Consider the following 72,089-nt stretch of genomic DNA (forward strand, 5'->3'; position numbering starts at 1 on the left):
GCCAAATTTTGGATAAATAAACCAAAAGTGGGTCAGTACACATAATTCAAAACATCTCTGTGAATATTAAGCCACAGAAATACTATGTGGCACAGATGAGCATTTCCATGAGCATTTTACTGTTTCTTTACTCATCAACCCGTTAAAATAAAAGTTTAGTTTAACTTATAGAAACTATGACAAAAATATACTACTTAATGTAATGATAGTACTACTACTTCTACTAACAATAAAATTATTATTAAAACCTTATTTCTAAGGAATATTTACCAGAAAAAAAAATATTTACCAGAAAATATTTACACAGTATTTCTAGGGGGAAAAATGATAATAAATCAATTAATAAGCTTTTTGTTATTAAAATTGAATAAAAGCATTTAAATGAAATCCAGAAAATGAATGAAAAACCGAATTTGGTAAAAATAAAATGTATTTCATAGGGCCTTAAAATGTATTTATTTTTTTGTTAAACTTTTAATAAATTACTGTTAAATTGTGCAAGTTTCCTGATTCCAATTAATTACACATGCTTTTTGATTAATATTTTCTTTATTTAACCATTAAAACAGAGTGCAGAAAAATGTTGAATCCAGATGGAATCCAGAAAAATTAAAACATGAATTTGGAAAAAAAAAATGGAAATTAGATTTGGATTTAAATAATGGATTCTATAGGGCTCTACTATCGTAGCTTATGATGTCCAAAATTTTCTCTATCAGTAGACAAGCTTATGATGCCTGGTGTTTTAAAATCTGTTCCGATTTAAAAAGCTATGTTATGTATTCCAGTCTTTAATATACTTAAATTTGTGACAAAAACGACTTGTTTAGATGATTGTATGCTTACTGCAGCTATGAAAAAAGTATTTTATGTGGAATTCTTTGTTTATCTTGTACCATTATTTACTTCAGGTGATCCTGAGTCATGGACAGCGGCCTTTGACCTGCCCCCTTCCTAAAGGAGTCGAGCAGGCTCCTCCAGTAACCTCTGTATTGGATGATGGCACTCTAGAGTTCAAAAATGGGGAAAGGGCCAATCCAGAGGTGTTTTTGTTTTGTACAGGCTATAACTTCACCTTCCCATTCCTGGATAAGAAAGTGGGTGTGAACGTGCAGGAGCACCACGTCTGGCCTCTCTATAAGTTCCTAATACCTCCATCCCACCCTTCACTCTTTATAGTGGGCATCTGCAGAGCTATATGCCCCTTCCCACATTTCCATGTTCAGGTTAGTTGCGAAGCGAAGGATATTTTATTTAGGGAATATGTGTGACTGAGGATCTTTATTACATCTTCAAATTGTTTCCTCACTTCTTCCCCAGACTAAGTTTGTCCTGTCAGTGTTGGATGGTTCTTTCCGGCTGCCATCCCGTGAGCATATGGAGAAAGATGTCGAGCTAGACATTGCCGCTCGTCGTGCCCGTGGAATTGCCACCCGCCATATCCTTAAACTGGATTCTGAGCAATGGGCCTACAATGATGATCTCGCCCGCCTGGGGGGATTCGAACCCCTCCCACGCTACTGGAGCAACCTGTACGAATCCAACAAGGTGTTCCGTGCTCGAGACATGCTCAATTACAAGACCAACAACTTCACTGTCCTGGATAACATGGAGTGGAAGGTGCATGATTTGCATGGCCAGCAGCTGGAGAAGCCTCTCGCTGTTAAAAAACAAATGTAAGCTGTGATGGGGAAAAAAACCACCATCATTAAGGTGCTAACAGACATATGCCACTCTAGCAAGCACAATTAGGATATTAACAAATTGTTCAGTACTAATACATTTTGCAATTATTTTATAAAATGTCTAACCATACTCTTATTTTTATGAGCTGAGCCCACATAGAAAATATCAAAAAATATCTTTTTCTAATTTTGTGATAAGCCGCTTTTTAAATAATAAACCATAAATGAATGTAAACAGTGTGCACTTACAGTGTTTTTTAAAGTAACAATTCATTCATCGAAAACTTGCTATCAAGACCAGAGATTTCTAACTAATGGTATGTGTACCCCAAGGGACACTTGTAGGGATTGTTCACCCAAAAAGTAAAAATCTCCTTATAATGTCATTCCAAACCTGTATATTTTTCTATCCCAAATCTTCTTTTGTGATTTGCAGAAGTAAGGTCATGGGCTACTGTTTTGTAATGGCGTGGTAAATAAAAGATGAGAGAAATTTTATTTTGGGTGAACTACTTAAGCAGGTTTCATGGGATACTTTTAAAGATTTGATTTTTTGCTTTGTTAAATGTAGTAAAACCGAAATTGTGTCTTTAAATTATTATGGAAGTCAAATTGTTAGAGTAGTTAATCACATGTCTTTTTGTAATATTCCTGTCCGTTTTTTCAGCATATCTAGCAAATAGTGAGTTTAAAAGAGGAGATTTCAGATTTGATGTTGGTCTTGGGCCTTGGTGATGCCATTCTAGTACATAAAATTCTGGGAAATACTGAAGTCAGAAGTTTACATACACCTTGCAGAATCTGCAAAATGTTAAGTATTTTACCAAAATAAGAGGGATAATAGAAAATGCATGTTATTTTTATTTACTGTTGTTACCTGAATGATTCACAGCTGTTTTTTTATTTGTTTAGTGATAGTTGTTTATGAGTCCCTTGTTTGTCCTGAACAGATAAACTGCCCACTTCAGGTTGCGCAAATATTTAGGTTTTTCAGCATTTTGTGTATTTGAACCCTTTCCAACAATGACTGTATGATTTTGAGATCCATGTATTCACACTGAGGACAATGGAGGGACCCGTATGCAACTATTACAGAAGGTTCAAACACTCACTGGTGTTCCAGAAAGAAAAACGATGCATTAAGAGCCAGGGGTGTAAACTTTTGAATGGAATGAGAATGTGTACATTTTTCTTATTTTGCCTAAATTTTTTTTATTTAGTGTTGCCCTTAAAAAGCTACAGAAGATACTTGCATGTTTTCCAGAAGACAAAATGAGTTAAATTTACCATGATCTTCAAATTTAAAAAGTTTTCACCCCCGTCTCTTAATGCATTGTGTTTCCTTCTGAAGCGTTTGAACCTCCTGTAATAGTTGTATATGAGTCCCTCAGTTGTCCTCAGTGACAAGATGGATCTCAAAATCATAGTCATTGCTGGAAAGGGTTCGAATACACAAAAATGCTATAAAACGAAAGAATTTTTGCAGCTGGCAATTTAACCGTTCATGAACAACTATCACTAAACAAACTAACAAACAAAAAAACACTGTGGATCATTCAGGTAACAACACAGCATCAAGAATCAAGTGTATGTAAACTTTTGAACGGGGTCATTTTTATAAGTTCAACTATTATTTTCTCTTGTGGACTACATGTAAACTTCTTTTTGTGAAATATTTTATTCAGGTCAGTACTAAATAAACAACAACATGCATTTTGTATGATCCCTCTTATCTTGCTAAAATAGCTAACATTTTGCAGAATCTGCAAGATGTATGTAAACTTTTGACTTCAACTGTGTATGTACTTGTAATTAGCTCTTCCCATTGGAATGAATTGTTTTAATTACAGGTTAAAGCAGTCATGAAATTAAGAGTAATATCACAACCCGCCTATTTTCATAGTCAGATATGCAGTACTTATTCCAAAAGCATAACCACAATTACAGCAGTCAATGAATGTCCAGTTTTGTTAAATTATACTACACAGAGCCAAGAAAAGGCACCGCTGGGATTCGAACCCAGGATCTCCTGTTTACTAGACAGGCGCTTTAACCAACTAAGCCACGGCGCCATGTGCCGACACGTTGAAATTTTGACGTCAAGAGTGTCGCAGTTTTTAAGACAACATAATAGTATTCATGACCTCGTTGCACTCATTTTCAAAACTCGAAACATTTGGACTTTGGAGCCCAGTAACTGTTCCGTAAGCGTAATTCTGATTCACGTTGATATGAGTTCCAGCTAAATACACACACACACACACACACACACACACACACACACTTCTCAAGTGATTTATGAGATTTAAATATATTTCGTCTGTATTAAGCTGTAAGAGTTTAGATGCAATACAATATTTAAAAGTTCGATCATGTTACAACCTAATGTAAGCCCCGTGAAAAGCAACTGCATACCGCGGTTGTTTATATAACACGAAGCTATAATGCTAATAGTGCAACATAGCCACACGGTGGCAGCACGTACTACATGACCGAGATCAGGCGTAACATGACGCTTTAAACCGCAACTCAGCGCAAGTTAACATTTTGTAAACCTATATCACAATCTGACGCACTGGAAATTTTAGAAAGTGGAACACTGGATTAACCAATGTATACACACACACACAACTGAAACAATGCAGACACGCCATCCAAGCAAAATTCTGAGTCACTGTTCTTTCCATACAAGTAACTTTCACTGATGTCGCCATCCCAGAAATAGGGTCCCCTTGGGAGATAAAGAAAGACCACAAATTATTCATTCAACCGCTTCACCAACATTGTTCAGGAATTTCGTCCTCTCAGTCTAACAGCTTTCACATTCGGTTGTTCACCGCGGCGCTATGTTCTTTTTGAAAGCTTGAATCATCAAAGAAGAAAGTGACAGGTTTTATATCAAACAGATTTTTTATGTCACATTGCCAAAAACTAAAAGTTAAGGTTACGCAGGTTAAAGCACAGTCCCACGTAAACCCCACCACATATAAACATCCTATTTAATAATGGCAAACTACTCTCTAGGAGCCAAATAATTAATTAATGCCATATCATTTATTTTTGTTTAAACATTTAAATTAGTGATTTTTGTAATTATTCACACTTAATAGAACAAATATGACATTGTCTGTATCTTAGAGGTGCGATTTTAATACAACAATCTAATTTAGTTTCTTTTTGAAAGGTGATTCTTTTAGGCATGATCACCCGATGTGCTTCCAGATGTTTCTACTCATCTGTTCTGTACTATTCCACTCTAATGTTTTTTTTTTTTTTTTCTCTACACATTTTTCTAATTTCAGTTCAAGCCACTGGTTTTCCGAGTGATGTAATATCCTGTGTACCACAATGTCCCAGAGGTACAGTGTAGAGTCATGGCTTAAAATTTCTATGCATCACTCCTGGATATGCTGTACATTGACTATTTTTAGCTATAATCTAGAAATAGATATATTTAGATTAAATTATTTTTTTTGCACAATAAAATAATTATGTGCAATAAATCACTTATTAGTGACCACAATTACTATATATATTCAATTCAATTCAATTCAAGTTTATAGCGCTTTTCACAATACAAATCGTTTCAAAGCAGCTGTACAAAAAAAATGTAGTCTACTACAATATATTTAGTAGCTTATTAGTGGTGACTACTGTATGTTAATACAGTAGTCATATATATATAGTACTAGATTTTTAGATGTCTTTTAAGTCTCTTCTGCTCACCAAGTCTGCATTTATTTGATCCAAAATACAGCTAAAGCAGTAATATTGTGAGATATTTTTACTATTTAAAATAACTGCTATCTATTTGAATATTTTTTCAATGTAATTTATTCATCATCATCAATATTTAAAACAGTTGAGTGCATTTTTTAGAATTTTTTGATGAATAGAAAGGTCTGAAATAAAAAGCTTTTGCAACATTATACACTATACCATTCAAAAGCTTGGAGTCAGTATAATTTTTTTTTTTGAGGGAGGAAGGAGGAATTGTAGAGTTTAGCAAGGATGCTTTAAATTGATCAAAAGTGATGATAAAGACATGTATAATGTTACAAAAGATTTCTATTTCAAATAAATGCTGTTCTTCTGAACTTTCTGTTTATCAAAGAAACCTAAAAAAAATTCTACTCACCTCTTTTCAACATAATAATAATAAATGTTTTTGAGCAGTAAATTAGAATATTACAATTATTTCTAAAGGATCATGTGACTGGAGTAATGATGCTAAAATTTAGCTTTTAAATCACAGGAATAAAACAGTTATTTTTAAATAGTAAAAATATTGTACTATTTTGGCTGTACTTTGGATCAAATAAATGCAGGTGAGCAGAAGAGTCTTTTAAAATATATGTGTGTGTGTGTGTGTGTGTGTGTGTGTGTGTGTGTGTGTGTGTGTGTGTGTGTGTGTGTGTGTGTGTGTGTGTGTGTGTGTGTGTGTGTGTGTGTGTGTGTGTGTGTGTATATATATATATATATATAATGGACTGTGAATGTTTACAGTATGTCTTTCTTTGTAGAAAATTCTACACTGCAGTTATAATTATTTCACATTTAATGTGGATCAAGAGTAGTTGTATTACGTTTATTTAGTCCCACCAAAATGTAGGTAGTGATGATTGAAAGCTGAATTGACATATTGCTGAGGCCAGATATTATTGTTTTGTGTGTGTGTGTGTGTGTGTGTGTGTGTGTGTGTGTGTGTGTGTGTGTGTGTGTGTGTGTGTGTGTGTGTGTGTGTGTGTGTGTACCTGGTATTCATCACGTTGTGGGGACCAAATGTCCCCACAAGGACAGGAATACCAGTAGATTTTGACCTTGTGGGGACATTTCTCAGGTCCCCATGAGGAAACAGGCTTATAAATCATGCACAATGAGTTTTTTTGATGAAGTAAAAGTATGCACAATCTCCTGTGAAGGCTAGGTTTAGGTGTAGGGTAGGTGTAGGGTCGATAGAAAGTACGGTTTGTACAGTATAAAAACCATTACGCCTATGGAATGTCCCCATAAAACATGTAAACCCAACATGTGTGTGTGTGTGTGTGTGTGTGTGTGTGTGTGTGTGTGTGTGTGTGTGTGTGAACTGTGAGCTATAATGTGAATACAGTGGAAAGTGATGCGAGCCAAATGATCTTGGACAGATTAAGAACAATGATTCAAATACAGAAGAACACACATGTGTGTGGGGGTGTTTTCGACTGACTTGGTGGAGCCTGCTCTCTAACACAGAATTCAGTTTCACAATTGCAATATGGGATGGCCCTCCCATCTAGAATGCATATTAATAGCCGGTAATTTCATAAGTTTATGATGCAACAAAATGTCAATATGAAAAACAAAATAAAAGAAAGGTCCGAAGCTTCGAAAACGAGAGGCTTTGGTCAGTATAAAGGTCAGGGTTCCAAAACTAGAGCCTCTCAGGCTCGTTTAGATTTGTTCCATGGATTTTTATGTGCCTTTTCTAAAATATTCTCATATGCTTCTGATTATTTTAGCAAAGAGAGCTGTTTGTTTTGTACTCTGTGTGCTTGGTAATGACCTTAAACAAGTGTTTGTTTGTGTGGGTGTTGGCAAAGCAACTCAACATTTTTCTTCTCTCAGGTTAGCTTTTGTGGAACAGCATGTCTTCTGTATGCAGCATCTTAGGGTCCATCTTTTCCATTCTGTCTTGAACACACACACCAAAGAGCGTGTGAATCACTGTGGTTTCATGGAGTCATAGAGTCCCTGAGCACTGGGAAAATGTGAGCAAGCATATCAACAGATTGAATAAGGTCCTGTACAAGGCTGCACTCTTTTAATATTTTTAACAAGCATTTATCTACTTCCCAGCATGAATATAAAACTATACCATGTGCTGCAAGTATAGAATGTAAGGCGCTTAAGATAAAAGCGTCAGTAGTGCATAAACGTTTTGAGTTGACAGTATCATCTGCTATGTGTTACTTGTTATATTATGTTACATAATATGCATATTTTACTGTACTTAAGTCCCATAAAAAGTGTCTATTTACACTATAGCCCACCTGGTTGGCAGAGGCTATTTACACTAACTCCATCAACGTGTGATTGGGGTAGTGAACACTACAAAAGACGGTAGTCAAACATCAGTTCCACTATGTGCCACAGTCTTTTTGACGCGATTGATCCGAGTTCGAATCTGCCTTTAGCCAAACTATTTTTTTCTCCTTTTTTAAACCTCATATCACATCGGAAAGGCATTTATTTGCAATAAAAATGAAGAAAATATTCAAAAAGTAGAAGATAATTTATAGGGCAGATGTATAGGGAGGGCTTTATTGTCCCAAAAGGTGGTATCCATTTAGTAATTTGAATTAAAACTCTAATTTACACTCAATACGTTATTATTGCACACTGTTTTATAATGTACTACAATACTGAGGTGCAGATAATTGCCACTATTTGCAATAAGTAGTATAAATAGCAGAAAATCCTGCTATTTTAACATAGTGTAAATAAAATCTGTAGCTATTTGCACTTAGTGTAAATAGCATACCTATAAAAAATACTGCTATTTACACTTAGTGCAAATAGCCACTGCCTAAAAATATACTATTATGTAAAAAAAAAAGAAAATAAAAAAAACATTATATTACATTATAAGAATAAATAGAAGCACCAATATTTAATTTACAATTATAAATAGAAGCACTAATATTTAATGTATTATTTAAAATAATTGTTTAATTTTTAATGTTTAATTTTTAATGTTTTATGTAATATAATTTAATTTAAGATACTAATATTTAGGTACAAAGGTGTAAACCTTTTGAAAAGGTACCACCACAGTGCACCTATTTTTGGGAGTTTATATTTTATATTAAGAGCCTGAAGGCTAAAACTTTTTGAATTTGAAGATCAGGGTAAATTGAACTTATTTTGTCTTCTGGGGAACATGTAAATATCGTCAGTAGCTTCTGAATGGCAGTACTAAGTTAAAAAAAGAGATATTTAGGCAAAATAAAAAACACATATTTATTCTGTTCACCCCTGGCTCCTAATGCATATTTCTTCCTTCCAGAGCATCAGTGAGCGTTTGAGTCCCTCAATTGCTGGAAAGCCAAAGATTTTGTGGGATCTTAAGGATTTTTCAGAAGAACAGCGGGCAGTTTAACTGTTCAGGGTAAACAAGTGACTCATAAACAACTATCACTAAAACACACACACACACACACACACACACACACACACACACACACACACACACACAAAGCTGTGGATCATAAAAATCAAGAATACATAACATCTTAAGGTCAGTACTAAATAAAAAAATAACACATTTGGTATGATTCCTTTTATTTTGATCAAATAATTAACATTTGTTTATGTAAGTTTTGAACAGTAGTGGACAATGTTGACTTTGACCATTCACTTTCACAGTTTACTGTGAGAGAAAAAAACTACGCCCATATTTAGTAAGGGTTGGCCAGTGGATTTTTACATCCCTGTGAAAGGTATTCATTAAGTAAGTAAAGTTAATAATGTTTTACCACAGGAAAAAGTTTTAAACTCACATTTTCTTACCACACATCCCAGAACCTGCCGATGATTCAATCCGAGCCACACTGCAAGTAAAAAAAAGCGTATCAAAAGTCAGCATGAGTGTACGGTGGGATATTGTTGCTCCTTAATGATAATGTTTTCTCCAGACGGATGAACACTTCCTGAAGCATCCCAGACAGTGACTGTGGGGAAACACGCTGCATCAAGGTAAGAGAAGATAAGAACAGCACAAACAGCAGCATATACTGCATAAACATGTGAATCAGCAGCTCCTGTACCGACGGCTAAACACTGAGTCATAGACGCTCATAAACACGCACACACATGCTGCATGCTTTTGTTTTGTTAATGCCATCAACATCTGATTTCATGAAATGTCTGGGGCACAGTGCCTGTCTCTTTGGTATCAGGGATGTGTCTCTGCCAGGTTTTTGTCAGGTGAAGACAGGTTTAAGTTACGTAAGCGTCTGGATCCTGTGAGCATTTGTGTGTGTTTAGATCATTGTGTGCTTGAGCTAAGTCCTGCAGCAGTTTGACTTCCCTAAACAAGGCATTAGAATAAAATTGATATGCATATTTTTCAGAATTTTTTTTAATATGACCCAGACACTAACAGAGACTTTTAAACCTTTAAAAAAGGTACTAATATGTACCTTTAATGTATGAATATGCACCCTTTAGGTACAAAGGTGTAAACCTTTTGAAAAGGTACCGCCACAGTGACAGCTTTTGCACCTTTTTTTGAGAATCTATATTTTATAGTAAGAGCCTGGAGGCTAAAACTTTTTGAATTTGAAGATCAGGGTAAACTGAACTTATTTTGTCTTCTGGGAAACATGTAAATATCTTCTGTAGCTTCTGAATGGCAGTACTAAATAAAAAAAATGAGATATTTAAGCAAAATATAAAACACATTCATTCTGTTCAAAAAATTTCAACCCTGGCTCGTAATGCATATTTTTTCCTTCTGGAGCATCAGTGAGCGGTTGACCCTTTTGTAATACTTGTCTTCTGGGAAACATGTAAATATCTTCTGTAGCTTCTGAAAGGCAGTACTAAATTAGAAAAAATGTAGGCAAAATAAGAAAATACTTTCCATTCAAAAGTTTACACCCCTGGCTCTTAATGCATGCTTTTTTCTACTGGAGTATCAGTGAGCATTTGAACCTTCAGTCCCTCAGTTGTCCTTAGTGTGAAAAGATAGATCTCAAGTCATACAATCATTGTTGGAAAGGGTTCAAATACACTAACAGAGACTTTTGAGTAATATGATATTGCAGCTTTGTTTTTGAATACAAGTCTACACTGTTGTAACTATTGCAATGTATTGAACACATGGCATGTTTATTCTTGTGAATGTGATTTTATTTCACACAAATGCTTATTTATTTCATGCAAACTGAATAGAATTTAATTAAATTGACACTTTATAGTGACCTTTATTTGTTCTTAAGATATTTTGTCTTGGTAAGATTTAAAAAAAAGTTTTTTGAAAGACATCACTTATGCTCACCAAAGCTGCATTTATTTGATCAAAAATACAGGAAAATATAGTGAAATATTTTTAAAAGTTAGACCATTTTTTTTTTTATTGTATTATGTTTTAAAATGTAATTTATTCATCTTGGTGACAAAGCTGAATTTTTAGCAGTCATCATACTTTAGTGTTCAGTGTCACATGATACTTAAGAAATCAGTCTGACACACTGATGTGGTGCTTAAGAAACATTCCTTCATTATTATTTATTCATTTATATTTTTCCTGACATTTCTGTTTATTATTACCAATGTTGAAAATCGTTGAAAGCATGATACATTTTTTCCCAGTTTTCTTTTTGATGAGTGGAAAGTTCACTTGTGGTCAGTCAATTTAATGCATCCTTGCATAAAAGTATGTATTTCTTTCCAAATTCTGTAGCATCTGCAGAATATAATGATGGAATTATTTGTTTTACCAAGCCCCAGTTTCAAAACGTTGACGTCAAAGATTTTACGTAAACATTCCAGATTGGAAAGTTGCAAATGCAAAAGGGGTCTGGCTGTTTTACTGTTGGCAAGAATACTTAATACATTACTGTTTTTTGTGAAATTTTTTTTTAGTACCAGTTAATGTGGCTGTGCATGTGCGTGCGGATGAGTAGAAGATTCTGACCGCACTTTGTACTCTGACTTCAACCACAGCTTCCACTCCTAGGCATCGCAGCCACAAAACAGGTTACCACAAGTTTTGGCTCTCAAGGCTTGCAGCTCTCAACCTCTGAATCATTTTATAAATTCGAAGACTATTTTCTTTTGCATACACCCTTTGAGGCAACTGTTTATCTTTTGGTGTCTTTGGGTTTGTCAGATATAATTGTTTTGCAATGTTATGTCTTCAGTTATGTAACCTTGAACAAAACGCCTCTTGTTAGCAACCTAGTTTTAGTTGGCCAGTAAAGGAAAGCTTTAAAGTAAAATTTACTGTTACAGTGATGTCTTAAACAGATAAAAGATGTAAGAAAATTTCAAAATTAAATTAAATTAGACTCAAAACTAACTATTAGTATATATACAATGCCATTCAAAAGTTTGGGATCAGTAAGATTTTAATGTTTTTTAAAGAAGTATTTTCTGCTCTTCAAAGACTCTTCAGTGTCACATGATCCTTCAGAAATCATTCCAATATTCTTATTTATTATCAATGTTGGAAATAGTTGTGGTGCTTAATATAGTTTTTGCAACCAGTGATACTTTTTCATGATTTTTTGATAAATAAAATGTTAAAAAGAAAAGCATTTATTTAAAATAGAAATCTTTTGTAACAATATACACTACATTACAAAGTTTGAGGCAGTATTTTGTTAAAGAAATTAATACTTTTATTCAGCAAGAATGTGTTAAATTGCTAAAAAGTGATAGTAAAGACTTATATTGTAAGAAAGGATTTCTATTTTGAATAAATGCTGTTCTTTTTAACCTTTTTCATCAAAGAATCCTGAAAAAAAGTATGTCAGATTCCCCAAAAAAAAGAAAAAAAAAAAAAAAAGTAAGCAGCACAACTGTTTTCAACGTTGATAATAAATTATCATATTAGAATAATTTCTGAAGGATTGTGTGACACTGAAGACTGGAGTAATGGCTGATCAAAATTCAGTTTTGCATCACCGAAATAAATTATATTTTAAATCATATTAATATAGAAAACTGTTGTTTTAAATTGCAATAATATTTCATAATATTACTGTTTTTTTTTTGTTTTTGTTTTTTTAATAAATGCAGCCTTGAGCATAAGAGAATACTTTATTAAAAACATAAAAATTTTTTACTGATCCCAAACTTTTGTGTGTAAATATATACAGTTGCAATCGAAATTATTCAAGACTTTTGGCTGCAGAGAACAACATTTTGTAGAAACAATTCAACAAAGGCATCAGTACACTATTAGAGAAAGTTTCTTAATACACATTTGAGTATTTCTGAGAATGTAAGTTGATAAATAATACAAAAAATAATAATTGTCTCTAAATGTTCATGTTCAAAATTATTCAAGCCTCAAAGGTCAAATTTGGTGCAGAATCTTTTTTTTTTAAACCACCAATAAACGCTGCTTGGATGCTTCTGTCACCTTTCTACTAAAATCTTTGCCCATTCCTCACCGGAAAAAGCTTTCAGAACGCTGATAGTCTGGTTTTCACATTGCCACTGCATTTTACATTTTCTTAAAATTCAACCAAATATTTTCAATGAGAATTAAATATGGAGGCCACTCAAGAACATTCTATGACTTTCAGTCTATGTGATCTGACTATTTGTGCTTTTTTGTTCAACACCCTCAAAGTTTTTCTGGTACAACACATTTTAGCTAAAGAATAAGGCTGCCAGCTGTTGGGAGTTCCTATAGATTTAATTGTGTTTTAAGAATTTAGTTTCCCACTGTCACGATTTGAGTCGTCCTGTCATCACTAACTCTTGCACTACACTTCATGGACTTCAGCCCCCACAAGCCACTGCACCAATCACTGCATTCACCTGCAGCTCTTTCTCACTGCACTGATTACCGCTCACAGCTGCACCTCATCACACTGACTGCATTTAAGCTTCTCACACACACAGCCACCTTGCGAAGTCTTATTGTTCCTCCTGGTCATTATTTCCGAGCGTTTCTTTCCGTGTTTGTTTTCTCTGTGTTTGATTCCTGGACTCCTCCCCGTGTTTTGATTCTCGCTGCCAGCCCCGACCTTCTGCCTGTGTTTGACCACGATTTCTGCCTGCCCCTTTGTGTTTGTTTTGTATCAATAAAATGCTGCAAATGGATCCGCACGTCTCTGACCCTCCTTGTGACAGAAGACTTCGCCGCTACAAGGATCCAGCAGTGAGTATGGTGTCATCCACTGTACAGATCATGCGTCTCAAGCAGGGTGAGCGGACTATTGAGGAGTATGCGATGGACTTCATCGAATTGGCTAATCAGTCTACTATGGATGATGGATGCCTGATGATTTTCTTCCGTGGAGGACTCTTAGAGCCATTGGCTTCACTCATGCCCATGGTTGAACCTAACTGGACCTTGCAATATTATATGGATCTTGCTCTTTTGTTGTGTGGCTCTCCTTTTACTGTGGGAATTGTGGAGGAGGACCATCTTCCCACAGTAAGTTCCAGCTCAGAGCCACAGCATAAGATGTCTGCCAACCCAGAGCCTGTTCACAAGATGGCCGCCCCTCCTGAGCCTGTTCACAAGATGGCCGCCCTTCCTGAGCCTGTTGCCAGGATGGCTTCTGTTCCTGAGTTCCCGGCCAAGATGGCTGCCTCGCATGAGTCTGTAAGCAAGATGGCCTCCCTTCTAGAGTCTTTTCACAAGATGACCTCCCTTCTAGAGTCTGTTCGCAAGATGGCCGCCCTTCCAGAGCCTGTTTGCAAGATGGCCGCCTTCCCAGAGTCTCCGCTGGTTCCGCCCGGCCTTCCAGAGCCTCCGCTGGTTCCGCCCGGCCTTCCAGAGCCTCCGCTGGTTCCGCCCAGCCTTCCAGAGCCTCCGCTGGTTCAGCCCAGCCTTCCAGAGCCTCCGCTGGTTCAGCCCAGCCTTCCAGAGCCTCCGCTGGTTCCGCCCAGCCTTCCAGAGCCTCCGCTGGTTCCGCCCAGCCTTCCAGAGCCTCCGCTGGTTCAGCCCAGCCTTCCAGAGCCTCCGCTGGTTCAGCCCAGCCTTCCAGAGCCTCCGCTGGTTCAGCCCAGCCTTCCAGAGCCTCCGCTGATTCAGCCCAGCCTTCCAGAGCCTTCGCTGGTTCAGCCCAGCCTTCCAGAGCCTCCGCTGGTTCCATCCAGTCGTCCTGAGATTCCTGTCTGCCCGGTTCTGGTCACGGAGGCCATGCATGGACTGTGTGGGTTCCCACCCACCCTCCCTGCTGCTCCAGTCCCGCCACCTCTGTCTCCTGACAGTCCCTCTGCTCACCCACATCCCACCTTCGGTGCAGAGGACTTGCCGTGGGACTGCCAGTCTCCATCAGTGTCCAGACTGAGGGATCCATCACCTCCAGTCTCAGAGTCCTGGACTCCACCTCGGCCCTCCGACCCGGCGGCTCCACCCCGGCTCTGTGCTCCCTCGTCTCCGTTGTCGGCCGTCGGCCCACCAGCTCCTCCGGGCTCCATCGTCTCTCCGGCTCCTCCCCGGTCAGTCGTCGCCCCACCTTCGCCTCTGGACTCTACTCCTCCGGCTGCGCCTCGTCACTCCGTCCTGCCGGCTCTGTGGACCTCCTCCCTCCCATGGGCACAGCCTCGATCCTCTGTCACTCCGGCTCAGCTGCGTACCTCCGGACCTCCATCTCCGCCGGGGTCGCCAGAGCCTTGGGTTCCGCCTTGGCCCTCCGGATCCTCGGTGTCACCTAGGACCATCGACTCTCCGGTTCCGCCTCGGGCTCCACCGGCTCCACCTCCGTCGGTCGGCCCCATGGAGGAGCCAACCCTTCCTCCACCATGGCTTCTCCCTCCGTCGGCTCCGCCTCAGTCCATAGCTCCATTACCCCCACATGGACCTGGCCCTCCATCCCTCCCCCTGTTCCGCCTCCGCTCCACCACCCTCCGGTTTCATTAGGTGGTTAGAGCGTCTGGAAGCCGCTCCTTGGGGACGGGCTCTGTCACGATTTGAGTCGTCCTGTCATCACTAACTCTTGCACTACACTTCATGGACTTCAGCCCCCACAAGCCACTGCACCAATCACTGCATTCACCTGCAGCTCTTTCTCACTGCACTGATTACCGCTCACAGCTGCACCTCATCACACTGACTGCATTTAAGCTTCTCACACACACAGCCACCTTGAGAAGTCTTATTGTTCCATCTGGTCATTTATTTCCGAGCGTTTCTTTCCGTGTTTGTTTTCTCTGTGTTTGATTCCTGGACTCCTCCCCGTGTTTTGATTCTCGCTGCCAGCCCCGACCTTCTGCCTGTGTTTGACCACGATTTCTGCCTGCCCCTTTGTGTTTGTTTTGTATCAATAAAATGCTGCAAATGGATCCGCTCGTCTCTGACCCTCCTTGTGACACCCACCATACAAATAAGTGATTAGAATAGGGGTTGAATAATTATGACAAAAAATCCTACTCAAAAATATTACATTATATATTGACATTGTGACTTTTAATATGCCAGTGATCTGCTATAGATGGATTTTTTTTATAAAATCCTGGATCCTCAAAAGCTTGTATTTGTAAAGTACTGCAGTCTCTTGGGGGTTGAATAATTTTGATTGCAACTGTATATTATAATATATATATATACTAAAGGTTAGTTTTGAGTCTAATTTATTTCATTAGCCAATTTTAAGTCTAAACTTTTTGGGGGTATTGAGTAAAAGATGCTTGCTCAACATTTCTGTTGAAAAACATCAAGCATATCTATTTCAAAATACTCAGTCATTGTTTGGCCTTCAAAAAAATTCCAAGCTTCCCATCAGCGAAGCCCATCACCCCTTTACAAAAACACGTAGTTTCATGGAAATGTTAAATAGTTCATGGCATGTCCTACTGAATGGTTCAGCTTTCCTGTTTACTCCCTGAAATGCTTTGCTCACTCTTTACATGTAAGTACAAGCTGTTTTGGTAGCCCTGGATATATAAATTTGTTGTGACTCTTGGAGCTCAAGGTTGAGACACAGGACATGCTTTTGTCTATTTCAATGCTTTCTCCTCATTGGTCATATCCTGTGCCTTATCTATTTGGCAAGCGCTTTGTGCTTCAAATGTACTCATCGTTTGTCACCATATTAGTATATTAAATTTGCAAATCCTTTAATATAACAAATTCATCTTTAAGAATAACAAAAAAAAAACATGACGTTTAAAGGCTATTTCATTGTGTTCATGAAGAATGAAGACCTATATTTGAACTTCTCATTTAAACTTTGCATTTAGTACTAGCTAAAAACTGAAACTTGAAAATTTTCTTGCTGAATTTACTTTCATTTTCTTTGCAGAATGTAAATTCATCATCAGTTGAGGCTGCAGATCATCACTTTCTATGACTGGTGATCCACACAAGTGTCAGGGGTGAGGGAATACCCCATGTTCCACTTACATAGCATTCCTTGTCACCCACTCATCTATTTCCCCACTGTTTCCCTCAACCCTTTCCTCTTACACATCTCCTCGTGATTAAAAAAGGAGAACTCCAAAGAATTAAGACTATTTCATGTTTAAACCTATCTGGACACTGTTATGATGATATGATATGCACACTGCTCAAAAAAATTAAGGAGAACCTTACATCACACTGGATCTCAATGAACAAAATATTCAAGTTGAAAATCTTTACTTATATACATACAGTGGTCAGTGAAAAGTCGACATCATCAACCCACTGAGGACTGGATTCAAAATCACATGCACCAAAGAATCAAAGAAAAACATTGAAATTGCAGAAAAACATTGAAACTACGTCAGTAGTACGTCAGTAGTGTGTATGGCCCTCACGTGCCTGTATGCTTTCCCGGCAACGTCTGGGCATGCTCCTGATGAGATGATGGATGGTGCCCTGGGGGATCTTCTGCCAGACCTGAATTAGGGCATCGGTGAGCTCTTGGACAATGGTGTTACTTACCGGCTTTGGATGCTTTGATACATATCATCCCAGAGGTTCTCTATTAGATTCAGGTTTGAGGAACGTGAAGGCCAGTCAATCCATTGTCATCCACCAGCGTAAGGTCTGACAGTGGTCCTGACAGTGGAATTCACCCCCGTGCCCAAGAGCAGTAAGTGTGTCATTGGCTAGTATGTGGAGGTTTTTGTGGCCCTCTAAATATATTCCTTCCAGACCACACTCCACCAAACTGATCCTGCTGGATGATGTTGCAGACAGCCTGGCATCTACAGACTCTTTAACATCTGTCACATGTGCTCAGTGTGAATTTGTTCCCATCTGTGAAGAGAATAGGGGTGTCAGGCCTGCCAATTCTGGCATCCTCTGGCAATCGAGCTGCATGGTGCTTAGCTGTGAGCACAGGTCTCTCATGCCGCCAGGCTCATGCTACCCTTATGAAGTCTGGTTCTGACAGTTTGGTCAGAAACATGGACACCAGTAGCTTGCTGGAGGTCATTTTGTAGGGGTCTGGCAGTGTTCCTCCTCACAAAAAGGAGCAGATACTGGTCTTACTGCTAGGATTTTCCATTTCTAGGGTCTTGTCCAGCTCTCCTTGTAACAGCTCATCACCTGGTATCTCCTCCATGCTCTTGGAACTGTGCTGGGAGACACATTAAAACTCTTTTTGATGTCACATATGGATTTGCCATCCTGAAGGAACATGTGCAATCTGATTGGGTTGATAAAAGAAGTGATAAGGCCCCTAACAAAAAACAAAACAAAACACAAAACTAGAGACAAATCAGCCATGTTGAGAAAACAGCATGTTTTGAAGCATGGTAGCTGGTTTGAGCTGGTTTAAGCTTGGTTGGTTGTGAGACAGGAGTTAGTTGCTCAAGACCTGCTAAGGATCAGTTTATAACCAGCTTAAGGCCAGCTCATGACCAACTAAGAACCAGCTTAAACCAGCTACCATGCTTCAAAACATACATTTATTGTTTAACAGGGAGTCAGGAAGGATAAGGACATAGCAGTTGTCTGTGACTACCACCTGCATGCCCATACCCTGAGGTTGTCTTGCTGTTGCTTCTCCAGTGCATCTGTTGATCATTTGCGCTAAAGCAGGAGAAACTGTTTTATAATCATTTATACTTCCTAACTCGACAGATTAATATCCCTGGTGTTTATATGACTTGGTTATTCAATAAATAAGCTTATTAAAAACTTGGGTTCATTAAATGGGATGACCTGACAGATGTCTACTTGTGCAATTTGAAATGAGGAAAACAAGATTTGTGCAAGTAAAAGAGGCATGATGTAACATCCAAGATTTCTATGCTATAAAGTTTAAGACTTTACACATCTGGAAAGCATTTCATTTTCATAATTTCCTGTTTATTATCACTTTATCACTCATCAGCATGTTTCAGTCTAGAACAGATTCCTTAAATCCACATAAATCAAAATACTTCACTTTGAAGAGCCTAAATCAGCATGGTTGGCATTTTCCATGGACGCTGCATAAAAGTTAAGCAAGTATCTGATCAGAATGTGGTACAGATATAAATCCATCAGCAGAATCTTGCTTATAGACATAGAGAGCAGATTTGTATAAATGAATTATATTCTTCAATGGCTCTGATACAGCTATTACTTATGTTTCTGAAGAAAAATGCATCAGTTTTACTTTCAAGATCGCTAAGATATCTCTCTTTCTCAACAGCAAGATGCGCCCACATTTGAGTTCCACTGGGTTCTCCTCAGACACATCTGGTGTCTTTCGCCCACTCTTCAGCTAGTTTATCAGTTATTAGTCATAATGACCACAAACAACACATTTCAATAATTTCAGACTGTTTGTTGAACTCCCTGACAACAGAATAAAACAATGATCAGTAAGATTTCTAATGTTTTTCAAAGAAGTTTCTTATGCTCATCAAGACTGCATTTATTTGATCAAAAATACAGAATTTTTTTTTTAATTAATATTATGATTTTTTATGATGTACATTCAAATATAATTTATTTCTGTGATTAAACGGAATTTTCAGCATTATTACTCCAGTATTCAGTGTCACATGATGCTTCAGAAATCATTCTAATATGCTGATTTATTATCAGTGATTCTTGTGATTCTATTTTTTCTTTGGTGAAAAAAAAGTTAAGTTTGGGGTCCGTAAATTTTTATTTTTTCCTTTTTTGAAAGAAATTATTACTTTTATTCAACAAGGATGTGTTAAATTGATAAAAGGTGATAGCAAATACATATTGTTAGAAAATATTTCTATTTTAAATAAATGCTGTTCTTCTCTGAACTATTTATTCATCAAAGAATCCTGAAAAAAGTATCACAGGTTCCAAAAAATTGTTTTCCAGCACAACTGTGGCCGACATAATTATACTAATAAATAAGCATATTAAAACGATTTCTGAAGGATCATGTGACACTGATGACCAGAGTAATGGCTGATGAAAATTTGGCTTTGCATACTTTAAAATATATTAAAATAGAAACCATTATTTTATTTTGTAGTAACATTTCACAACATTAAGGTTTCTTAAAAAAAAAAGTCTGACTGATTCCAAACTTTTGAAAGACAGTGTATGTTTTAATATAATGCTGAATTATGATTGGTGAGTCATTTTTAAACAACATATTTAGACTTACTCCTATTAGACTTAGATGTTAAAAAAAATCTATATAGAATTAAATGAGTTTATGTCAAAGATATAAAATGTATATTTAGTGTTTTTTTTTTTTAAGATTGCAAAATTTACAAGGAAATAAAATCAAGCACATCCTCATCAACTTAGTTGAAGTTTACATTCAGAAAAAGAGAGAGAAAAAGATCTATGTAATTTAGACATGTTAGTGGTGGATTTGTCATAGTGGATGTTGCAATCAAATGCAGGAAATTTTATTACAATTGCTTGATTGAGAAACATGACGACAATGTCTTTGAAAAACCCAGGAGACCACCACATGAAACAGTAAAAACCATGTTTGAATTTCACACAAACTGTCTTATTGTGTGCTAATAAGACAGCAACCCAACAACAACAACAACAACATGAAATGAAGATTACATTCAGTAGCCATTAAAACAATGTATTATTATGGGGATGATTTTATTGTTTAATTAACATCATCATTTTTACGTTTTTTTCCGTCTTGGGTGGGAAGCTGGAGTTTTGTGGTTTTGGTTTGATCCCTTCCCAAACTTTTCTTGGCTGGTTGCCTGTTGTTACAGTAAAACTTAGCTAACTGGATTCTCATGCCCATTCCAGTGGGAAATGGAGTTGGCGTTCCTTATGAGTGCATGGTGTGAGTCCAATTTTCCATTCAGTTTACTGGAGGAGTGGCTCAGTTGACATGACAACATGACATATTAATACGAGGGAGTTAAAAGTAAAAATGTTACTGTGCCACATCAGTATTCTGACACTGTTAGGGAACTAATAAAATAATTCATGATTTACCAGAAGCCATTATGTTAGTGGGAATGAAATGTAAATTCATTAGACACCTACGTGTAAGTAGATGACAAAGCAAGAGAAAAGAGATATTACAATACGTTTAACAATGTTTGCATGCGAGACTTGAAAACAAAGACGTAAGAACATCTGTGAATGTGATTAAAGCATGACATAATGTTTGTATTCAGAGTATACAAACTTTATGACTTGTGAGTTTCATTTTGACACTTCATTGTCTGGTCCTTTAAAGCTCTCGCTTTACATTTAGTTGCTTAGGAGACATGTTGTGTTTCAGTAAAACAGTTGGTAAGTACTTTAACATTGCTCACAAGAAGTACCTGGCTTGTGTGTGTGTGTGTGTGTGTGTGTGTGTGTGTGTGTGTGTGTGTGTGTGTGTGTGTGTGTGTGTGTGTGTGTGTGTGTGTGTGTGTGTGTGTGTGTGTGTGTGTGTGTGTTTCCCTGTTTTATAGACGTGCTTCTCTGCAGACTTTCTTTAAACATTCAGTCTATGTTGGCCTTGGACGATGGTCTTGATGATAAAGCTCATACCAGGGATCATTATACATGACTTGAAGCATTGTTCAAAGTGATTTCATCAGTAGTTTTTCCATGTCTCCTGTCCTTCTGTCCCTAGACGGCAAACTATTCCTTATGCTCAGAGAATGTGGCCTTCCTCATGAGCATGTGTGAAGGAATGCGTTTTTTGGTAGAACCATATATAGTCATGTGATGTGTCATTTTTCCCAAAGGTGAGTCAATGCTTCAGCCTAATGTTCCTAATTACTCCTGATGAAGAACCTATTTTTACAGTCATTGTGGTTGCTGAACAGAGCGATAAGGGGATGCATTATGTCAACTGTTATTTTTGGCACATACATAGATGCTAAAACATCCAATCCTCTCAGTGCCCCTATTAAAATTAATTAAGCATGTGCTCACTCAAACACGTTTTAATAGCCTATATTTGTAAACTGACGTTGAAGTCAACAACTGATAATTAAATAATGATTAATATACAATGAAAAAGGAAAGATGCTCAAAGCTTTAGAAACTGATGCCGCCAAATTTGGCAATGACAATGCCTTAGACTAAACGAAGTTATGACTTGGCTGTTTAACGGTCCTGTAAAAAAAAAGGAGAGACAGGCGAGGAAAGAGACTGGGTGAAAAAAGTGTTTATGTTTGCCTGTGTGAAGAAAGGGGAGAGGGGGACTGAAAAGGCAGACAAGGATGACTTCATAACTTCCGCTAGTGTGTGCGCGCGTCTGAAGGGGAGGTCTCAGATCCTTTAAATAGCGACTGAGCAACTCACAGACACACAAGAGCAGCTCTAGGCTTGCACTGCATTGAAGATAACAATAACACGCTAAATCTACAAAGAAACTCTTTCAGGCTTATCTCTTTCAGAAAAGCTTCTTTCAGGTAATTTTATGTTCTTCTTTAGCCTCATACCGCAAATGGACTCAACCTTATATAACCGATGTGTAATGATTAAACTTTTGGTGGAAGTTGTAAAGTTTTTAGTAGCATGTTGATGTGTTTTGAACAATTAAATTAGGTGTGAAATTTGAAAATGTAATTGCTAGTTGGTTAAAAATTAAATAAAAGTTGTTTACTCAGACATCAGTATAGACAGAATAAAGTTATGAACGTTAAATTTGGGTTAAGTGTTTATAGACAGAGGTTCTTTTGTGCTATACTATTCTGTAGGTAATGAGTCAAGATAGACAAACAGAGATGGCATGGTATAGCGTTTGAGTGGTGGGTGTTGTGTCTTGCACATGAGGGAGAATTTTCACAAGGGAAAGTAAAGAAGCAGCTTGTTCTCTTTTTGGAGGAGGTTGAAGCATTTATTTGTGTCCATGGTTTTGCCAAGTGAACACCCATATTGTGACTAGAAATAAACTTTGAAGCTTTTTTTGGAGCTCTTTCTCTCATAAAATGTACTTACCAATTATAGTTTTGAATTGGCACAGCTTACAGCTCTCTCTTTTCTTCCTCAGTTATTCAGAATGCAGAGTCTGAGTGTGCTGCTGATCTTTGCCCTTTGCGGGTCAAGCTTGTGCAACCTTATGCAGGAGAAACAGACGGATTTTGGACTCCAGGTGTTCACCGAAGCAGTCCGATCTGCTCCGGGCAAAAATCTGGTTCTCTCTCCTTATGGCATCTCTTCGGTGCTTGGCATGGCTCAGCTGGGTGCCTATGGCAGTACTCTTAAAATGCTCACCTCCAAGATGGGCTACTCACTGCAAGGTAACTATAATTCAGAATATTTCATTTTAATAGCAAATATTTGTAGAGAATAGGCCTCTATGTATGTATCAGAATATCCTACATTCCTAATGTAATGTCTCTTATTCTTTTTAATAGACAGAGGAATGGCAAAACTACAAAGGCTTCTTCAGAGAGACCTGGCCAGTGAAGATGGAGTAGAAGTGGCCAGCGGTGTGATGGTTGACCGAAAGGTTATCCTAGAAAAGGTTTTTAGGCGCAGCCTGTCCAAAGCCTTCCAGAGCGTCCCACACCAAATAGACTTCACCCAACCAGAGATGGCCCGGCAGGTGATCAACTCCTGGACATCCGACCACACTGGTGGTAAGTAATTCACTGATGTTCCTCATTTGTACATCAAAAATGTCTGCTAAATGATTAATACATATTTACAAAATGCTTAATTGCTGATTTATTGGTTTCATTTCCTAGGACTGATTTCTGAGTTCCTCCCATCTGGGGTGTTGAGTGAACTGACACGCTTGGTCCTGTTGAACGCCCTCCACTTCCACGGGGTCTGGAAGACGCCCTTTGACCCTACACATACTAGGGAACGACTATTCCACAGAGTCAACGGCAGTGCTGTATCTGTTCCTATGATGACTATGACTTCAAAATTCAACTGTGGTGAGTGTCAATAATTGGTTTAAAGAAACCAATGAGAAAAAATGTAAAATTTTGTACAGGTTATTCACAACATTTTTCACCATCTAGGTGAGTTTGTGACTGAAGATGGTGTGGACTACGACATCGTTGAGGTGCCTTATGAGGGCGAGTCGCTGAGTATGCTTCTGATGATTCCATTTGAAAAGGATGTACCTCTGTTGGCCTTGAACAAAGAGCTGAGAAGCAGCAGGATTAACCAATGGAGAAAGCAGATGAAAAAGACTACCAAACAACTTGCTATTCCAAGGTAACAGATCTATTTCTGTGAACATGTGTTGGATTTTTGTATTGTGATGAGCATTATAAAACAGAAGGTCTAATGCATGTTATATAATGGTGATATCTCAGGTTCTCCACGGATACAGAAACTGATCTGAAGTCCACACTGAGCAGCATGGGTCTTGGAGACATTTTCAGCCCGAGCAAAGCTGATTTCTCTCGCATTACCAGTGAGTATCGGAAATTATTGGATTTCATTTTTTGATGGAGCTGTTTTGTTAAATAAATACATCTTAATGGATTATCTTTTTGATAAATCTAATAAAGTCGTTTCTCTCTCTTTTTGTCCAATTAGCCGAAGAACCTTTATGTGTATCCAAAGTCCTTCAGAGAGTAAAACTTGAGGTGAATGAAGAAGGAACCAGAGGCTCCTCTGCCACAGGTACAGACACTGAAATACAATTCAAAACAACAGTTATTTAATAGCTTTAAATCATTTATAGTTCAACCAAACTGCATATTTTAATTAAGTATTTTTTTGGTTCCCCAGCTGCTGTCATCTACTCTCGCATGGCTGTAGAGGAGATCACACTAGATAGACCCTTCTATTTCCTCATTCAACACAAACCCACTGGTGCATTGTTGTTTAGCGGTCAAGTGAACCAGCCTCAGGAACACTAACAGACCAAGCTTGTGCCTGAAGTAACCATCTACACAGAAGGACCAAGGAAACTGCCAGCAAGTCTGCGCACAACATACTACTGAAGAAGGAGATGTTTGGAGTTCAAAACCTTTCGTATCTGTCATTTGAGCATAGCCTGAAGTGCCAAACTTTAATAAGAAGTGTAAAAATGTTTATTTAGTATGTGTCCTCTGTTCTGGGGGGAGGACCAATCTATACTATAAAAAGAAAGCATTACTGTTTAAAACGTATGTCTGAAACATCAGGGACACCAATTCGCAGCCTCAGAAGACAGAGGTTCTACATGCACTAATAATTTGAAGAGTGAATTAATTTGTATGCTTTGTTTAATGTGCTTTATATATATTTTTTAAAAGTTGTATTTTACTGTATTTATATTAATTTATTGTCGAAGGCTATATTTTCTTGAAGACTGTTTATTAAAATATTTCCTTTTATAATAAAAGCGACCATACGCAAACATGAACTAGTTTGGAGTTCTTTATCAAATTACTTTGGAGATGGCGACATCTTGTGTTCAAAGTTTGGGAACGACAAAAAGTCAAATATATAACAGCACTTTTCAGATAAATGAAGTGTGTAACATTAGATACGTTATTAAAATCATAAAGTTTCATTTAAACGTAAGGTTACGCTTAACACGAGCTGGCAGTACAAATGACACTGCGATAGCAGATGCCATGATGATTGTCGCAATGAATGACCAAAAGCTGAGCAGCATGAATCTGGGTTTTTACTATATCCTTAGATCAAAGTTCCTTAATTCACCATATCTCCGTTACCATGACAACCTGAATCAGCCCCCTGTTTTGTCATGGCAACAACAGCTGAACATCTTGCACTGTTGTCAAAGCCAAAGCTGTTAAGTTCTACAAATGTGCAAGAAAAACACTTTATTACTTTACACTCGCTATTTTTTTTAGAAGCGGGAATTACTTTTAAGCAGACTTTCTGCAAGAGATCTTGTGGAGACAGGAATGCGCATAGCGCATGCGCGCTGGTGATGATGACGCTACCTAACTCCACTTTAGTGACGGGAAGTCCGGCTCGACTCTGCGAATCGGTTCTTTCAAACAGTTCTTTTAAACGAACCGACTCAACTGTTCTTTCACGCCATGTCGTATACCTCATGCTCAGTCGTGGTCCCAGACATCTCGACGTACCATAGACTATTACTTACTCTAAATTTTTGTCTTAACATTTTGCTGTTTATTACGAGTTTTCGAATACGTTACACGGATATATATAAATATATTGTAATTCTAATAAGTCCAATTCGTGAACGAATCGCTTTAACCGATGCTTTGAAAAGATCCGACTCAATAGAACAATTCGTTCACGAATCGGATAGCGCTACTACAGGCTGCTTCAATGGGGCTGTGAAACTAAGAGCAGTCAATTAGACATGTATTGATGATATCTTGCGGTATTTACCAAAAAGCGCTTTGCTGTTCACTGAAAATACCTGACTGCTCTCAATAAGCCGTCAAAATGGTAAGTTATACTCTCACAGCGACATAAATCTGCACTTTCAGGCAGAGCTAGCTAGCTAAGGCTAAGTTAGTACAGTCAGCTACCTGGACACCTCAAACCCTGTTTAAAAATTTACATCTCACCTGTCGGGCCCTAGGTGGTCTGTTCAGCTTGGACGCTTTGTGTGGTTTACATCTATGAATTAAACTGTCAAATTTAACATTGTCATGTATCGAAAAGCGTTTGTTCACTAGCCGGTCAGTTTGACAGGTGGATTTGATGTGTTAAGTTAGCACTATTAATTATTAACCTAAATGCTATTCACAGTTTGGCGTTCATACAAGGCATTTCCTGAATACTTAAGTCTTAAGGTATCGTTTCATTAGCTTTCATTAGAGGTCCTGTTTTTATTTTAAAGTTGGCTTTTGACTCGACCCGGAAACGGTTGTCTAGTGACTGCTTTGTATTTGAATGTGAGATTCAAATGAGCTGCGACTCAGAAGATAGCTTTTAATCCCACACAGTACATTTAATTGCGGTTTTAGGGTCATAACAGTGTGTTCTCTCAAAAATATTCCATTGTAGGAGTATTTCACAACATATTTCCTTTGTTTAATCAGTTAAGCATGAAAGGAAGTGCTGTTCTGAGAGATAATATCCAACACATCATGCAACAGTGTTTACTAACTGAAGAAAGCACTAATTATCATAGGAGAGGGAAGCAAAATGTAGTTTCTTTGTACACTGTCCAAACTGTTCAACATTTCCCTGTTTGTCATGTTTAATAAACATGACATAATCACATTAGCAAAGAAACTAGAGCGTTTATTTCTCCATATAAGACTTTTTGTTTTTCCCTCTTTCTATGACACTAGAAAAACAGCAGAAAGCATTCATCGCTGTAAGTAAAGATGTGTAGCTTAGTAGTAGATGGTGATCTGATCGTCTGTTCTGTAGACTTTGTATGTTTGTTATTAACAGTAGAATTTAATGTCCAATATTTGTATGTTTAAACTACTAACAAATTATAAGACATGGCATTGATCAAAAACAGTGCACGGTTTTAACAAACTTGTCTGTATGTGTGGATGCTAAATATGGACTTGAAACCAGGAACACTTTTTTATAGCGTTGAAAAAGAGTCTCTTCTTCCCTTAGGAGGTTGCTATTCTTGTCTTTGACCTCAATTAATTTTTTTCCCACATCTCGTCTTTTTTACATCTTTCTTTTTTTGGATATTAAACGTCTCTTGTCTCTTGTACAACAGAGCCTTTCATTGCCAACAGCAATGCATAATTTTTAGACTATTTCAAGGGCTGATGTAGGCTGCTGACAAATTCTGGCAGAGTATAAGTCCTCAATTTAGCAAGCTGGTAAAAATGCTCCAAAATTGAACGAATGTGTGTTGTAGAGTAGTGTTCTGTGTGATAGTCTTGTGGTTTTTAATCATAGTGTGTCATACAAGTTGTTTGATTGTAAAATGTAATAGTTGGATAGGCTTTCGAGTGGATTGAGCTGAATGCACTGTGTTTGATATGTGGGCCATGTCTGATGGGAGCAGATGCAGTGCACTTCAGCTCTCCTTTTAAATATTTAACACTTCTGAAATGTATAGGCCAGCTCACTTTCTAATTTTATAATGATGGATAACGCTGAAGCTCTTTTAGGAAAAAAGAGATATGTGACCCTGGACCACAAAACCAGTCTTAAGTCGCTGGGGTATATTTGTAGCAATAGCCAAAAATACATTGTATGGGTCAAAATTATTGATTTTTCTTTTATCTCAAAAATCATTAGGAAATTAAGTAAAGATCATGTTCCATGAAGATTTTTTGTAAAATTCCTACTGTAAACCTATCAAAATGTAATTTTTGATTAGTAATATGCATTGTTAAGAACTTAATTTGGACAACTTTAAAGGTGATTTTCTCAGTATTTTGATTTTTTTTTGCACCCTTAGATTCCAGATTTTCAAATAGATGTATCTCGGCCAAATATTGTCCTATCCTTACAAACCATATATCAATAGAAAGCTTATTTATTGAGCTTTCATATGATGTATATATCTCAGTTTTGTAAAATTTTACCTTATGACTGGTTTTGTGGGCCAGGGTCACATATATATTTTTCCCCCCTCATTACACCGTCATCCTTTTTGATAAGTCAGATGCTGGTTACAAGCATAGTTCACAACATTAGAATCATCATTTGTACATGGGTAGATAACATCCTTTTCTAAAATCTTGAGGACACGAACTTCCAGATTTTAGTTTGTAATTTATTTTAATGTGTAAGGGAAATTGTATATTTTAGGTCACAGTTTAAAAAAAAAAAGTTTTTCACTAATTTTAATCACTTTTGGCCTCTTCTTGGCATACATCTGTGGTGGCGTATGAATTTTAAAAAAAATATAAAATAATTACAAAAATGCATAACAAAAGTACTAAAGGGTATATTAAAATGTGTTATTTTAGTATTGTTAATATGGTATTGTAGTTTTCAATTACTGTTTTAAATAAGCTTTTATTTTTGTTTTTTAATTTGACTAAATTAAGTTTTATTTTTACTTTTAATGTTTTTTGTTCTTAGTTTTAGACATTTTGTTATGTGTTTTTGTCTTTTTTTTTACTTTAAGTGTTACTTTTTAGGGTTAATTTGTTTTTAATTTTGTTAAAGTTTTAGTTTAAGATGTAGTTTTTATTTAAAAATTTATTAAAACTATCTGAAATTAAGTTGAAACAACAATATTAAATTACTAAAACAAAAAAAGCACATAAAAGTACTGAAAGGTCAACTAAAATTAAAGTAAAATAAAAAAATAAAAAAGGTAATAAATATGAATAAATAACACTATTTGTATCAGTGTTATTTTAGTATTATTGCTTATATGGTATTGTAGTTTTTATTACTTTTACATATTACTTCACATTTAATTTATTGTGTTTTTTATTCTTTTGAAATATTACTATTTAGGGTTTTTGTTTGTTTCTATTTAGTAATTTTACAACCATATTTATGTTTATTAATTTTACATAGACACACACACACACACACACACACACACACACACACACACACACACAATTGATTGTTCATTTAGTTGGCTAGGCAACATTTTTAATTTTATATTTGGTTTGGTTTTTATATGCTATTATAGTTTTTATTACTTTTTTGAATGAGCTTTTATTTTAGTTTTTAATTTGACTAAATTAAATTTTATTTTTACTTGTAATGTTTTTTGTTATTAATTTTAGTACTAGTTTTAGACATTTTGTTATGTGGTTTTGTCTGTTTTTACTTTATTATTTTAAGTGCTACTATTTAGGGTCCATTTGTTTTGTATTTGATTAAGTTTTATTTTAAGATTGAGTTTTTATTTATTTGTAAATATGTTATTTCAACTTAAACTATCTGAAATGAAGTTTAAGTAGAAATAACAAAATTGCTAAAACTAAAATAAAAAGTCAAGCTAATAATAATAGTGCATAACCAAAGTATTAAAAGGTAAACTAAAATTAAATTAAAATAAAAACGGCACAAATATAAAAATGCTAATGAATATTATTAAATAACACTATCTGTGTTATCTTAGTATTGCTTATATGGTATTGTAGTTTTTATTACTATTTTGAATGAGCTTTTCGATTTTAATTTAATGTTTTTGTTTTAATTATTTTAAAATATTACTATTTAGGGTTTTTGTTTGTTTCTATTAAGTAATTTTAGTTCTTCAACCATATTTATGTTTATTAATTTATTATATAGACACACACACGATTGAATGTTCAGTTAATTGGCTAGGCAACATTTTTAATTTTCATCTTATATTTGGTTTGCTTTCCTATTTGTATCAGTGCTATTTCAGTTTTTTAATATGCTATTATAGTTTTTATTGCTGTTTTGAATGAGCTTTTATTTTTGACTAAATTAAATTTTATTTTTACTTTTAATGTTTTTTGTTATTAATTTTAGTATTATTTTTAGACATTTGAGTTTTTGTCTTTTTTTACTTTAAGTGTTACTATTTAAGGTTCAATTAAGTCCTGTTCTATTTAGGGATTAAGTTTTAGTTTAAGATTTAGTTTTTTTTTTTTGTTTTTTTTGTAAAAATTTTATTTCAACTTAAACTATCTGAAATTAAGTTTAAGTAGAAATAACAAAATTACTAAAATTAAAATAAAAAATCAAGCAAATAAGTAATAATAAAACGTACAAAAAAAAAGTTAACACAAAAATAGTACTGCTCCAAATATTTATTTCCGGAGACTGGTTTGTTTACTGTTTATTTAACTTAACCTTCTCGCCATATGGAGCATGCTCTGGTACTTAGGAAATAACCATTTTTTCCCTTTATGCAATCTTTTTCCTGTCTTCTCTGTAGATGCGCTTTATGCTTCTGTTCAGCCGGCAGGGGAAGCTGCGGCTCCAGAAATGGTACACTGCTACGGCTGAGCGTGACAAGAAAAAGATGGTCAGAGAGCTCATGCAGGTGGTGCTGGCCAGAAAACCCAAAATGTGCAGCTTCCTGGAATGGAGAGATCTAAAGATAGTCTACAAGAGGTAGAAAACCACACACGCATTTGATGCCTTTGTGAGACAGAACTGTCGACTGCAAATGTGTCTCTCGTTCTCTGTTTCTCACATACACATGAAAGGTTGGCATAAATAAAACCATACATCCTGGTACACAGTCTATACACCTTTTTTCCTGCTGACCTGTTGTTTTTAAGTGAAGCGTACATCAAATTACTGTGAACGATGACTCATTGAATGCGTCATTATCGAGGAGTGGAATTGTTTGAAACATCAAAATACATTTCATATCGAGTCACCTACGCACAACATGGCTGCTTTGACTTCATCAGTAACCTCTTTTGAACTCTTACAGAGCCTCTTTGCATTGCATAATCATATGACCTTTTTATAAGTGTTTAATACTGTCACTGCCCTCAGGACAGATAATAAAAAGAGGTGTATAGAGATAGCCATTGTTTTTGGCCACAAGGAGGCACTAAAAGTAAAACTGCCTTAGTCTTTATCGCGCGTGATGCCTGTTTTTGTTTTTCACCTTTGCGCTCCATCTGATATGCACTGGATTTGGCAGCTACTTAATGTCATTGAGGTTTGAATTAGAGTTCAAAACACCTTCGCTATAACATTTCTGCAGTCACGCATCCATGTTGGCTCAATCCTTATTACGTTTTGGTTGGTCACTTCCATGCACACTAAGGGAGTGTGTAGACTATTTCAGAGGTAGTGAAGCAACACGCATTGATCTAGTCACTTCATTTCATTGTTGTCAGCATTCACCATGTCTACTCCCCAGGCATCCAACCAGCACCTGCTGTGTTATTGCTTTTAGTTATCACTTTTTGTGCTTCCTTATTTGTATCAGTGTTATTTAATATAATATTATTTATCTGGTATTGTAGTTTTTATTAGCATTTTAAATGATCTTTTATTTTTTATTTTAATTGTATGTGTTTTTGTCTTTTTACCTTTTTTTTATTCATTTGAAATTACTATTTAGGGTTTTTATTTATTTCTTGTCAGTAATTTTAGTTCTTCAACCAGAATTATGTTTATTAAATTATTGCATACACAGACTCACTCACACACACACACACACACACACACACACACACACACACACACACACACACACACACACACACACACACACACACACACACACACACATATATTTAACAAAGTTCAGTTAGTTGCCTAGACAACATTTGTAATTTTCATCTAATATTTGGTTAGATTCCCTATATGTGTCATTGTTATTGTTTGAGTGACGTTGTATTTTTTATTATCATGTTGAATTAACTTTTATTTTTGTTTTTAATTTTATTAAATTACATTTTATTTTTATTTTTAATGTTTTATTTAGTTATTAATTGTAGTGTAAGTTTTAGACATTTTGTTATGTGCTTTTGTCTTTTTGATTTGTTTTATTCATTAGAAATATTACTGTTTAGGGTTCATTTGTTTTTAATTTGGATAAAGATTAGTTTTTATTTATTTCTAGTTAGTTGGCAACATTTTTATTTTTCAAATATTTGGTTTGCTTCCCTATTTGTATCAGTGTTATTTTAGTATTCTTTATATGGTAATGTATTTTTATTACTATTTTGAATGAGCTTTTTTTTATTAAATTACATTTTGTTTTCATTTTAATATTTTACTTTGTCATTAATCGTAGTTTAAGTTTTAGATATTTTGTTACGTGTTTTTGTCTGTATATATTGAATGTTCAGTTAGTTGGCTAGGCAACATTTCTAATTTTTAATTTTGTAATATTTGGTATGTTTCCCTATTTGTATCGGTGGTATTTTGTTTTATTTATATTATGTTATAGTTTTATTACTATTTTGAATGAGCTTTTATTTTTTGTTTTTAATTTTATTAAATCAAATTTTATTTGTACTTTTAATGTTTTATGTTGTCAGTTTTAGACATTTTGTTGTGTGTTTTTGTCTTTTTTTTTTTTTTACTTTGTTCAATTAAAATATTACTATTTGTGGTTCATTTGTTTTTTATTTGGATTAAGATGTAGTTTTTATTTATTTCTAGTTAGTAATTTTAGTTCTTTAACCATAATTATGTTTATTAATTTATTACATACACACATACACATATAATTGAATGTTCAGTTATTTGGCAACATTTCTAATTTTTAATTTTCTAATATTTGGTTTGCTTCCCTATTTGTATCGGTGTTATTTTGTATTATTTATATTCTGTTATAGTTTTATTACTATTTTGAATGAGCTTTTATTTTTGTTTTCAGTTTTATTAAATCAAATTTTATTTTTACTTTTAATGTTTTATTTTGTTAGTTTTAGACATTGTGTTGTGTGTTTTTGTCTTTTTTTTTTTTTACTTTGTTCATTTCAAATATTACTATTTGGGGTTCTTTTTTTTTGATTAACATTTAGTTTTTATTTATTTCTAGTTAGTAATTTTAGTTCTTTAACCATAATTGTTTATTAATTTATTACATACACACATACAATTGAATGTTCAGTTAGTTGTCAACGTTTCTAATTTAACAATTTTCTAATATTTGCTTGCCTGTTTGTGTCATTGTTATTTTAGTATTATTTAAATGCCATTATAGTTTTTATGTATTATTTTGAATGAGGTTTTTTTATTTTTTATTTTATGAAATAACATTTTATTTTTACTTTTAATTATTTTTTGTTATTAATTGTAGTTTGTTTTAGACATTTTATGTTTTTGTCTGATTAATTTAAAATATTACTGTTTATTTAGTGTTAATTTGTTTTTAATTTCAGTTAGGTTTTGGGTTAAGATTTTTTTTTTTAATTTCTAGTTAGTAACTATAGTTCTTCAATTATGTTTATTAATTTATAACATACACATATAATTGAATGTTCAGTTAGTTGGATAGGCAACAATATTTTAGTATTATTTATATGCTATTAAAGTTTTCATTGCTGTTTTAAACGAGTTTTTATTTTTATTTTGGTTTGCTTTCCTATTTGTATTATTTATTTTAGCATTATTTATGTGCTATTTTAGGTTTTATTACCATTTTGAATAAGCTTTTATTTTTGTATTTAATTTGATTAAATTTGTGTCTTTTTTTACTTTGTTCATTTTAAATATTACTATCTAGGATTCATTTGTTTTAGGTTTAGTTTAATGTTTATTTTGTATTTATTTCTAGTAAGTAATTTTAGTTCTTCAACCATATATTTGTTAATTTGTTACATATACTGAATGCTCAGTTAGTTTCCAAGGCAACATTTATAATTTTCATCTAATATTTGGTTTGTTTACACGATTGTCCTTATATAAACTGTTTGATTGGGTTACGTCTAATACGTCCATTTATGGAGGTGTGTTTGTGTGTGGGTCTGTAGGTATGCCAGTCTATATTTCTGCTGTGCGGTGGAGGAGCAGGACAATGAGCTGATTACCCTGGAGGTCATCCATCGCTTTGTGGAGCTGCTGGATAAGTACTTTGGCAGTGTGAGTCATTCCTCGCCACCACCCCTCTTTCATCTGGCCTCTCTCTTTCTCTCCTCCTTTCTTGTTATTTCATACCTCACATCACAGCAACCCAAAACCTGTGAAATTCTCTTTACTTTTCCATCCTTTTTGCTTTTTTGTCAGTCCTCTCCTTTGCTTTTATCCTCCTATTTGTGCAGTTTTTTTTCTCCTCTGTAAATGTCATGATGCTTTTTATCTCCCTCTGTATTGATATTATTTGCTGCTGTGCACATGGCTTTTCTGTTTTGATTATCTGACTGTTTTGGTCGCCTGTCATTTATTAAGGTTAATTTCCTTCTGCATCATAATGTTACATTTTTAATGGGGTGTAGCATCCACAGTGTTCCTTTTTGACCACTTTACCACGCACAATTACAATTTAGGTTAAGTTGCTCTTGCCATTTATTGAGATAAATTGATGTTAGGTTTGCACAACAAATTTGTAGATGACAATTGTCAACAACAGTTTTTATTATTGATCAGTTAAGTCAGTTATGAATTTGCAATTAGTACTGTAATCCAATTTGAATACTTTTCATCTAAAATAATGTTTGAAAGAAATTTCATCAACTTTTCAGCAAAGATACATAAAATTGATCAAAAGAGTAAAGACATTTGTAATGTTACAAATTTCTTGTCAAATGTAATCTTCAAAGAATCCTGAAAAAAATATTAAATAGCACAGCCGTTTTCAACAATGATAATATAATAATTAGAAATGCCTCTTGAGCGCCAAATCAGCATATTAGAATGATTTCTAAAGGATCATGTGACACTGAAGACTGGAGTAACAACTGTTGAAAATTCAGCTTTGCCATCACAGAAATAAATAATATTTAAAATATAATAATATAGAAAACAGTATTTTTAAATTGTAACATTTCTCACTATTACTTTCATTAAAAAATAAATAATACTGGCATATAACTGCTGTCATATTCATATTTCTAAGAACTGGAATTTTGACTCAGCTGGGTGATTTTAGTCAGGTTAGCACATTTATGTGACACACTCGTATTTAGAATATTGCCAGGTTCTTCTCCATGGATACAAGATTGTTATTCATGTCTCCTCTGTTTTGTGTGTGTGTGTTGTACCCGATGTAGGTTTGTGAGCTTGACATCATTTTTAACTTTGAAAAAGCTTACTTTATCCTGGACGAGTTTCTAATGGGGGGAGAAATTCAGGACACATCCAAGAAGAGTGTGCTTAAGGCAATCGAACAGGCCGACCTTCTACAAGAGGTGTGTGTATGCATGTTATATATGTATTTCTGAATGTCGTTTGCTAGCAAAAGTTCCAACATATGACTCAAATTCATCTTGTGCCTCCTTTTTACATTTATATCCTCTCAGCTCTTCTGAGCATTGCACATTGTAAGCTGCCAAGTTAAGAAATCACTGCATTGTGTAATGCACACTGTGAGTTGGAAACCCTTGTCTCTTTTTCTCCGGACAGGAGGATGAGTCACCCAGGAGCGTCCTAGAGGAGATGGGGCTGGCCTAGTACTAGTTTCCAATGCAGTGAAGACAGATGGTAAATTTCGGTACTACTGCGACACATAAAGAGGGGAGTTTGTGAATGGGTCCAAAGGGTGGGAGGGCAACAGGCGAAGGGTAGGTGGGGTTAATTTCGGTACTACTGAGATCAGCATGTGATTGTATTTCAATTCCAACCTTTTTTTTGTCTTTTACATTTTAAATGCCTAGCTGGGATCTCATCTTTCTTAAGAGACACTGTAGAAAGAGAGTTGCAGATAGACACTCGAATTCAGCAATCAGAAGCTTACATTTAGAAAAAGGAGTTGGCAGTTTAACAACAGGTCATGCAATCTCAGCTTTTAGTTTTGTTTCAAAGAGTGATTTATTGTTACATTGCTCAAGTGACCTGCTTTGGAAAAGCTACCTGTAGTAGATAAACACCTCAAATTGAATCTTCCTAAATGCCATTTCTATACATCTACTGTAGCTGCTCAGGAAACAATGACACTGACCATCCAGCCATGTTTATTTATGTGAGATGCAAATATTTGTACTTGTACCACTTTAAATGCAGTGCTATTGCAGCATATGGACCATAAGTAAATCTTCTAATGGGTTTTTTCTAACGGGTCGATTTTAAGGATATATTCACCAAACGGGAGGAATATTAAATAGACCTTTTTAAATGGCTACAATACTGAATGGGCTATATCGTGCGGTCTATTCATTCTGTTCTGTCCCTTGAGCCACATTAGTAAAATGTCTGAATGTGTATTACTTCGAGAACAGGGCACTGAATCTCAACCACAAAATGGCGCCGAAGCTCTTTCCTGTTTATCTTGGTCTACATCCTGCTTTCCAAAGACGTGTTTCTGACTGGAGTTGTAATAAGTAAGGGAGTATTTGTAGCTCGTTTCAGATAAAATAAGAGGGCTTTGATATTAAGTGTGATGTATTTACATAGCTTTTTAAACGTGGTGTGAAATAAGGGAATATTTTGAGATGAACTGTGTTTCTTTTTTTTTTTTAAGCAATTGAATAATTCAGCATGAGGGCATGTTTATACCTGTGTAAAATCTGTCAGGTAACCAAAACAGAATTAAGTGTGAATGTAATTTTATAAATAATAAAACAATTTTAGCCTAAACTTTCAAGACTTTTTTCTTCCTCATCTGGTTTCATGTTTTCATTATTTTTCAGTATATTCAAGCGTTTATTTTTTATTTATTTATTTTTTTACATATATTGTCTTAAGTAGCACGGGTATATTTGTAGCAATAGCTAAAAATACATTGTATGGGTAAAAATGATCATAATTATTATTATTAACTAGTGTAAATATATTAAAACTTAATTTTTGATTAATAACATGCATTGCTAAGAACTTCATTTGGACCGCTTTAAAGGCAATTTTCTCAGTTTTTTGATGTTTTTGCATCCTCAGATTCCAGATATTCAAATAGTTGTATGTCGGCCAAATATTGTCCTATCCTAACAAACCATACATCAGTGGAAAGCTTTTTTCTTCAGCTTTCAGATGTCATATACAGTGCCTCGCAAAAGTATTCATACCCCTTCATTTTTTTCACATTTTGTTATGTTGCTGCCTTATGTTAAACTACTTTAAATTACTTTTTTCCCACATCAATCTACACTCCCTACTTCATAATGGCAAATCTGCTGCATTGAAGGTTCACAGAAGCATGTAGCCTCCATTATCCATAATGGAAGAGGATTGGAACAACTAGGACTCTAGAAAATGTCTGCCAGCCCCCATCCAAGCTGACAGAGCTTGAGAGGTGAAAAGGTGAGGCAAAGAATGGCAGGTAATTGCCAAATGTAGATGTGCAAAGCTTGTCACATCATACCCAAAAAGACTTGAGGCTGTAAAGGTGCTTCAACTATGTACTGAGTTAAGGGTATGAATACTTATGCAATGTACTTATTTCAGTGTTTTATTTTTAATAAATTTGTGCAATTTGCAAATCTGGTTTTTGCTTTGTCATTATTATGGTGTATGGAGAGTAAATTAATGTGGGGAAAAACGAATTTAAAGCAGTTTAACATAATGCTGCAACAAAACAAAATGTGAAAAAAATGGGGTATGAATACTTTAGCAAGGCACTGTATATCTTACTTTCAAAAAATTGACTCTTATGACTGGTTTTGTGATCCAGGATCACATATAATCTTACACCTAACGACAGCATTTACAGTTTTTAGAGGAAACTTGCGGAGCATTTCTTCCAATCTGTTTGTATGTTTGCTTTTTTTTTTTTTTTTACATATACGTCATGGTGTGACCCCGGTTGGTATAATGTTTGCATCCCCAAACAACACAAAAGGATGCTTTGTCAGGAATGTATTATAATGTGTGTGTGTGTGGAGCAAAGATAAAGAGTGCTGAAGAGAGAAAATGAGAGAGAGAGAGAGAGAGAGAGAGAGAGAGTGAGATTGAGTATGTAAGTGGATGAGTCACCAGTCGGTCGTTTGTGACAGTGGTGCAGTGAAGCTGACTGCACCACCATTGTGGCAAGAAACAGACAATGAAAAAGCAATGGAAAATAGAAAAGGAGATTACAGGTGAAGACACAACATGTCCATATAGTGACAAAAGACATGTTTTTAGAGTAAAAAAGTATGATGATGAAGTCGGTGATAATTAAAAAGACGGAAGTCACCACACCACAGACGTGAAAGACAAAATCAAAATGGTTTTCAGTTTTGTGTAAGCTTATAATTTGCATTGGTAATATAGATTATGCTTCTTTTTCGACATTACTTTTCTTCATCTCTCATTCTCATAGTGTCTTGTTATTGTCTGTTTTGTGTTTCTTTGTTGGAGATTTATGAAAACACAAATCTGTTGTGTTTTTCCACCACTGTCAGTGTGAAGGTGTCAAACGATTTGACCCGCAGCGTGATTGCAGCTCTCTCTCCTTTGTCTAAATATAAGCTCAGCTGTTGGTCAGCGTATCTTCCTTTATCTCCTCTCAGTGGAGATAGACAGCAGAGCGTTTCTAGGGACACTGTCATGTGCCTTTCAGCTTTTTGCCCTCCTGTCAAATTGCATTTCTGCGGCACTTAGTGACTAATTGTGTATCCTGTGGTTTTTCATGCAAATGCAATGCGTCGTCATCTTTTTAATGGATTTAAGATTATAATGCTTGTTTACAAGTCCCCTATAATGTGTTTTTTTCCCCCTGATATGCATGCAGAGTTCATGTAGTGCATGAAATGCCACATAAAATGCTTTATTTATATAATTTTTCTGTATATATGCAGTTTTAAAGGATTATTTTTGTTGTTTTCCATGTAAAAATATAAACTAAGTTTAAAATATGCAGGTAATTAAAAGTGGGCCTTAACAGTGTATATTCAATGTAAAAAAAAAAAAGCATATTTTTTCTTTTACTAAATTATATAAATGTGACCCTGGACCACAAAACCAGCCATAAAGGTATTTTTTTTTTTAAATATATAAAGATAAGAAAAATAAGGATAGGACAATATTTGGCCGAGATACAACTGTTTGAAAAGCTGGAATCTGAGGGTGCAAAATATGAATATTGAGAAAATCGCCTTCAAAGTCCAAATGAAGTTTTTATCATGTATATTTAGGAGAACTGTTTACAACACCTTGTTGCCCTTAAAGGAACAGTTCACCCAAAAATGAAAATGTGCTAAAAAAATTACTTACCTTCAGGCTATTTAAGAAGTAGATGTTTCTTCATGGGTCAAAATTATGGATTTTTCTTTTATGCAAAAAATCATTAGGATATTAAGTAAAGATAATGTTCCATGAAGATATTTTGTAAAGTTCCTACTATAAATATATTAAAACTTAATTTTTGATTAGTAATGCATTGCTAAGAACTTCATTTGGACAAGTTTAAAAGCAATTTTCTTTTTTTCTTTTTTTTGCACCCTCAGATTCCAGCTTTTCAAATAGTTGTATCTCTGACAAATATTGTACTATCAATTGCAAAAAACTGACCCTTTTGACTGGTTTTGTGGTCATAATAAAAATGCATTGTTTACGTAGAATACACATTGTTTTAGACACAATTTTACATAACCTGCATATGTTTAACTTTGTTTACATTTTTACATGGACAAAATAAGATGAGCACTTTACCTGAAATCCGACAGTAATCCTTTAACACATTTACAGAAATGTAGCAATTACTTGCTCACCATGAATCCTCTGCAATGGGTGCCTTCAGAATAAGAGTTCGAACAGTTGATAAAAACATCACAATAATCCATAAATAATTCACACCAGTGCAGTCCATCAATTAACTCGGTGTTTGTGATATTCATTATTAAGATGTTTTTAACTTTGTCCGGCTAAAGTAGGAGTCTTCTACTGGTAATACTGTTTTCTTAAGTAAAAACATGTCAATTACAAGAGAAGTATGCACAGATCAAGCACTGTTTACAAGCAAAAAAAAAAAAAAAAGTCTAAAACTGGTCTTAATGTGTTGGTGGATGTGAGAGGACACAAGTAGATGTACTTTTTCAATGGAGGAGGTGTTATGGATTATTTTGTCCAGAAGTCACATTTTAAAGTTAAAATGTCTTAATGATGAATCTGTTCTACTGACTAAGGTTAACCCTGTATATTCCATTAAAGGTCTACTTTTATGTAACAATATCAAATCTATCTCACAATACAATAATATCTCAATATGAAGTCCATGATACTGTATATTTATTGCGATTATATATATATAAAAAAAGACAAATAAACTTTTCAATTTACATTATTCTATCATGCAAGAGTTCAAAATTAATAAAAATAAAAAAATAAAAAACTTCAAAGTTAGAAAAAATTGACTTGTACCTGAGCGTTAAATGAGACTCAACCCTCTTTTCAGTTGTGGTATACTGTTTCAGTCTAAATTACATTCATAGTGGTGTTTTAGGAAGTCAAACAAATTAAAAAGCTAGCTGTCAGCAATTCTTGCACTTTTTTCAAGCTTTTATTTTGACAGAAACAGCAGTAGAGCTTTTATTTTGACAGAAAACTCCGGCTTCAGTGAAAACAGGCTTACGAAAACGCGTCTCACTACAAATCTAGTAAAATGCTGTAATCATCTGCCATGAAAACAAAGCATAACTGGTGGCCGTTGCGTTCCTAAAGACGTGCTTAACTTACAGCACACGCAATAAATGAATTCACTGCATTCACTGTGAATGGAGCCGCTCTGATGCGTGGAGAACACCGGATCGTGAGCTGATCGCCTGAGCAAAATGTGTGCTTCGCTTTGAAACATGCAGCGAATACAGACTTGATGAAGGAATTAAGTCATATTGTGCTTTTGGTTTTAGTTTGTTTGGCTCAAAGCACAACTTTAAAGACCTTTTATGTTAGAATAAGAAGTTTAAATACATTTAAAAGCTACATTTTTTTTCTTCCTCAAGACCTTTTGTTTTATATTGTGACCACGATGATATTGACATACTAGATACTAAGATGCATCTTATAGGGATAGATAAGAGGGTTTTACCCCAGTGATTGTATGGATTGTATGTTTACAGTAGTCAGCAATCTGTTGGCTTTCAATGCATCAATGCAATTATGTTATGCTGTAGAAACTCACAAGATAATGGGAATTCAGGATACTCACTGCCAACAAAACATACAGGCTCATCCTCAAAGTGGCCTTTGCGGCAGATGCGTTTCCGCAGTGTGTCATTTGATGAGTAAGTCATTATAATTGCAAAGTTAATCAAACTTGTCTTTGCGATTACCTGAAACAGTGTTTAGCTTCTGCGGAGCACACTTTATGACAGTAAGTATAATATGCTGGTCTCACACTGATAGTTTGATGGATGACTGCCCTCATTTCTCCCCAGTCTTTTTTCCATTGATCTGGCACCAGCGCATCTCCAGTGGAAACTGAGTTTCTGCCAAGTGCCTCTGCATGTTCTTTCTCTCTCTCTCAGTTTTCCCCCCACCTCCTTCCGCCCATCATAATTGCCTGGCCTCTCTGCCTACCTCATGATGAATTTTTAATGTCATGTTGTTACTTCTTCTCCATTATCCTTATAGACAGTAACTGTAAAGAGTGAGTCTCACCCTCTCTTTGCCTTCATAAAGGTGACTCCTGTGAGGTTTCGGTTAACCTGAGAGACCTTTCTGGAAATGGTGCCCTATAGAATCTATCTTTTTTCCCTATCAGCAGTCCATTTAGTAATAGAGCGTATTGTAATTTGGCCTTATTGTTTCAGACTCGCCCTTTAAACGATGTAAGGTTAGGACATATCCTTCCACCTGTTTTTCGTTCGGATGACCGCCAGTGTGAGCTGATCTTGGGACAGCGTTTACAGGCAAACCCACCCTAGAGCTTCCCACCTCCATAATGAAATGTGAAGACCGCTCCAGGCCAACAGGCTGATGGACTTGGCAGGGATTGTTTTTAGCGTAGGCGGAACATATGGGCTTTCCGTGGGTTTTCCCATTATGCTGATCTTTTTTTCTGTTCGCTGCATCGGGGGTGTTGGGTTTTGAGTCATAGAGAATGTCGGACAGATTCGATATTTGATCAAGAGAACAAAGTGCATTTTCATTCCTCTGTTTTCTGGGCAAGCCTTCAGGGCAAGGAAATCATGTTTGTCATTTTGTTTGTGTGCTGGTGCGCAGGTGTCACAAGAAGGGAGTGTTTTTCTCTTTGATAAGTGCACACGCTTCTTTTCTGGCATTTGTCAGTGTGCAAGATTGCCTGATTGTGCACGATTGGATTTAACACACATTGTTAGATGTTTCTCTTTATATTTAATTGAATCGGGTGCTATTACAGAGTCTGTTAGACTGAATTTGACAATTACTCTTCCCAGTGGCTGTGCCTGAGTAAGTGAATATGACAAAGGATTGTCGGTGTGTGTTGGAGGCTGAGGGTTCTGCAGTAGAGCGAGTATGACTCACCTCTCAACCATGTGACTCATGAATCATTGCTCCTCCGTGGGCTGCGCTCTCCTTATCAACCTCTCCGTCGCCCCATTCTCTCTATTTCTCTTTCTCTCTGCCACCCCCACACTTTCTTCATTAACATTATTATTGACTACCTCTCGCCACTTCTTTGGTATCTCTTTATTCCGAGCCTTTTTGTTGTTGATTACTGTTTCATTAGTCATTTCATTAGCCTGTCGTTTTCTTTGTCTAATTATGTTTCCCTGATTTTCTGTCCTTGTTATGAAAACCTTTATCACTTTTTCTTTTTATTGATTTATTCATTGGAAATTGTAGCTGTCACTGCTTGTTTGTTTCTAGCCTTGCCTTGAGTAGTTGTTGTTGATAACACTGTGAATTGAAAATTTCTGTTGTCAAGTGTTAAGGACTGTGCCTGAAGGTTCTTTTTCATAAAACTCTGTTTGAATGCGGTCGTTGTACCCTTGAGGTTGTCATGTAATCACAAAATTAATATTAATATGAATAGTGTTAGCCTAATAGTTAAGTATATGGTTGAAGGGATAGTTTGCTCAAAAATGAAAATTATCCCAAGATTTACTCAGCCTTAGGCCATTCTAGGTGTCTTTGACTTTTATCTTTCAGATGAATGCAATCTGATTTATATTGAAAAATATTTTGGCTCTTCTAAGCTTTATAATGGCAGTGAATGGCTGTTGAGATTTTATCTCCAATAAAGTGCATCAATCACTCATAAAAGTGCTCCGCATGGCTCAGAGGGGTTAATAAAAGCCTTCTGAAGCAAACCGATGTGCCTGTGTAAGAAAAAAATGCATATGATGAAAAATTGTGAACCGTGATTGAAAATCCAAAAATTGTGAATCGAGTTTTAACCGAATCGGGCCCCTAAGAATCGATTTGAATCGAGTTGTGAGGTGCCGAAAGATTCCCAACCCCTAGTTCTCACGAGCATTTTCCCACCGGAGCTTACGCTGCGCCTATGTCCGACCTACATCATCCGCTGAAACACTACTCTTTCGTGAACATGCGTGCAATAGTTAGAGGAAGTTAGAGATTAGAGAAGTCTAAATATGGATATTTTTTATGGATGGATGCACTTTATTGGACTTCAAAATCTCAACAGCCATTCGCTGCCATTATAAACCTCGGAAGAGCCAGGACATTTTTAAATATAACTCAGATTGTATTAGTCTGAAAGAAGAAAGTCATATACACCTAGGATGACTTGAGGGTGAGTAAATCATGGGCTAATTTTCATTTTTGGGTGAACTATCCCACAGTCACATTGAATTAAAAACATCTAAAGGCACTACAAAAATCATATTCTTCATCTGTGTTTTTGTGCAATTTACCAGATTTCTGAAACAAGAAGAGTTTACTTGAGAAACGAAACTTCATCTCCATATGATATGACTTGTCAGAGAATGAATGTGTTTTTATATAAGTGCATCTTACTGTACTGGTAGAATTTTTCACTTATTTTAATTGAAAAAAAAAAAACTTTATACCTTATGCAGTGTTGCTTTGCAGGTAAATTGATCTTGTATTGTTTTTCTTTTTTTTTTAAAGACTAATTAAAAACTCATTCAAGTTATTTATTGTAGTGTGGTAAATAATTAAACATCAGCAAGGACAGAAGTAATTGGTTTGGGCTTCATGTACTGCCTTTTAATGCAGGTGAAACGGTTTTTCCGGTGAACTATCCCAAGTTTATTTACATGAATGCAAAGCTAACCTCCCTTCTAAACAACTCTCATGTGGTGCGATAGTGGGACATCTCTTCCTAGAACAGCCTTCCTTGCTGAAAGTCTTTGATTGCACACAGCAGTCCTAGTGGGACTACTAATGTGCGCCGTCTCTCATTAGTCGAGACCCCTGCCCCACTTGCTTTCTTGTTACGTAGCCTACACTTTCCATTCATAATCTATTTCAACAGTAAATCTACCCTCTGGCCCTATTGCAACATCCTTTTGTCTCTTAATAATGTGTGCGTGCACATACATGTCTGCGTTTGCTCACGTACGGCATATCAAAGCTAAGAGAAAATTCAACCTGGCATGCAATTAGGCAGACGTTATGTGGCATTGATTGGCTCCGGGGCTCACACAGTTTGTTGGGCTAATTGCTGATCAAATGAGCTCATTAGAGAGATCATCTTTGAAAGATTTGCACACTGGGACTGTGAATGTTCATGTTTCACTTCCGTCCCATCTCAGAATTGTTTTGGTGCTGTGCGCAAATCTTGTTGTTGTGTTAACATACTTTTCTTTCTGTTATAAGCCATTATGGTACTATGGTCTGGTATTGAAACAAGGTAAACCAAAACTTTATTTGTATCGACTTGTGCTGTGTTTAATTTGAGTGTGTCATATCCAGTGTATGAGATGTGTGCATGTTCTTTCCAAGAAGAAATTAAAAAACAATCTTAATAAAAAATAGTCAAGTTTATTTAGTTCTCTCTGTGTAGCAAAACTAGTCATCAACATGCGGTTATTTACATCCAGCAAACGCATGTTTATTATGTTACGTACAAGATACATCTAGAAAGGACATAAACATTTTTTCCTCACACAAGACTTAACGGCATTTTTACTTGGATACACTAGTCATTCGTCTTTTTTTATACTTTTTTTCAATGCTCATAATGTCTTCAAAGAAGCAACACATTTTAGATGCAAGTTTACAGTAACGTGCAGAAACTTCTACTCCTCCGCTGTTTCAGCTATTCTCTACCATTTTTTCCCCCTTGCTTTCATCTGACAGTCTTTCAAATCATTTAAAGAAAATCAGAACGGTGTATGCCTCCCCCTTACTTTGAGTTTTCTTACTTTTCTAAGATTGACAAGCACCAGTTTGTTTTTTAATCATTTCATTTGGGACAGTTTCAATCAGTTGAATTGTTTTGTTTGAGTAGATCTAGATTGCTTCCTTCCCAAGTGAACTGTAATCATTTAATAGATTGTCTATGCTATTTTGATTGAGCTCTCATTGATTTTGGTAAGATGTAGGCCTTACTATCGTAGGGGCGAGGTTACTCTTGTGTAAACCATTAACATTTGACACATTTAAAACCACAAACATGAAATATATGTTTTTAATTATCTTCTTATATTTGTTTTATTTGTAAAACATGTTGAAAGGCTAATCACTGCTTTTCAGGTTATGAGCTTGAGAACAAACCTTACAGCCAGTCTGTGACAAAAATGCTGCTCATCTGAAAAGGGGAAGAGAGTGTCTTAAGGCAATTAAAAGTTGTATTCAAAACAGCTTCTACGAAATAATAAATTTGTTCCTTAGAAATCGTTGGAATGTATGAATGTCCTTTGCACCAACTTTCTATCTTTTTGCGTAAAAAACAATGATATAAACACGTCGAAGGAAAAAATTCAAAATGCAGACAGCGATAAGAAACTAATTCTATGTACAAGACTTAGAGTGTGTCCTCTTTGTTTCACAAGGGAACGCACAAATGGTAAATGCTCAAGCAGAATACTCTGAGGTACAAGTAAGACTTAATACATTTGGTGTATAGAATAAACAACATATATATTTCACCATTATGGCACTGTGATGGTTTCTCTGTTTGAATAAATTTGCGCGTTTGCGTTCTTTAAAGGTGCATTTAGAATATTTTTTTGCTATCCCCCTACATTATGATCAATGATATTGACCACTAGGATTTGAAATGTCCAAAATATATAAAACAAAACAAAAGATACTTAAATAAGACTTTGTTAATGGAGTTACATAATAATGGCAAGTCTTTCAAGATTCCATCTTGAATGTTTTTGTACTGGACGGAAACATGGTGCTATCTGCTTCTTTATAAAGGCCTTCTGGGGCATGCAGAACTTCAGCGTTGGGTATTTGAGATCTTGTAGCACCCTTTCCTCTCACCGCTCCAGCAGCTGGTCTTTCAGTCTCTCCAGGGAGAGGAGGGTGGAAGATGTGGATGGACATGAAGATCCTGAATATGTTCTGTCTTAATGGTAAACTTTGAATATGAAGCGAATAATGAGTATGACGGAACTTCAGCAAAAGAAACCAGAACATGATAGGTTGGCCATGAACAGTCTTTAAGTTGTTCCCTTTCGCTTTCTTCTCCTCCTCCTCCACCTCATCGCTCTGTTTTGTCCCCCCCCCCCTAGTCTGCTCACTGAAACATCCTGGGATGTTTCATGAAGACCCTCTCGATGAAGTTCTCCAGCTCCTCTTCACTGTCCTGAGGTGGCTGCCTCAGCGGATTATAGTAATCATCCTCTCGGGTGACTACAGGAGCTCGGGCTGGGTAATAAAAGGATGGCCAACGACGCGGAGGCGACCGAGGTTTAGGCATGGGTACGGCTTTGAAAGTCCGAGGGTGAGGGAAGTAGAGGTTTCGCTGGAAGGCTGGTTGGACTCTTTGGCGCGCCTGCGCCCAGGGTCTGGACTTCCGTCTGGGGGAGTAATCAAAGTCATAGTCCAGCGAGTTTCCCAAGACGTTGTTGATGGAGAAAGAAGGCTTGGGATAGTAGCGGGATTTTGGTTTTGGAGGTTGGACGTAGATGGGGTAATATCCCCGGTAGGGTTTTTGATAGAAGTTGTAGGAAGGGTAGGTACGAAAGGGCCACTGCTGCCTCGTCCAAATGTCTTGCTTGCTGGGCTTGACCGAGGCCCTGTCTTTGAACCAGGCTTTTAATGGATTTGTGTTTGGTTGAGGAGGCTTCGAGGGAGGAGGTTTACGTAACAGCGTAGAAGGTGCGACGGGGGCTGGAGGCGGCACGAGAGGACGTTGCCATGGGAGATTTTCAGGAGCATCTTTTTTCTTCTTCTTCTCCACGTCGTTAATGATGTCCACCACATCGTCAGCAGGAAGATGCAGCTTGCTGGAGATCTCAATCAGCTTATCGATGGTCTGTGGGTCGATGTCGTCATCGTCATCACTAGTCTGCTCCTCATCAGAGCGCTTATCTTCAGCACCATTGTTGTCCTGATACTTTTTCTTGTCTTGTTTCACAATGTATTTCAGGAGCATGTCAGATGCAATATCTGCAAGCTTTTCTTCCTCTGCTTTGGCTCTTTGTGCCTCTGCCGCCTGTCTGCGTACCTCCTCTTGCTCCGCTTTGGCTCGAGTTTCCTCTTCTTCGGGACTCAGCTGTTCTTCGTCCTCTTGATTTTCCTCAACTTCTTCCTCTGGGTTGTTGGTAAAGTCATCCATGAAGTTGCCTCCTCTCTGTATGGGCTGAACTTTGTTCTTCTCTTGTTCGAGCTGCCACTTTATCTTCTTCTTGGACAGTGCTAGGTCATTGCCTTTAGCTTTAGGCTTGATCTCATTGTTCATGAGACCATTACGGTCCAGGAAATCAAAATACTCCCCACGACTCTCCCTCTGGCCTGTGTTCGTGTCACGCTCTCTCTTCGTGGCCGTGCTGTAGCTCTGAAACTCCTCTAACATGGTCTCCAGATTCTTCACTTCCTCTGGACTCAGCTGCTCTTCCTCCTCTGGTTCCTGCTTCTCCTCCTCTTTGATCACCTCTTCTTTTGTGGGCCCCTCCTGTGGGGCCACCTGCTCTTTTAATGGTACCGTCTGACTGGTAGTGCGGCTCGTCACTTTCTCCGTTAGCCGTTCCTCTTCCTCAGCCCTTTTTTTCTCCTCTTCCTCGTCTTTTCCTTGCGCTGCAGCTGCTGCCATGACCAGCTCCAGCTCTTTGTGACCATCTCGGTCTCTGTCTGCGCCCTGAAGTTCCTTCTCCTTTTCCACTTCCATTCCCCCGTCTTCTCGTTCACTCATCTTTTCCTTCTGGGGCTGGTTGAGGGCCTCGAGAAGGACCGCTGCTAGGGTTCTAGGATCCACGTCTTTGAAAAGCTCATCATCCTCTTCATTTTCCTCGTGTGGCGTGCCCTGTTCCTCGGGTTGTTGAGTGTATTGAGGCTGTTGCTGAGCAGAGGAGGATGCTGCATAGTTTTCACTTACTGTGTCTGTATCTGCTGTCACTGGACTGAAGGTTGCAGGACTGACTGTGAGACTAAATAACATGAACAGGAACATGAAGGGGACATTTGAAGTTTTTTGGCACCAGATCATGACCGCACATGTGTTGAACCTGAAAGACAGAAGTTCAAAAATGGTCAAAGATCAAATATTTATATAGTGTTTTGATGTCCTTTTGATTAATTGTACTAGAATAAATTAATTTAAGTGCAAACATCACACATCAATGCACAGCAATGTACCTCAAGATGAAGATTTTTCTCAGGTAAGATGGTGGACACATTTTATGATTCACTTCTTTGCAGACTGCCTGAATGCAACACTCACTGTATATTAACTATAAATTTATGACTTGCGTTTGATACCTGAGAGCTTTTCATGACCCATTTGCTTATTTGTGTACACTTTAGCAAATACTTCTTTGTCCCTTGTCATCCACTGAGGATTTTTCTATTCTGAAGAGATCGTTCTACCAAACCATATTTATATTTTGCACAGAAATGGTTTAATCATTGGAGGGGGTATATTTTGTTAAGCTATAATTTATGTTATTGCCTGCTGTTTAGCTGATTTTGCAAAGGCGTTCTAATTGGCTCTGCGGCTTGAGCTGGTGCGGTTCGTGAGGGCTCTGAAGCGCTTTTGTGCATGTGATTGCTCGAACACGCGGCGCGGTGCTAATAAGGTATAGGAGGAAAAGCGCCTTAGCGGGGAGCCCTTCCGATGCGTGGGAGGTTAATGAGTAAGCAATACAAAGACGATCAGAGGATCTCAGTATGATCATGAAACGCAAGTTTGGGATCCAAAAAAAAGGATAAAACACTGCATGGACTTTGCATTTTAAAGCTTTGTAAGCGCAAAAACAACGAACGTAATAAATAAAACAGCATTCTTTTCTCACTTTCATTTTTACTGAAACTGGCACTGAAATTAAACGATCCCGAGCTGAAGGTACAATCATCACGACATAGTTGTTACTAGATTTTCACTCGTCTTTGCATGAGAAAACACTGCAGCAATCGTCAAATATGTTCCAAATGGCTTCGAATGCATGGATTTGCACGTCTAAAGTTTGCACGTCAAAAACTTTAACTCATTTTTAATAAAAAAAACAGCAGTCTATCTCCTCACTAATTTCTAAGGATCCACTTTTTTTGGTCTTGTTAGAATCGTGTCTCCACAATGTAACCACAACTCTAACGCCCTCTTTCACTGCCGCCAATGACAGAGCACACTGGGGAGTTCTCATCAACAAAGCACATAAGTAATCCGGCTCTAAGAAGCCTTGTCTTCAAGTAGGCCTATAATCTTCTGCTTTAAGACAGATCTATTAGATTTAAACTGAGCCATACTGCTATCACAAACTGAACCCAATCAGCAACATTTGAAAGACATGAAAACACATGGATGCTCTTTCGTGTCAACATTTCTCTGCTCCATATGAGCAGGTGCTTATAAGTATGTAGAATTAAAGTCAAATTCGACTCCAACAGGCAAAAGTCAAGGCAAGCCAAAGCATAACAACATGTTTTTATCTCAGTGTCTCTCGTGTGCTTTTGTGATTGGATTCGACGTTGTTATTTTGGGTATCTGATGCTATGGTGATGAGAAAGATGATGAAAGCATGAGCAAGGGCGTGGTAAAAATCATTATGAGAGCTGTGCCATTGATCCTCCCCGTCACCTTCATCATTAAGTGCAAAAGTCATTATTGGTATATTTGGTGTCCCTAAAGTGGTTTTAATAAGTTGCATTTGCTTCTTAACCAATAATTCTATAAAATAGATTTTATTAAATGTTATACTTTTACTTTCTACATTACATTTTTTCCTCAACTTTATTTTTTTCTCAAAATGTTTTAGAATGCATTTTACTACACGTTTCTAATATTTCTTTCTTTCTTTTTTTTTTTTTTTTTTTTAGCCAGTTAATGTTTTTTTTTAAACATGTAAACTACTGTAGCAAAATCTTTACGTTTTTATTTAGTTTCTACAGTCCACATAACAATATACACTTATTTTCCCACGGCTTCTGCCATTGCTGTTGCCTGTTACTATAAAAAGAAAGCCGGGACTTACCGGGAATCCTGTCAGTGGCAGCGCAGTCCGACGCACCAATTGTGTCCTCTTCAAACTTTTGTGTTTAAGTTATTCTCGCGATTTACGTGTAAGAATCCGCTTCAACAATAAATTCTTTGTTTGAATGCTGCTGTTTTGTTTGTACAGTGATTTCGTTTGTGTAAGCCGTATGGTTGGCTTTTCTTGCACGGCGCTATGGGGATATTTTCAGTACCACGGTCAGCTCTCCGTGTTTTTATTTCGGCCCCACTGTGCCCACGTGACCGCACGTCACTCTAGCTCATTGACGTCACCCTCTTCATTGATAAGAATTTTCGTGCTGATCGAACCCCGAGTCTTCGCTACGCTGCAGTGCCCAGATGAATGGAAGGAAACGGGATGAATGAAATAGTACTTTTTTTCGCCGGGTAGAGAGGGTTAGACAACACGGGGAGCGGGAGACCGGTCCCTTCCAGATGCAGCTGCATACTGACAGCGCAACACAAAGGAAGCAACGATCCTCATCACGACGTGCATTGCCTCACTAACGAAACGTCTAAATGCAATTACACCATGAAATACACAGAGGGAACAGCTGGCGCTTGAATCGTCAGCGCATGGTGAAAAAGCGACTTCGAATGCATATTATACATGTTTTGTCTAATCTAGATTTATTGAGTAGCTAATGTGCCTCTTCCGCACCCAGGTCGTGACATTATGACAGGATGTTTTGAAATATATCATTACTGAAAGCTGGTGCAAACGTTTATTTACAAAGGCCTAATGCACAATAAACATTTACAATACAGTGTTTCTGTGTACTATGTTGTTATCCATTGTGAACTATCTAAAAATACAACGTGATGCGACGTCAAAATCCAAACTGAGAGGTCACAGTTATGGTATCTTAAAATATCCTCGAGAAGTAAACACTATTTCAGTTAAAAATGTAGTTTAGAATGCATCATTGCAAACATTCAACGTTAATATGCCACATCTAATGTAAAGTTACGTCTTCTATATTTAATGCACAATTCTTTACTAAATGTCAGGGAGATCTTTATAGCCTTTGAATAAAAAAGCAATTTCAGCAATAATTTAATTTATCATGAGTACAGGAGTGTTCGCAGTCATGGTTTGCATGAACACTGAAACCTTGTAGTGTGTTAGGGATAGTTAAATAGTCTCTGTTCGGTAAATGCAATGAACATTCGCTTTTGTCAGCAGTAGTTTCAATTTAAACAAACTGAAAACTTACATTTTAAAAGCCTAGTTCACCCCAAAATGATCTTTCTTTCATTATTATTCACCCATATGTTGTTTTAGAAAATGTCTCACCGTTCACTTCCAACTTTTTTCCGTACTAAGAAAGTTAATGCAACTCAGGCTGTCAGTCATTCACATCCACAACTTTTTCAACTTTTTTTTCATCTACTTTAGTGCAAAAAAAGACGAATGATGAAGCACTTTTGATTCCTTTAAGAAACTTATATGTCCATAGTAGCCTATCTACTAAAATTGGAATCTGTAACAATAAAGAAAGGGGTGTTGCAATAACATTTCCTTTTTTCATTTTCAAGCTTCGTTTTATAATGTTTCCAAGTGGAGTACATCTTTTTCCTTTTAAAATGAAAATTGTTCATTTTGCACGTATTAAGTGTCATGCTGCAGTAGTTAAATTGGTTTACAGGGCGCTAGTTCTGTAAGTGCAACTTTGTTGCCCCGGGGCGACACGCCTTTATTCAGTGTGGTTTTGAAGAGCAGGGATGCAGAAAGCATCGTTGAGAAAGCCGCATCTGACAGGTAATTAGCTAAACAGGTAATTAGTTGGCTACCTAAAGGAATGTAGAAAGCCTTTAGTTCCAAAACTGCCCAGGCATTCTCTTAATTACTCCCCCCCCCCCCCCCCCCCCCCTGTTTTCTTTGGGCCAAGAAAGGAGTGCTCATTCACAAAAATGCAAGATTATCCTGGCACTGGCCTTTTATTCCTTGTCTTCATTTTTCTTCATTACCATTCATTCATTACCAAAATTATTTTGGCTCTCTCGGAGAGTAGGACAGCTTAAGGGCCATTAGTTAAATTATTGTAGACGTCCTTAAACCTTTCTTTCACTTGTGTAATTAAAGAAACGTTTGTATTTCGATCTAAAGTTTTAATGCCATTTCTACCTATATTGTTTTGCTCATTAATGCAGGACATAATGCAGAATAGCAGCGTTAAGTCGTTTTAATGTGTGACTTGGCATGTTTTGCTGACGCGTACAACGTTAATGAGTATTTCCATAATGAAAGTTAAGAGAATTCTGCCATGTGGATTCTTTCAGAATGTCTGTAGTGTTAAACATGAACGAATTGGATTAGCTCATGGTGAGAGCGAGTTGACAGTGGCTTTACATGGCTGTCGAAAAAGATAGTGTTTCTGCAACCAACTGTCTGTTTACGTTAACTTCACCCAGGGGACGTCGATTGTCTCACAGGAGCGGGCGACTGAAGAGGTACGTTCTGCCTCAGAGAATGAACAGCACTCTGTTGATAAATGACCTATCCCACGATGATCTCCTGAAGCCGAAAGAGAAATTCTTCCACCTCCATCATTTCCGCCCAGTGCTGCGTAAGTCGCGGGATGGGAAACGCCGCGTTGGCGTTCTTTGCAAAGGCGGCGGCGGTGCAAACTGATCGTTTGTTCTCCCGGCTCTGACTGGGAGTTAATGAGGCGGCATCCACCGTGTCTTGGTGTTCCCCCAGATGAATCTCTCTCGCTACAGCAAGCATAATTTCAGCACCCGAAGCCTTCCAAGGGCGCTTTAAAAAAATTAATCCATTTATAATCGATTCAGACAGCTAGCCGTGGGAGGGATGCCCTTAGATTGGATATGTGACAGAGGCTTCCTGCCCACGCTTACGTACAAACAAAGCGAAGCGAGACTTGCTAACACAGAGTACTATCCAAACAGAGTTCCCCTGTCAGTTTGACAACATGCAAGCACCACCTTTCCATTTTAATAAGGCCTGCAACTTTTAACCTTTGTGTAAATGTTGTAACATTATGATTCAGGGTTGTTCTTATTAAATGAACAGTGAATACAAATCCCAGTCACATTATTTAAAACAATATCCCTCAATTGGTCTAGTAGAAAGCAATGTCAGTAGCTTTGTACCTTATTTTTCAATGCGGAAGTAAGCTGTTTTCTGGTAATGTGTTAGATTTCTGGTTCATAAGCCTCCATGGGGAAATAACGAGAAGAATACCTAAGTGCAGTAAACGGTAAAACAGTATGCACTACAAACCATTGTTTTCATAATTAATATAATACATTAAAATAATATGGTAAGGCACAGTAGTTTGCAATATAAATCAGCAAAATTAGCTGTTTTGTACAACTGGAAGCAGACAAGACCGGAAGCCAGACACATTAATTTTTTTGTGTGTGTGTGTGTGTGCAATTCCCATGCAGTCCCAAGCAGAGCATACTGAGAACAAGACTTGCGCTACAGATCTAAATTTTCTAAACTTTGGCTGTTTTCATATTGTTTTCATGCATTCTGTAGGTGATGACTGAAAAGTAGTTTGACCAATAGAGTGGAGGCATTGTATATAATCAACCAATCATGGCGTGAGAAAAGGTGGGCTCTACAGACAGCGGTCAAAGCAATGCAAGTTTGTCTACATATAATGTAAAAGGACTGTAGAATGCATGTTTTTAAAAAGCCAACAACTGGACATTTAAGGCAATTTAGAAATGTCTGGGAAAAAGAGGACCTATGATCACCTTACCCAACACAAATGGATTAGGTAAACTTCTATTCAAGTTGATTGCATGGAATAAAATAAAGTTGTGACAGGATGTTGAAATTGCATTGCATTAGCTCACTTTAGTAAAGTAAATTGGGGCAAGCGTCAAAAATCTTGTTATAGTTAGTCATAACATTTCCGTTGATGTTATCATTAGGTGGAAGTTATATGATGATGATAATCTTCTCATAATAATGCCATTTGCTGAGGTAGTACTGGCGTGTCATCAACAAAGCTAATGTAATGGTTTAAATGTGTGCTTTATGGATGTTTGCACATTTGTGCACAGCTATGAGAATAAATAATGTACCAGTGTTGGAAAATGAACTGCCAGTGACACATGGAGATCATTGATGGTTCTATTTATGGAACGGTCCACATTCATGGTGGGAATTGCATATGCAGAGGTACATTATCTTTTAAGACTGTTAGAGTGAACCAACAGCTGTGGGCGCCCACATTAAGCGACCTTTAAAATGCCATAATAACTTTCCATTGCACATATGGATTGTCCTCTAAAATTGCCAGCGATGGAATGTAGTCATACATGGATGTGAGTCAGACTAACGCTGCCAATACACTATACAATCAATGTAATAGAGCACTTACAAAGTACACAATCGGCTGTTTAAATTTTATGGTAAGCCTATGGTAAGCCCCTGCAGCCTTACAAGGCTTTATTGTTTATTGTTTTTGCTTTTTTTAAATGATTATACTGCCAAAGAAAGATTTTTTTCTTCCAAGCTTTGATCAGTGATCGTATAAATGAGTGATACAGTGTTTGGCCAGGCTTATGTAACTGCTGTAGAGGGCAACATGCCACAACCTATGGGAGAGAGTGAGATCTATCTTCCTTCGATTTTACAACTGGGTAGTCTTTTCTTTATGCTATGTTTTTGTCATGCAAATACATACATACAGAGAAATCACTTGATAATTTTGTCATTTTGATTCGTTTCCCACTTTTTTATAGAGAATGATATGATATAGAATGGAAACATCTGGAGCATCAGTGAGCATTTGAATCTTCTGTAATAGCAGTCCCTCAGTTGTCCTCAGTGTGAAAAGATGGATCTCAGAATCATACAGTCATTGTTGGAAAGGGTTCAAATACACAAAAATGCTGAAAAACCTAAGAATTTGTGGGACCTAAAGGATTTTTCAGAACAGTGGAGGACATGCAGTTTGTTTGTATGATCCTCTTATTTTGGTCAAATAATTAACATTTAGCAGATTCTGCATATAGTGTATGTAAACGTTTGGCCTCAACTGTATTATTTATAACTTGTAAAAAGGCTAAAAAAATTGGTAACTAGAGGAAATAATTTTGACAAGCTGATATTTGCAGTCCACTTCAGTGCTCTGCACATCCGGACACTTATGAAGCTGTTTAGATTTCCTCTATGGCTACTTGTCTTTGAAATAGCATGCCATTTACTACCTCCCTGCAGATTCAATTTAGAGTGAAAAATCACAGCCTGGCGTGATTTATAAGCGTCCACGCTTTTGATGAATGGCCTACATGTCATTAATGTTGGAAGATCAAAAACATGGCTTACAGAATCACTTTTGACACATTCGGGGTCCAGTGCACCATTTGAATATTCTTTTACCACAGATGATTTGACAGCTAGAAGCAGATAGGGGCCGAACCAGACAAAGGCAGCTATCAAGGAGGAAAAGAACATGCTGAATGATTCATTTTCAGGACGAGTGCCCTTTTTAGTGTCATTGATATTGATACATATCCTATTGCTCTACACAAGAGCAGCAGCTTTGCAGTATATAGTGAGACAATGAAACGCTGAGTATCTTAATGCATAAACAATATCTGAAGTAATGTCAGTTCAAAGATTTAACCATATCCACTGCAACAAAGGTAATATATCACAAGATCACTTTGGAAAGTTTATATTTGTATCCCACATTTATATGATTGAGGTGACATGATTTAACATCGTTTAACATTTATTTAAATAAAAAAGGGATAGTAGTTTCTTTTTTTTTTTCAACAGCTGTCTCTTTCTCTCATACCTGCTGTTTTGATATGTGATTTTTTTTTCTCTGCAAACTCACACGTATCTTAATGAAACACTCTCTGTCTTAGCTTACATCTTTTAATTTCTAAGCTTCGCAAGCCTGCAAACTATATAAATTGTGGAAATGATTTCGACATTTAAAGCCATTTTCACATTAACTGTTCTATGCAGAGAGAAACTCTATTGACTTTTCTTCTGGGCTTTATCCCTGTAAGATTAGCTGGCTTTATTTGAGTCTGAGGTGCACGTTTTTAGTATTGATTGAAAAACTGATGTATTGTGAATGTAAATAGAGAAAACGAACGAAGGGGCCTGAAATTGAACGTGTTCTGGGAGGAAAAGGAGAATGATGAAAGGGGAGAAGGGGGTCTGTTGGGTGTGACGGAAGCACAGAGAGAAAGAAGGGGAGAGAGGAGGAGTAGAGGAGATGAATGAAAAGTGAAGTGTAATTCAGTGAAAAAGATAAATAATGCAGGCAGCGGCAAATTTATATAGACGCTTGCTCCCGCTTCTCAAGCTCATGCACAAATGTGCCAATTCAGAGAGCTTTTCACACCCAGTCAGTGAATCTGCAGTATACTACAAATCTACAAAGTTGGCATGAAATAATTCATCCTTTCTGTTTCTAAATGCATGTTCAAGATTTTATTGTCAACAATTCATTTATAATTCGTATGCCTCTATATATTTTTTTTATTCATGAAAATGTCACAACTGGACCTTCCGGTGAAAATGACAGACTTATCTCTGGTGACGTATGCAGGACTTCTCGATCATTTTCAATCATTCAACCACTTAAACCCCACCCCGCCAAGCTTGCAATCATCTTCCTCTACATTTGAGTGCAGCGCACATTTCAAAATTCAATCAACATCTGAAGGATACAACTAAGTCCCTGCCCTAAATTTTATCTTTTTCAATAACTCATTACACTCACGTATGCCACAAAACGGAAGAAAAGATCTGCTGCTTCTTCAGTTTTGATTGTGAGGTTTTTAATCTATGGTTTCATTAAGAACCTTATATGGTACTTTGAGAAGAATTTTATACACTCTCAGAAAAAAGGTACAAAAGCTGTCAATAGGATGGTACCCTTTCAAGAGGTACACATTTGTACCTTATTTACCCTTAAAGAGTGCATTTTAGTACATTAATGGAACATATTTGTACCTACATTTTCATATCTAAATAGTACATTTTAGTACCTTTTCAAGAGGTACTGTCCCAGTACCTTCATAGGTACTTAAATGTACACTTTAGGCACTAATATGTACCTTTAAGGTTCTAATATTAAAGGCAGCTCCGGGTATTAAGACTTGTATGGCTTAATATAACACAAATTATGTCTCTTATCGAAATATGTAGTAGAAAACCCATGAAAGATTTACGTTATTTAAAAAATCCATATTGTTTATTTCAAATTTTGGACTATGGGGGTGCCATTATCTTTATGATGTGAAATGGTTGCACTCTGTGAGCTACTGGCGCTACCTGTTGTTATTTTACTGCAACACAACTCGAAAAATAAAATACTGATACGATGACCACAGCTGCTGAAAGAGCTTACAGATGGCAATAGAGCATAGGCTTAAACTTAAACCAAATTCGTAACAATGACTTTTCCCCACAAGGAGTCTAAATGCCTTCTGATATCGAGGGAAATCCATGCTGAGAAACTGCTTTAGTGGCTGCAGCACCATGATGAGACATCGACATGTTTACATCCTGCCAGGATGCCATCTAGCATTTTTTTTTGCCATTTGTAAGCCCTTTCATAAGCTGTGGTCTACTAAAAGCCTCAAAGGAATCAGGGCTAAAGTAAGGAGAACAAAGACGCAGGTCTTTAGAAAGTTTTATTCGTCCACAGGCATCTTCTCATTCATTTCTCCTCTTCTTAGCGCTAGGAAAGCAGCTAGGAAAGCAGTGAAGACTTACTTTGCTTCTTTTGTTGCCCTTCAAGTGAAAATTACAACCAAAAGCTGCACAATGTGGCATCGTATCAGTATTTTCTACCTGATCTCATGACAAAAATGTACTTGTGGAACTTTTTTTGCAAGATGCAAAACACGTACCAATAAGTACATAGAACTGCAGTTTCCGACAGAAATGAACACTAGAGGCAGTAAAACAGTGAGCACTTTTAATTGTTTTTGTACAGAGTTATAATTACAGCTCTATATGTTTCGCTTTCCAGACGTAACAAGCTTGCTCAGTAACTCAGCTGGCACAGAATTGGACTTAGGATGTGGAATCCTTGGGTACGTATCCTACGATAAACATGACTCACAATGACAAATCTGAAAGATGAGAGATCAAAAAACAAGCTAAAACGGCATGCTTGCGATTGCATTTTTATGTCCCATTCACTTTTGTTCATACTATCGGATAGGTTTAGGTGTAGTGCAGATGGTACATTATTTTAAAATGTCACAGAGCTATAAAATTATAGCACCACTCAACAGACATTTCAAGTCAGAACTGCGGTGACACGTACAAAACCAATGTCACATAAAACATACCATATGTACGTTCATCTGTTCTTGGGGAAAAAACCAAACACTCTTTTAGCGGCACTCAGTGGACATTTTCTGTTGGAAACTGCAGTCACTTAAAAAGTTCCCACAGGTACGTTTTCATCATGAGATCAAGTTGAGTACTTTACTTTTCAAGTTGCTTATTTTTAAGTTGTGTTGAGGTAAAATTAGCAACAGGTAGCACCAGTAGCTCACTGAGTTCAACCATTTTACACAATCAAAATAATGGCGCCCTCCATAGTCCTTAATGGATTTTTTAAATAATGTAAATCTTTCATGGATTTTATACTACATATTTGAGTAAGATATATATAATATAATATATTATATTAAGCCATACATTCCCTTTAAGTACAAACGTGTACTTTTTCAAGTGATAGCTTTTGTAGCCTTTTTTTGAGAGTGTAGGAACTGCTCACTGAAAGACTCTTTGGGGAATCCAAAATGTTTTTTCTATGGCAGGCATCAAACCAATTGGAAGCTTTATTTTTAAGAGTGTACATTTGCCAAATGCAATAAAAATAGTCAAATCCTGCTTTTGGCCTATAGAATGCTAATGAATTAAGATTTAATTATCCTTTTAAAAAATAAATAATGCAAACTTATTTCCCATTTAATTTAAAATCCCCCATAATGTCAATACGCATTAGTCTGATGACGCCACCCACTCGCTTTTTCTTTTCCTCTCTCATTCTGTGGTTTTGTTGTAGTGCTATAGAGCTGATGTTATTGGACCTGACGATTTACCACCCTGTTTGGAACCGGACTCTCTCCCACACACTTTCACCCCCCACTGCACACGTGTGGGTGAGGAGAGAGAGAAAGAGAGCGAGAGAGAGAGAGAGGGGCCACTGCGGTTCCTACGACTGTCTACACAGTTTTTCAATGTCATCTCACGAGCTCTTTCACACACATGAACTCACTCACACCCTAAGACTCTGTTAGGACAATCCTGTCATATTCATGTGGCTTCATGGAATTATTTATTCATTACATCTGAAATGATTAATAAGCATCGTAGGGACTCTGCGGCAGCAAATGTGTGCAGCCATGTGCTTGATCTCGCCATTACCTTTAGTGTCCAGATGGTGTGTCATCTGTTGATAACACACCCACACCCATCTCACTCTGCATACTGCCACATCAACCGTCAATAGGCTGCCAGTGAGTCTTACTGAGCCGCGAGGAAGGGTCAGATTTATGGGATGCTGGTAAATATGCTTTCCCCCCTTGAAATAGTCAATATGAAAGACCTAGGGAGAGTTGGCAGGAGATCCGCAGTCCATAACAGGGCTTGTCAGTACAATGGGACTCCCTCTGGCTGTTTCATTGAGGCTGGTGGGATGTTTCACAGGCCAGTGGTTTGGCACTGGGCTTGTGTACACTCAGAAAAAGTCTCAATGTCCTAACAATGGAGCCCAATGTAGTGTGCTAATATGAAGGAATTTTAAATATTGATTTTTCAAAGTTTTTTTCCCCTGTATTCTGAATTGTGGATGTTTTTTCATTCCACATAAAACCTTTGGAAACAGTGCTATTTTTGCATGAATGCAGAAATATATTTCAATACATTTTACAGGCAAAGTAATATATTTTACAGATGTGGCACATATATATATATATAGTCACTATAAATTTAAAACCATGTATATTCTTTTTTACTTATTTATACACCGCTCAAAAGTTTAGGATCAGTAAGATTTTTAATGGTTTTTAAAGACGTTTCTTATGCTCTTAAAGGCTGCATTTATTGGATCACATATACAGAAAAACTGTAATATTGTGAAAAATTATTTTTTAATTTAAAATAACTATTTTCTATGTAAATATATTTTTAAAAAATAATAATGAAAAAGCTACATTTTCAGCATCATTACTCCAGTCTTAAGTGTCACATGATCCTTCAGAAATCATTCTAATATGCTGATTTATTATCAATGTTTAAAACAGTTGTGCTGCTTAATATTTTTTTGGAAGCTGCAATACTTTTTTTCAAAATTCTTTGATCAATAAAAGGTTAAAAAGAACAGCATTTATTTAAAATAGAAGTGTTTTCTAACAAAATACACTACTGTTCAAAAGTTTGGGGTCAGTACATTTTTATTCTTTCCTTGTCACGTGAAACGAAGGAGGTCTGGGTCCAAATGCAGGGGAAGGATTTTTAATATAAATAAACAAACAAATCACAAACAAACAGAACAAACAAAAGGCCAACACGGCAGAACACGACTTGAATACAAAACCAAAGATAAACAAAACAGGAAACACGGTCTAGGAGCCAGGAAGTAACACAGAAACAAACCACACAGAAGACAATGCAGCCAGAATGAGTAGTGGGAAATGAGAGTTCTTATAGACCAGATAATTGTGAACAGGTGTGAGTGTAATCAGTGCTAATGACAAGACAGGAGTGAACAATCAGGGAAGTGCAGTGCAAGGGGAACAGCGACCTCAGGTGGCTGAGGGAAACCCCACAGCCCAGATCATGACAGTACCCCCTCCCCACGGAACGGCTTCCAGACGTTCCACAAGTCTGGAGGGAAGAGGAACGGGGGAAGGCGAATCAGGGGGAGGGATGGCGGGCCAGGTCTGTGCAGCGGAGAACCGTGAGTGGACCCCGCCACCAGAGGAACATCCGCGGTCACCGCCACGTCCGGAACAGAGAGCGCAGTCAGGGCCGCGTCAGGAACAGAGAGCGCAGTCACCGCCGCGTCAGGAACAGAGGGCGCGGTCACCGCCGTGTCCGGAACAGAGAGCGCAGTCAGGGCGCGTCCGGAACAGAGAGCGCGGTCACCTCCGCGTCCGGAACAGAAAGCGCGGTTAGGGCCGCGTCAGGAACAGAGAGCGCGGTCACCGCCGCGTCCGGAACAGAGAGCGCAGTCACCGCCGCGTCAGGAACAGAGAGCGCGGTCACCGCCGCGTCCGGAACAGAGAGCGCGGTCACCGCCGCGTCCGGAACAGAGAGCGCGGTCGCCTCCGCGTCAGGAACAGAAACAGCGGTCGCCTCTGCGTCAGGAACAGAGACAGCGGTCGCCGCCGCGTCAGGAACAGAGATCGTGGTCTCCGGCGCGTCAGGCACAGAGATAGCGGTCACCGCCGCGTCAGACACGGAGATAGCGGTCACCGCCGCGTCAGACACGGAGATAGCGGTCACCGTCGCGTCAGGCACGGAGATAGCGGACACCGCCGCGTCAGGCACTGAGATAACGGACACCGCCGCATCAGGAACGGAGATAGCGGACACCGGCGCGTCAGGCACGGAGATAGCGAACACCGCCGCGTCAGGCACTGAGATAACGGACACCGCCGCGTCAGGAACGGAGATAGCGGACACCGGCGCGTCAGGCACGGAGATAGCGAACACCGCCGCGTCAGGCACTGAGATAACGGACACCGCCGCGTCAGGAACGGAGATAGCAGACACCGGCGCGTCAGGCACGGAGATAGCGAACACCGCCGCGTCAGGCACGGAGATAGCGGACACCGCCGCGTCAGGCACTGAGATAACGGACACCACCGCGTCAGGCACTGAGATAACGGACACCGCCGCGTCAGGCACAGAGATAGCGTTCACTGCCGCGTCAGGCACGGAGATAGCGAACACTGCCGCGTCAGGCACGGAGATAGCGAACACTGCCGCGTCAGGCACGGAGATAGCGGACACCGCCGCGTCAGGCACAGAGATAGCGTTCACTGCCGCGTCAGGAACCGAGATAGCGGACACCGGCGCGTCAGGAACTGAGATAGCGGACACCGGCGCGTCAGGCACTGAGATAACGGACACCGCCGCGTCAGGCACGGAGATAGCGGACACCGCCGCGTCAGGAACGGAGATAACGGACCCCGCCGTCTTCCCGCGGAAGAGCCTCTCCGCCCCCACCGCAAAGCAGGGACGCATCCGCGCAGTCTCGGCCCTACAGGCGTCCATCTCAGCCAGGCAGGCGTAGATGAATTCAAATCGAGCGGCCGACGCCGCCTCAAAAGACATCCCCCCCGTCTCGGGAACAGAACGGGGGGACGCCGCCTCCTTGAAAAAAAAATTCCTCCCCGCTGGACCCATCTGTGCTGGCTGCATTCTGTCACGTGAAAAGAAGGAGGTCTGGGTCCAAATGCAGGGGAAGGATTTTTAATATAAATAAACAAACAAATCACAAACAAACAGAACAAACAAAAGGCCAACACGACAGAACACGACTTGAATACAAAACCAAAGATAAACAAAACAGGAAACACGGTCTAGGAGCCAGGAAGTAACACAGAAACAAACCACACAGAAGACAATGCAGCCAGAATGAGTAGTGGGAAATGAGAGTTCTTATAGACCAGATAATTGTGAACAGGTGTGAGTGTAATCACTGCTAATGACAAGACAGGAGTGAACAATCAGGGAAGTGCAGTGCAAGGGGAACAGCGACCTCAGGTGGCTGAGGGAAACCCCACAGCCCAGATCATGACATTCCTTTTTTAATACTTATATTCAGCAAGGATTGGTAAATTAATAAAAAGTGATAGCATAGATTTAAATTGTTAGAAAACATTGTTAGATTTATATTTTGAAAAAAAAAAATCTGTTCTTTTTAACTTATTCATCAAAGAATCCTGAAAAAAATCACAGGTTCCAAATAAAAATATTTGGCAGCACAACTGTTTCCAACATTGATAATTCTAATAATAAATCAGTATATTAGAATGATTTCTGACACTTAAGACTGGAATAACAGCTGATGAAAATTCACAGGAATAAAACATTATTTTATATTGTAATAACATTATTTTATATTGTATTTTTTCTGTATTTTTGATCAAATAAATGCAGCCTTGATGATCATAAGAGGCTTCTTTAAAAAAAAAAAAACATGACATTTTACAATATTTCTTTTATGCCAAAAGTCATTAGGATATTAAGTAAGACCATGTTCCATGAAGATATTTTGTAAAATTCCTACCGTAAATATATTAAAACTTAATTTTTGATTAGCAATATGCATTGCTAAGAACTTAATCTGGACAACTTTAAAGGCAATATCTCAATATTTCGATTTTTTTTTTTTTTTTTTTTTGCACCATCAGATTCATGTATAAATCTCAAAAATCGGTCCATATAAGCATTTAACAAATAATGTCCTAACACAAAGTTACCAGTACACTTTCTATTTTTTTTTCTCTCATTTCTTAAAATGTATGTTGTTATTCTTATATGTGACCCTGGATCACAAAACCAGTCATAAAGGTCTTTTTTTTTTTTATTGAGATGTATACATGATCTGAAAGCTAAATAAATAGGCTTTCCTTTTTATTTATTGTTTGTTAGGATATGACAATATGTGGCAGAGATGCAAGTATTTGAAAATCTGGAATATGAGGGTGCAAAAAAATCAAAAGTTTAAAGTTGTCCAAATGAAGTTCTTAGCAATGCATATTACTAGTAAAAAACGTTTTGATATATTTACAGTAGGAAATTTACAAAATATCTTCATGGAACATGATTTTTACTAAATACCCTAATTATTTTTGGCATAAAAGAAAAATCGATAATTTGGACCCATACAATGTATTTTTGGATATTGTTGACTGGTTTTGTGGTCCAGGGTCACATAATGATCATAAGCACAAGCTGTAATAACATGTTCATTGTGACTGCTTGACTGATTACATTAACTAACCATTAGTTACCTAACCTACCTATTATATTATAGCTGTATATTTCTGTCATATGGACATTACTTTGACAAACTAATCTCTGGCTGTTCACAGAATGCTTTTAATTGTAAGCTTTTTATATGAAGCTGTTTTGAAACAATGTAGAAAAATTGCTAAACAAATAAACTTGCATGTATGTGAGAAGAAGCAAGCAGAGAGAACAGAACTATGTGGCACAAACAAAGAAAAACAAACAAACAAGGCGATGTATAAACGAGAGTCTTTAACGATACACTGAAATGCTGAAGTGAGTGAAAGGACAACAGAGAAAAAGGACAAGGAAAAAAATGAGAGCAAAAGGAATGAATGAGAAGGAGAGAGAGGCAGAGAAAGATAGAGGAAGGAGGGGTGCGGCTCCCCGGGGGCTGTATGACTCACTCTCCTGCTGCTGGCTCGTGCGTCACTGGCGCGGTGCTGGAGGTGGAGATAGTGAGGAGGTCTGTGCATTTAATTATGGCCTGCCAATTTATACACACTGTAGTGATACATGCACATACACACACTCATAATCAATGAACAGATGTGGAGATTGACAGAAAAAGATCAAACATGTTTTTTTTTTTTTTTCACTCACTCACACACACACACACACACACACACACACACACACACACACACACACAAACAGACATCGGCCATATTGACGGTGAACAAACCAGCACACATATATACACACACACACTGTTTGCATTAGACTTTATGAAAGACTGCTTGTTCACAAACAGATCCGGCTCTAATTATTTCTTCTTATTAGCTAACCGTAATCAATGTTAATGCAGGCAGCTAAATCCTTAAGAGAGCAGTGCATGAATAAAACAACAAAACTGGCTGATAGAGCTGTGTTTATGCAGTATGTATTCATTAGAACATAAGCAAGAGATGCATATTGAATGAATTGTTACAGAGGTCCACTGCACATTCAAAGACCCCGTGTCTTTTGTTGACTTGAGCCGTGTGCTCGAAGGCGGTGCTCAGATGGAAGGTGGAGACATGGTGGGGAAGGGAGGGTTGGGCATGATTTTATCTGCACACCTCCTCATCGGGTCACTAGCGTGGACGGATGTAGCCCCAAAGCAAATCATTACTGATGAGGTGACAATGTCCTCAGTGGTGCCAATGTATTAGTACCTGTTAAGAGAGACAAATGAATTGAATCTGCTATCATGATAATGGATGTTTTCATTCCACACAAGAACAATGGTGCTAATTGACCTAAACAGGGAAATGATATATCTTCACATATATTTATTTCAAAATGCAGAATATAAAAAGCCAAAAATATATCATCGAGACATAGATTTTAAATCATATTTATGTATTTTTGAGCTTTGTAATTACTTTTGCATACTTATCCTCATATATTGGTCCATTTTCTTTAATATATTGATCAAAATATATTTGATCATTAAGAATTTTAAAGGAACATTCCACTTTTTTTGGAAATAGGCACATTCTCCAACTCCCCCCGAGTTAATAAGTTGATTTTTACCGTTTTGAAATCCATTCAGCCGTTTTCCTGTTCTGGCGATATCACTTTTAGCATAGCTTAGCATAGATCATTGAATCCTATGAGACCAATAGCATCGCGTTCAAAAATGACCAACGAGTTTCCATATTTGTTGTATTTAAAACTTGTCTCTTCTGTAGTTATATCGTGTACTAAGACCGGTTGAAATGCAAAGCTGCGAGTTTCTAGGCTGATAAGATTAGGAACTACACTTCTTAACAAAGATTTTCACTGGGCCCTGAAGCAAACCCGGCAGCTTCATAGCTGCATCCATGTTAGCACGTCTCGTTTGATGTGGTAATTTCACAGTAGGCATACACACAGGTTCGAAGACTCGTTCTCGCCCGCTACAGTGCAATTCGGCCAGGTATACATCCGCGCTAAAATATCAGGGTGAAAGTCATCATAGCTTGCGTAGTACAGACCCAGCTCCCAACCCAACTATGAGAATAGATTAGCGGCGATATTTTTTTTATTGCCGATAAGAGTCTCACGTTAACGCAGCATATATATATATATATATATATATATATATATATATATACACACACATACACACACACAGTACTAAATATATGTTTAAGTAAAATAATTGTATGAACAATACACACACACACACAGTACTAAATATTAAATATCCATACTGTTCAAAGGTTTGGTGTCAGTAATTTTATTTATTTTTATTCAGGAATGATGCATTAAATTAAACATTTATCCTTTCTGCTTTTATATTTAACTATGTTTTAAATAATTAATGTTTATATTTATCAAAGAATCATGTAAAAATGCTTGTTAATAATTCATAATAAGAAGAAATATTTCTTGAGCACCAAACCAGCATATTAGAATAATTTTTCAAGGAAAACTGGAGCAATTGCTGAAAATTCAGTTTTACCATCAAAGGAATATATTACCTAATAAAATATTAAAATATATAAAAATAGAACTCATTTATTTTTAATTCATGGCAACGTGGGTTTTTTCTGCCCCCATTACTTTAACTCATCAAAATAATTTAACTAATTTCAAATGTATTTTTTAAGTTCTATGAGATTCAACTAGAAAAGTTTTTTTATTAGTTGTTCATACAATTATTTTACTTAAACATTTGAGGCAGCAACTTAACTTATCTACTGAAATTAATTTGAAGTAGGTGGAACATTTTTTTAAAGTGCTATATAATATGAGTTGCTTTTTTCATATTTCAGTGTGTGTACACCTCAAGAAATAGTTCTCTAGTGTGTATTCTGAAGGGTTTGTTTGGAGGGCATTTTGCTGTCTCTGTATGCTGCTGTGGCTCATGCTCGTTCTGACAGTGTGTGTGCGAGAGAGAAACGCACATCGCATTGGCCGCTATCTCTGTTACATGAGTAAACTGCTATTGGACCAGATGAAGGAACAGCTTGTTGCAGTGACAGTGACGCTCCCTGTTTGTTTTTCTCTGTGCAGATCCCGCAACCGGCACCATGCTAACGCAACAAGTACTTACATGATTAATAATGACAGCATGATGAAGAAGTGCATCATCATAATCTCAATTACTGTCACATAGCACCTTACAAGAGCCTGTTGCTGCCAACATGTAGCGAATTTAATCAGTGCAACCGAAGAGGAAGGCAGGATTGATGATGCACATTTGGTTGTCAGGCTTAAAAAAAGAAAGAGTGCTTATCAAGGGCCACACAGCGGATGCTAAATGACTAAACCCTAAACCCAACTAAAGGTTCAAGCATTAGCAGACGGATCAAAATGGCTTTCTGTTTAAAACACTAAACAAATGACAGGATGGTAAATTGCCGGAGGTTTTCGGTGACATGACTGAGGTACTTTTACTTGTACCTAGGTGGTGTGCTTCATCTGATATCCAGTCTTTCTTTACAAGGCGATAAATCAGTCCTTTCTCAGCAATAGACTTTTTCTCATGGTGATGCATTTGGGGCAAAGCCGTGACAAATAAGCTAGACAATAATGTAGATGTCTGGAGAGAATTGTCAAAAGATGGTTTGATAGTGATTTGTTTATCTGATCCTTTTGCTAAAGCCTGTGATCAGCAATCTTTAATACTGTAGTAGTCAAATCTGCTTTGGGGAATTTCATTCGTGATGAAACAAGTTTTGTGTTTGTGTGTGTGTCCGAGTCTGCTTAGTGATAGATGTTTCTCTATTATTCTTATTTATCACCTTTACTGAGGGTCATAAAGCTTTTATTCACTTGAGGAGCAACATTAAATCTTTAGCTGACAAATTCTCGCTTTTCGTCCTGTTGCTCTTTTTCACCTGCTTCTTTTCATAAATTGTCTGTGTCGTCCCTCTTCATTTTGTTCTCCTCTCATTTCTCAAGCTGTCCCCCTTTGTTCCCTGCATGTGTCTGTCTCTGTCTTGCTCTTGCTTTTACTCTCTCTTCCCAGTAATGAGGTTTCATGCCTGCAGTCTTGTTTGCTCACTACTAGACTATGAACAGATGTAGAGACTTAGAGTAGAAAAGTGAAATGAAATAGAAAAGGATCAATTAGAGAAAAGGCATATGTGTGAATGAAGTGCAAAAGAAAAATTGTGCACTTCATGTTGACTACAAGATGATATTTTTGCTAAACAAACTCATTTAATAAACACACACATCCAAAATTATTCATACCCTTCTCAATAATCAATAGAAAAGCCTTTATTGGCTATTACAGCAATCAAACGTTTCCTACAATTGCTGACCAGCTTTTTGCATGTCTCCACTGGTATTTTTGCCCATTCTTCTTTAGCGATGAGCTCCAACTCTTTCAGGTTGGAGGGTCTCCTTGCCATCACCCTGATCTTAGCTCCCTCCACAGATTCTCAATTGGATTTAAGTCAGGACTCTGGCTGGGCCACTGCAAAATGTTAATGTTTTTGTCTGCTAACCATTTCTTCACCACTTTTGCTGTGTGTTTTGGGTTGTTGTCGTGCTGAAATGTCCACTGGTGCCCAAGGCCAAGTTTCTCTGCAGACTGCCTGATGTTGTTGTTGAGAATTTTGATGTATTGCTCCTTTTTCATGGTGCCGTTTACTGTGATTAAGTTCCCTAGTCCACTGGCTGAAAAACATCCCCAAAACATTAGGTTCCCACAGTCGGGATGGTGTTCTTAGGGTTGAAGGCTTCTCCTTTTTTACGCCAAATGAAGGCTACATCATTGTGGCCAAACAATTCAATTTTTGTTTCATCTGACCATAAAACAGAAGACCAGAAGTCTTCTTCTTTGTCCAGATGAGTATTTGCAAAGGCCAAGCGGGCTTTTGTGTGCCTTATCTGGAGAAGTGGTGTCCTCCTTGTCTGTGTCTGTGGAACCCAGCGGTGTGCAGTGTCCGTTGGACTGTCTGCCTTGAGATGTTGCCACCAGCAGAGCCCAGATTCATCAGGATGGCCTTGGTGGTGATCCTTGGATTCTTTTTTTACCTCTCTCACTATCCTCCTGGCCAGCACAGGTGTCACTTTTGGCTTCCGACCACGTTCTCTGAGATTTTTCACAGTGCAGAACGTCTTGTATTTTTTAATACTTTGCACTGTAGCCACTGGAACTTCAAAACATTTAGATATGGTCTTATAGCCCTTTCCCGACTTGTGAGCAGCCACAATGCACAGCCGCAGGTCCTCAGTGAGCTCCTTTGTCTTAGCCATGCTTCTATTTTTCCCCTTTTGAGTTGATTAAAACAGCTGTTCCCAATGAATCAGGGTAATTAGGATGCTTTAGAACAGCTTGGACTATTTGGAACGGTATAGAACTTTGGATTTTCCCATAGACTGTGACAGTTTGCAAATGAATAATTTTGGTCATGCTACTTTTTGTTCATATGTAAATAAAAGCTGAAAAATATTTTTTTCCACTATGATGCCTCTTGTACATCGTCTTATTATCTTTTGGGAGAAACCTGTGTCATTTCCGGTCAAAAAAAACTTGCTGGTTGAATAAAAGTAACTTCAAGTCAGAATTTTCCAGAGGTATGAATAATTTTGGGCTTGACCGTGTGTGTGTGTGTGTGTGTGTGTGTGTGTATGTGTATATATATATATATATATATATATATATATATATATATATATATATATATATAAAAGAAGGGGTATGAGTACTTTCGCTATATATATACAGGTCCTTTTAAAAAAGTTAGCATATTGTGATAAAGTTCATTATTTTCTGTAATGTACTGATAAACATTAGACTTTCATATATTTTAGATTCATTACACACATTTGAAAGTAGTTCTAGCCTTTTATTGTTTTAATATTGATGATTTTGGCATACAGCTCATGAAAACCCAAAATTCCTATCTCAAAAAATTAGCATATTTCTTCCGACCAATAAAAGAAAAGTGTTTTTAATACAAAAAAAGTCAACCTTCAAATAATTACCAATAAAAGAAAAGTGTTTTTAATACAAAAAAAGTCAACCTTCAAATAATTATGTTCAGTTATGCACTCAATACTTGGTCGGGAATCCTTTTGCAGAAATGACTGCTTCAGTGCGGCGTGGCATGGAGGCAATCAGCCTGTGGCACTGCTGAGGTGTTATGGAGGCCCAGGATGCTTCGATAGCGGCCTTAAGCTCATCCAGAGTGTTGGGTCTTGCGTCTCTCAACTTTCTCTTCACAATATCCCACAGATTCTCTATGGGGTTCAGGTCAGGAGAGTTGGCAGGCCAATTGAGCACAGTAATACCATGGTCAGTAAATCATTTACCAGTGGTTTTGGCACTGTGAGCAGGTGCCAGGTCGTGCTGAAAAATGAAATCTTCATCTCCATAAAGCTTTTCAGCAGATGGAAGCATGAAGTGCTCCAAAATCTCCTGATAGCTAGCTGCATTGACCCTGCCCTTGATAAAACACAGTGGTCCAAAGTACTTTTTTCGGATGAAAGCAAATTTTGCATGTCATTCGGAAATCAAGGTGCCAGAGTCTGGAGGAAGACTGGGGAGAGGGAAATGCCAATATGCCTGAAGTCCAGTGTCAAGTACCCACAGTCAGTGATGGTCTGGGGTGCCATGTCAGCTGCTGGTGTTGGTCCACTGTGTTGTGTAAAATTGCAAATGAGTAAATATATAAATATCTATATGAACTCTTTATCACGTATTTCTTTCTTATGTCTGGGTTTTGCATTTGAAAAATGTAGTTTAGGGTTGTGTATAAATCAGAAAAGCATTAGTATACTAAATATTGATTATAGTTTGGCACACGTTCAGAAAAAAAAAGGTTCAAAAGTATCACTATGGTAGCATGCTATTTTTTAATTTAGTACTGACCTAAATAATATTTCACATAAAAGACATTTACATATAGTCCACAAGAGAAAGTAATAGTTAAGTTTATAAAAAAAAAAAAAAGACCAGTTTAAAACTTTACATACACTTAATTCTTAATACCCTGTTGTTACATGAATGATCCACAGCTGTTTTTTTTTTTTTAAGTTAGTTATTAGTGATAGTTGTTCATGAGTCCCTTGTTTGTCCTGAACAGTTAAACTGCCCGCTGTTATTCAGAAAAATCCTTCAGGTCCCACAAATTCTTTGTTTTTTTTTCGGCATTTTTGTATATTTGAACTCTTTCCAGCAATGACTGTAGGATTTTGAGATAAATCTTTTCACACTGAGGACAACTGAGGGACTCTAAGGGATACTCAAGAAGAGCCAGAGGTGTACATTTTGAACAGAATACGGATGTGTACATTTGTTCTTATGTTGCCTAGTTCAGTTCCTAGAAGACAAAGCCTGCGTCCCAATGTGCATACTATCCATAGGGTACAAAGATGTACTTTTAGCTTCTTTAAATTAGTGTACCGACCCAGTGACAGCTTTGTACATTTTCTCTGAGTGTTTATTTGAATTTTTCTTACTCATATGCTGACGTGAAAATATAAGTTCTATAAGGATAATGAATAAGGCACTGTAACATCTGTTACATCACTTCACTGCCATATACAATTCCTCTTTCGAGACTTTTCGAGAGCCATAAAGTGCCTATTTTA

The 72,089-nt window shown here is 37.2% G+C and overlaps 4 protein-coding genes and 1 non-coding gene across 6 annotated transcripts; 3 read left to right on the forward strand and 2 right to left on the reverse strand.

Moving 5' to 3' along the window:
- Positions 1-555: 555 nt before the first annotated feature.
- Positions 556-1,920, forward strand: LOC141332083 (uncharacterized). The gene is made up of 2 exons (XM_073837174.1): positions 556-1,226; positions 1,321-1,920. Exons 1-2 carry the CDS (start codon positions 870-872, stop codon positions 1,678-1,680), a joined length of 717 nt encoding a protein of 238 aa, XP_073693275.1. The 5' UTR covers positions 556-869; the 3' UTR covers positions 1,681-1,920.
- A 1,763-nt stretch (positions 1,921-3,683) lies between these two features.
- trnat-agu (transfer RNA threonine (anticodon AGU)) lies at positions 3,684-3,757 on the reverse strand. Its single transcript has one exon. It is a non-coding gene; the product is annotated as a tRNA-Thr (tRNA).
- An 18,141-nt stretch (positions 3,758-21,898) lies between these two features.
- On the forward strand, positions 21,899-25,060 carry serpine1 (serpin peptidase inhibitor, clade E (nexin, plasminogen activator inhibitor type 1), member 1). 2 transcript variants are annotated; one of them, XM_073837175.1, is made up of 8 exons: positions 21,899-22,157; positions 22,739-22,988; positions 23,106-23,330; positions 23,439-23,633; positions 23,721-23,919; positions 24,021-24,121; positions 24,247-24,333; positions 24,442-25,060. In XM_073837175.1, exons 2-8 carry the CDS (start codon positions 22,748-22,750, stop codon positions 24,570-24,572), a joined length of 1,179 nt encoding a protein of 392 aa, XP_073693276.1. In that variant the 5' UTR covers positions 21,899-22,157; positions 22,739-22,747; the 3' UTR covers positions 24,573-25,060. The 2 variants fall into 2 exon arrangements, with proteins under 2 accessions (XP_073693276.1, XP_073693277.1); XM_073837176.1 differs by lacking the exon at positions 21,899-22,157 and having other exon boundaries at positions 22,208-22,988.
- Positions 25,061-25,946: 886 nt separating this feature from the next.
- Positions 25,947-36,720, forward strand: ap1s1 (adaptor related protein complex 1 subunit sigma 1). Its single transcript, XM_073837177.1, has 5 exons — positions 25,947-26,088; positions 30,449-30,627; positions 33,963-34,071; positions 35,199-35,336; positions 35,551-36,720. Exons 1-5 carry the CDS (start codon positions 26,086-26,088, stop codon positions 35,596-35,598), a joined length of 477 nt encoding a protein of 158 aa, XP_073693278.1. The 5' UTR covers positions 25,947-26,085; the 3' UTR covers positions 35,599-36,720.
- Positions 36,721-44,932: 8,212 nt separating this feature from the next.
- Positions 44,933-51,279, reverse strand: vgf (VGF nerve growth factor inducible). The gene is made up of 2 exons (XM_073837178.1): positions 50,553-51,279; positions 44,933-48,590 (listed from the first exon to the last, which is right to left on the reverse strand). The coding sequence occupies exon 2, from the start codon at positions 48,569-48,571 to the stop codon at positions 46,661-46,663; it is 1,911 nt and encodes a 636-aa protein (XP_073693279.1). The 5' UTR covers positions 48,572-48,590; positions 50,553-51,279; the 3' UTR covers positions 44,933-46,660.
- Between the last annotated feature and the right edge of the window lie 20,810 nt (positions 51,280-72,089).

This window comes from Garra rufa, chromosome 3 (genome assembly GCF_049309525.1).
Source record: "Garra rufa chromosome 3, GarRuf1.0, whole genome shotgun sequence".
NCBI classification, from domain to species: Eukaryota; Metazoa; Chordata; class Actinopteri; order Cypriniformes; family Cyprinidae; genus Garra; species Garra rufa.

Bases quoted from the DNA above. Each gene is read 5' to 3' on its own strand.
- LOC141332083 (XM_073837174.1), top strand. From the start codon at position 870: ATGTGGAATTCTTTGTTTATCTTGTACCATTATTTACTTCAGGTGATC. The intron at 1,227-1,320 runs GTTAGTTGCGAA...CTTCTTCCCCAG, and splicing joins TCCCACATTTCCATGTTCAG to ACTAAGTTTGTCCTGTCAGT.
- ap1s1 (XM_073837177.1), top strand. The intron at 34,072-35,198 runs GTGAGTCATTCC...TACCCGATGTAG, and splicing joins TGGATAAGTACTTTGGCAGT to GTTTGTGAGCTTGACATCAT. The intron at 35,337-35,550 runs GTGTGTGTATGC...TTCTCCGGACAG, and splicing joins AGGCCGACCTTCTACAAGAG to GAGGATGAGTCACCCAGGAG.
- serpine1 (XM_073837175.1), top strand. From the start codon at position 22,748: ATGCAGAGTCTGAGTGTGCTGCTGATCTTTGCCCTTTGCGGGTCAAGC. The intron at 23,331-23,438 runs GTAAGTAATTCA...TTCATTTCCTAG, and splicing joins GACATCCGACCACACTGGTG to GACTGATTTCTGAGTTCCTC. The intron at 24,122-24,246 runs GTGAGTATCGGA...TTGTCCAATTAG, and splicing joins TGATTTCTCTCGCATTACCA to CCGAAGAACCTTTATGTGTA.
- vgf (XM_073837178.1), bottom strand. From the start codon at position 48,571: ATGATCTGGTGCCAAAAAACTTCAAATGTCCCCTTCATGTTCCTGTTC.